This window comes from Oncorhynchus kisutch, linkage group LG1 (assembly GCF_002021735.2).
Source record: "Oncorhynchus kisutch isolate 150728-3 linkage group LG1, Okis_V2, whole genome shotgun sequence".
NCBI lineage: Eukaryota > Metazoa > Chordata > Actinopteri > Salmoniformes > Salmonidae > Oncorhynchus > Oncorhynchus kisutch.
In genome coordinates this window covers 40,828,943-40,901,031 of record NC_034174.2, presented here as the reverse complement: position 1 = coordinate 40,901,031, position 72,089 = coordinate 40,828,943, and positions in this window count along the sequence as shown.

The window sequence follows — 72,089 nt, the reverse complement described above, 5'->3', positions numbered from 1 at the left end:
GAGTACGCTCTCAGAATAAGGGAGGCCTATGAAAAATGGCCACAATGTTCTGCAATAGCGCCCGACAGAGATGATCAACAGTTATTGGATTCATTAATAGACGGACTTAGTCCAGCTATGTATAAATGGCTGGTTTCTATGTTTAGTTGAAAAAAAGATAGGGAGATGTGTTCCCAATGACATCATTGGTGTGTATTGTGATTTTAACCCATTATGAGCAGGCATAATTTTCCAACTAATTGGTTGATGATGTCATTGGAAACACTTTTTTCCCTCTTGTTTTCCTACAAAATATAGAGAGGTGCCATTTTCATATATGTTGATGTTGGGGTGGTGTTGGAGATGATGAATGTGAAGTTTTAAATGTTTTAATGTCCATTTAAAGGCCAACTGATCTAGGACATTCAAATCTTGTGGATGGGGAAGGTCTTGGACAGGGTACGATTACAGATGGCAAGTCTACTTGCAGGACAGATAGATGTTTCTGAAATTGAACATGTACCCTTGGTCGGGATTACCATAGATCCTCCAAACATGAGTGGAAGTGAAATGTTGCTTTCAACACTAGAATGATCTGAGTTTGAGAAAATGTATGTTAAGAAAGTGAATTGATTCCAACCTATGGGAATGCAGCAAGGTGACCATGTCATCAGGCTGGGCCAAGGTGACTACTGAGCAAGTGGCAAAAGAAACATTGGTTTCCACCACTGATTGTTGTGACGAGGAGGGAAAATGTGTAGCTTGCATTAGGAACAAAACATTCAGAACACCTTTCAATATTGTTGCACCCCATTCTGCTCTCAGAGCAGCCTCAGTGCATCTGGGCATGGACTCTACAAGGTGTCGAAAGCATTCTATAGGAATTCTGCCCCATGTTGACTCCAATGCTTACCACAGTTGCGTAAAGTTGGCTGGATGTCCTTTGGATGGTGGCTGGATGTTGGCTGGATGTCCTTCTTGATACACACAGGAAACTGTTGAGCATGAAAAATACAGCAGTGTGGCAGTTCTTGACACAAACCGGTGTGTCTGCCACCTACTACAGTACCATACCCAGTTCAAAGGCACTTAAATATTGTGTCTTGGCCATTTACCCTCTGAATGGCACACATTCACAATCCATGTCTCAATTGTCTTAAAGGCTTTAAAGGCTTAAAAATCCTTCTTTAACCTGTCTCCTCCCCTTCATAAACACTGATTGAAGTGGATTTAAAACCTGTTGAAGCGAGGGGTTCCCCTCAGGGAACACCCCCCCCCCCCCCGTTCAGCTGAAACGGTGGCGCAGGGAATGCAAAAATATTCTTAGAAATATTTAACCTCCACACATTAACAAGTCCAACACCTCAAATGAAAGATAAACACCTTGTTCATCTCCCCAGCATGTCAGATTTTTTAAATGTTTTACGGCGATAACACAGCACATATTTATATTAGACCACCACCGAAACAAAGACAAGAGGCAGCCATTTCGTCCCAGAAAATATAAAATTATAAAAGCAGGATTAAAAAATAAATCATTGACTAACCTTTTGAAAATCTTCATCAGATGAGAGTCATATGACATGTTACACAGTACATGTATGTTTTGTTCGATAATATGCATTTTATATCCATAAATCACGGTTTACATTGATGCCATGTTCATAAAATTATCAAAAATGTCCGGAGAAATTATAGAAAGCTACGCCAGATAACAGAAATACTCATCATAAACTTTGACTAAAGATACATGTTCTACATATAGTTAGAAAGATACACTGGTTCTTAATGCAACCGCTGTGTCAGATTTGTTTTTAACGTTTATCTTCTACAAATTGTACTCTAACCAGTGATGTACACATTATTCATTTTTACTATTTTCTACATTGTAGAATAATAGTGAAGACATCAAAACTATGAAATAACACATATGGAATCATGTAGTAACCAACAAAGTGTTAAACAAATCAAAATATATTTTATATTTGAGATTCTTCAAATAGTCACCCTTTGCCTTGATGACAGCTTTGCACACTCTGTTCTACAATGTAGAAAATTGTCAAATAAAGAAAAACCTTTGAATGAGTAGGTGTTCTAAAACTTGTGACCGGTAGGCTGGGTTTCTGTACAGCACTTTGAGATATCAGCTGATGTACGAAGGGCTATATAAATACATTTGATTTGATTTGATTTGATTTAGTGTAGCTGATATGGCTGGCTTGCTTAAGCAAATGCGGTTTCTACTGACAATTGAGATGTACAAACTATGGCATAAGAGGATGACGAGCGGATAGGAGGCGATCCGTATTTTCAAGTAAGACATTAATGAGCGAGCTAAAATGGACTTAGTCAATATAACAATTTTTTCAGCACTTTTGAAATGTACAGCAACAGTATTCAGAACATGGGTCGTTCTTACAGTATTCTCCCTGTACACCAAGTCAGAACTGTAGGATAAATAAAGTGGGCCTATAAGCAGACAATGAAAGCTCTTACAGTATTCCATGATTACATTTCTCTAAAACAGGCTATAGGCTACATGTGCATGACCAAGTCAGAACAGTAAGCGAAGTTATGAGGGGGAAAGGGACCAAATTATTAGGTTGAGGCACATGAGCTACTAACAGCTTACTACACAACATACACTTAGTATTACTTTCTCAACTACAGTATACATATCTCCCTGGCATATTACATTATTTATGCAGCAGCATTCAATACGTTTTTTGACCTTGTTGTGCTGTGCTCAATTGAACAGGAAGGTGGCATGGCAGTCCTTTCCTTGGGCAAATATTATCATCATACTTTGTCATGAAAGTCTGACATTCTCTGGATTTATGGTGCTTTCAAGACAACTATGAACTCTGAAAAATACAAGGTTGAATCATGATGTCAGTGATCTTCAGGTTGGAGCTCTAGAAAGAGGCCCGAGATCCCCACTTGCAATTCCGAGTTGGATGACCGTTCAGAACATATTTTCACAGTTGGAGCTTGTTTTTTTCAGTTCCCAGTTGTCTTGAACTCACTGAAGTCTGAGATTTCCCAGTTCTGAGTTTCAAGTTGTTTTGAATGTGGTAGAAGTCATGCTGGATTGACAGCATGGCCAATGTATTCAACATTTTCTGGCCTATGGTGTTGCATGTGAATGTTTATCCTTTTAAGCTTGAAAAGGAGACCCTTAAACACAGACTTGGACCACACACTCACTCCACTGAATAGCAGTCTAATGATTGTTTTGCAATGCTTGCAGTTAGCTACTGATTCCTTCCAAACCACTCTTTGTTGAATTTGCGATTTCCAACCTGTTGTGTAATTTTATGTCCAATGGCCGATGAGCACTGATATATTTTATCTATAATTTATCTTCATATGACAAAGATTGAATTTATTTTCCAGTAGATTGTCAACTTGATTCATGATGACTGCTTGTCTAGCTTGGTAGCTAAGATTTTGAAAGTATGATATAACGTGATTTGACTTCATTTTATCTGTGGCCAATGACCTTGAGCCTTCTTGGATGGGCACTTCCAAATGTACCTCTATGGGGCTTGAATTTTAGAGCTCTCTGCGTAGATTTTGTGGTGATGTAGTCTCCCCATGACTGACAGAACACTGAGCCAATCACGGTGCAACTAGAGAACATTACCAACCCCTGCGCACCATATTTTCTACTGGAAAATACATTACCAACCCCTACACCCCACCCCAACAGAAAGCACTGAGCTACTGTAGGCTGAAACACATGCATTTTGGAGAAACCTTACTCAATCTTTTTTTTTTTTAAATGGGCTCTGCTCACCTGCCTTGAATGATGGGTCGCCACTGGTTGCGTTCCTCTTTCTGTTTTGGTGACCTCATTATAAAAATGCAGCATTCCAAAATGTAGCTGACTGTGTTCTGCAGATTATCCTCTCTCTAACCAGTGATGTAAAAATATATCCAGTGTGGTTTCTTAGTTGTGATAGTTTCAACAGCGCATATCCCCCCTTCCAATCGATGACTGATTTATTGCCACTTGACAAATTAACCAGGTTTTTGGTGTGTGTGCATTTTATAGGTGTTCATAAAAAAAGTTTAAAAAGTAATACGATTACTATTGTTGCACATCTATGTGTAGATAGTACATTTTATATTTATATTTTCAACATATCACAAACTGTTTATGCATATTGGTTATTGATTTGGAAACTTTAAAACTGTGTTTTGACATTGGGCTATTTATCAGTATGTGTTGTCAACAGGAAGCAGCGACAGTATAATTTTCAACTTAAAGGTGCACTATGCAGAAATCGCTCCACCATTTCCTGGTTGCAAAAATTCTAATAGTTTGTCTAATTTCAATGTATGTGACAGAACCTGGTGTACAAAACCAAAAATAAAAGATACAAAAACAAAACTTAAGAACAGGAATTACAAATTCAACATTAATTACAAATGTTATTGTTCTTAATCAGGTAAAAACTTCTGAATGAGTTAAAAAATGTGAAAAACGCGATTTATTTTTATGATATACCAGAGATATACCAGGGCAAAGTGGGTTTGCCCTGCCCTGTCAGAAGCAATATAGCCAAGGTAGTACACAGAAACAGGTGCATTTGTTTACAGCTGATGACTGCCTGTAAAGTTACAATGCTAATATTCCCTAAAGCTCACGTTTTTTGCCATCTGTTAGGTGGGTATCATTAATGGGTGAGCTGCACATTTTGTAATCATGTATAGTTGCATGGAGGAGGAGTGAGTGTCCTTGGGTTTTTGTGGTTCATTTCTCACTAGTGTTAGGCTTTTAAGGGTTGGTTTCTTGCTAGTGTTAGGCCTTTAAGAGTTGGTTTCTCGCTAGTGTAAGGATTTTAAGGGTTGTTTCTAGCTAGTGTTAGGCTTTCAAGGGTTGGTTTCTAGCTAACGTTAGGCTTTTAAGGGTTGGTTTCACGCTAGTGTTAGACTTTTTATCAGTTGTTTTCTAGCAAGTGTTAGGCTTTCAAGGGTTGGTTTCTAGCTAACATTAGGCTTTTAAGGGTTGATTTCTCACTAGTGTAAGACTTTTACGGGTTGGTTTCTAGATAGTGTTAGGCTTTTATGGATTGTTTCTAGCTAGTGTTAGGCTTTTATCGGTTGGTTTATAGCCAGTGTTAGGCTTTTAAGGGTCGGTTTCTCACGAGTGTTAGGCTTTTAAGGGTCAGTTTCTTGCTAGTGTTAGGCTTTCAAGGGTTGGTTTCTAGCTAGTGTTAGGCTTTTAAGGATTGGTTTCTTGCTAGTGTAAGGCTTTTAAGGGTTGTTTCTAGATAGTGTTAGGCTTTTAAGGGTTGGTTTCTAGCTAGTGTTAGGTTTTTAAGGGTTGGTTTCTAGCTAGTGTTAGGCTTTTAAGGGTTGGTTTCTAGATAGTGTTAGGCTTTTAAGGGTTGGTTTCTAGATAGTGTTATGCTTTTAAGCGTTGTTTCTAGCTAGTGTTAGGCTTTCAAGGGTCGGTTTCTCACTAGTGTTAGGCTTTTAATGGTCGGTATCTCGCTAGTGATAGGCTTTTAAAGGTCGGTTTCTAGCTAGTGTTAGGTTTTTAAGGGTTGGTTTCTCACTAGTGTTAGGCTTTTAAGGGTTGTTTCACGCTACTGTTAGGCTTCAAAGGGTTGTTTCATCGAGTGTTTGGCTTTTAAGGGTGGGTTTCTTGCTAGAGTTAGACTTTTATGGGTTGGTTTCTAGCTAGTGTTTGGCTTTTAAGGGTCGGTTTCTCACTAGTGTTTGGCTTTTAAGGTTTGGTTTCTCGCTAGTGTTAGGATTTTAAAGGTTGTTTCCTGCTAGTGTTAGGCTTTTAAGGGTTGTTTCTAGCTAGTGTTAGGCTTTAATCGATTGGTTTTTAGCCAGTGTTAGATTTTTAAGGGTTTGTTTCTAGCTAGTGTTAGGCTTTTAATGGTCGGTATCTCGCTAGTGATAGGCTTTTAAAGGTCGGTTTCTAGCTAGTGTTAGGTTTTTAAGGGTTGGTTTCTCACTAGTGTTAGGCTTTTAAGGGTTGTTTCACGCTACTGTTAGGCTTCAAAGGGTTGTTTCATCGAGTGTTTGGCTTTTAAGGGTGGGTTTCTTGCTAGAGTTAGACTTTTATGGGTTGGTTTCTAGCTAGTGTTTGGCTTTTAAGGGTCGGTTTCTCACTAGTGTTTGGCTTTTAAGGTTTGGTTTCTCGCTAGTGTTAGGATTTTAAAGGTTGTTTCTTGCTAGTGTTAGGCTTTTAAGGGTTGTTTCTAGCTAGTGTTAGGCTTTAATCGATTGGTTTTTAGCCAGTGTTAGATTTTTAAGGGTTTGTTTCTAGCTAGTGTTAGGCTTTTAAGGGTCGGTTTCTCGATAGTGTTAGGCTTTTAATGGTCGGTTTCTCGCTAGTGTTAGGCTTTTAAGGGTTGGTTTCTTGTTAGTGTTAGGCTTTTAAGGGTTGTTTCACACTACTGTTAGGCTTCTAAGGGTTGTTTCTAGCTAGAGTTAGGCTTTAATCGGTTGGTTTTTAGCCAGTGTTAGATTTTTAAGGGTTTATTTCTAGCTAGTGTTAGGCTTTTAAGGGTCGGTTTCTCGATAGTGTTAGGTTTTTTATGGTCGGTTTCTCACTAGTGTTTGGCTTTTAAGGTTTGATTTCTCGCTAGTGTTAGACTTTTAAGGATTGGTTTCTTGCTAGTGTAAGGCTTTTAAGGGTTGTTTCTAGATAGTGTTAGGCTTTTAAGGGTTGGTTTCTAGCTAGTGTTAGGTTTTTAAGGGTTGGTTTCTAGCTAGTGTTAGGCTTTTAAGGGTTGGTTTCTAGATAGTGTTAGGCTTTTAAGGGTTGGTTTCTAGATAGTGTTATGCTTTTAAGCGTTGTTTCTAGCTAGTGTTAGGCATTCAAGGGTCGGTTTCTCACTAGTGTTAGGCTTTTAATGGTCGGTATCTCGCTAGTGATAGGCTTTTAAAGGTCGGTTTCTAGCTAGTGTTAGGTTTTTAAGGGTTGGTTTCTCACTAGTGTTAGGCTTTTAAGGGTTGTTTCACGCTACTGTTAGGCTTCAAAGGGTTGTTTCATCGAGTGTTTGGCTTTTAAGGGTGAGTTTCTTGCTAGAGTTAGACTTTTATGGGTTGGTTTCTAGCTAGTGTTTGGCTTTTAAGGGTCGGTTTCTCACTAGTGTTTGGCTTTTAAGGTTTGGTTTCTCGCTAGTGTTAGGATTTTAAAGGTTGTTTCTTGCTACTGTTAGGCTTCTAAGGGTTGTTTCTAGCTAGAGTTAGGCTTAATCGGTTGGTTTTTAGCCAGTGTTAGATTTTTAAGGGTTTATTTCTAGCTAGTGTTAGGCTTTTAATGGTCGGTTTCTCACTAGTGTTTGGCTTTTAAGGTTTGATTTCTCGCTAGTGTTAGACTTTTAAGGATTGGTTTCTTGCTAGTGTAAGGCTTTTAAGGGTTGTTTCTAGATAGTGTTAGGCTTTTAAGGGTTGGTTTCTAGCTAGTGTTAGGTTTTTAAGGGTTGGTTTCTAGATAGTGTTAGGCTTTTAAGGGTTGGTTTCTAGATAGTGTTATGCTTTTAAGCGTTGTTTCTAGCTAGTGTTAGGCTTTCAAGGGTCGGTTTCTCACTAGTGTTAGGCTTTTAATGGTCGGTATCTCGCTAGTGATAGGCTTTTAAAGGTCGGTTTCTAGCTAGTGTTAGGTTTTTAAGGGTTGGTTTCTCACTAGTGTTAGGCTTTTAAGGGTTGTTTCACGCTACTGTTAGGCTTCAAAGGGTTGTTTCATCAAGTGTTTGGCTTTTAAGGGTGAGTTTCTTGCTAGAGTTAGACTTTTATGGGTTGGTTTCTAGCTAGTGTTTGGCTTTTAAGGGTCGGTTTCTCACTAGTGTTTGGCTTTTAAGGTTTGGTTTCTCGCTAGTGTTAGGATTTTAAAGGTTGTTTCTTGCTAGTGTTAGGCTTCTAAGGGTTGTTTCTAGCTAGTGTTAGGCTTTAATCGATTGGTTTTTAGCCAGTGTTAGATTTTTAAGGGTTTGTTTCTAGCTAGTGTTAGGCTTTTAAGGGTCGGTTTCTCGATAGTGTTAGGCTTTTAATGGTCGGTTTCTCGCTAGTGTTAGGCTTTTAAGGGTTGGTTTCTTGTTAGTGTTAGGCTTTTAAGGGTTGTTTCACACTACTGTTAGGCTTCTAAGGGTTGTTTCTAGCTAGAGTTAGGCTTTAATCGGTTGGTTTTTAGCCAGTGTTAGATTTTTAAGGGTTTATTTCTAGCTAGTGTTAGGCTTTTAAGGGTCGGTTTCTCACTAGTGTTTGGCTTTTAAGGTTTGGTTTCTCGCTAGTGTTAGACTTTTAAGGGTTGGTTTCTATGTAGTGTTAGGCTTTTAAGGGTTGGTTTCTCGCTAGTGTTAGGCTTTTATAGGTTGTTTCTCACTAGTGTTAGGCTTTTAATGGTTGGTTCCACACTACTGTTAGTTAGGCTTTTAAAGGTTATTTCTCGCTAGTGGCACCTCACTGTTTGCAGTGGAAGACTGGTTTTCTCTCCAAGCCAGTGTCAAATCTTTGCTTGAAAACTATTCACTTTGCAGTGACCCCGCTAATAGTCAAAGTTTATAGTTATTTATGTGTTGTCACCGTGAATGAGATATCGGTGAGCTAGCGATGCAGCCGACACATTGTCTGAACAGGGCCCCCCTCAGCTTTGATGGATGGAAAGAAGAACAGAGCAAACAGAGGGAAACCCTCTCCCATAAAGAGGAGTTTGGCTGTCGAAGGCTCCGTGGCAGACCAACAGAATAAACGTCAGAATCAAGTTGCGGGGGGGGGGGGGGGGGGGGAGTGAGAGAGAAAGAGAGAGAGACAGCGCAAGAGAGGGAGAGCGAAGCAGAATGAGCTGCCAGAGAAGTAGGCCAGTCATGTGTCAGCTTGAGCCCTCTGATGCGACAGGAGAGGGGGTGATGAAAAAAGGAGAAAGAAGGGATATCAATATTTCAGCCGTGCGGCTACTCAAGCCACTGCCAATGACAGCAAACATCATGAAAAGATATGGGAACAGGGAGGGGGAAGAAATGAAAAAGATAAGAAGAGAACAGTAAAGTAAATGACATCTGAAGCTATTTCCTCTAAGGCCTTGGCTGATGCCATGCGCTAGCGGCAACTTGAAAACTACTACAGTTATGGGCCAAAAGTGCCCCCGTTACCATGTGATCAATGATGGCAAAGCTACCTTCAAGATGAGACAGAAACTGATGCTAAGTACCCACTCAATTTCATGGCTTACTCTTAAAACTCTTAAAGTATAAGACATTCAAGACGTCATGAACAAAAATGTTACTGACAATGCTACATAATGTCACTATGCTTTCAAACCTTGTGGGAGGCAATTAATGAATAAGTGACCAAGGACTTGATTGAATGATACAAAATGTAGTTATACAAGGGAAGTTATATCATGTAAGTTAACTTCATTGGCAATACTCTAAGGCATGTTACACATTATACGACTTAAACAAATGATTAGACTTAATAATAATAAAGGATAACTACCTTTAAGATAATGTCTTTAAAGATCCACATTGGTCTACCTTTCACATGCAGAGTCCATCCTTCACTGAATGCTTGCCTTGCATTACCGCAACACTAAATCTCCAATTAAAAGTAAGTTCTTCACACATGCTGCACATACAGAGTAATGGTGGGAGTGCTCTTACTCTTATTTGTTTGTTCTGTTTTCCCTGTGCTGCGTATCTATTAGGGGTGGGTCTGACTTTGATGGAGCGGGTGATTTTAGGCTTGGCCGTTAGCAAGCAGAGATAGAATATCTTCCTAAGGCCTAAGGATAGCACTTTTTATGAGATGTTCATTGCTAAAGCTACATCAACCTGTCTAAGCCCCACCGCAGCCTGCTAGTCTTTGGCTCTATCTTTTTTTCTTTCTTCCACCCTCCCTCTATCATTCCCTTTATCATATTTACCCCCTCTGCTTCTTCCATTGTCATTTTCATGGGTCGGGAAGAAAAATACCTGAAGATAACTAACGAGAGACTGTCTTTTCTCTAATGGGCACCTGGTCATAATGTGGAACTTATCCTCCACATGGATATACGGTTGTTTTTTTGACATTGCTTAGCTATGCTTACTTTTCTTCCCTAAAAAAAAAACATCAATCTTTACAGCAACGTAGGTCTGAGTGCCACCTGCTTTAACCATTTTCTGGTTCAGTCCATTTTTGTTCTAAGCTAAACTGAGATGCTACAGACACATAAAGACACCAGGGCCATGGTGTACAGGTAGCTAAAGACAGGAAGTGACTACGCTTTTCAATTCTCATACAGTCCCTAGAAATGCAACTGAATAATAAAAAACAGACCGGAATGACAACAGGGGAGAAGGGGAGTGACAACTGCTGACATAGCAACCCTGTCAAGACCTACTCCTTCGTCTCTCTCTCCCTCCATCCACCCTGTACACCATCCACCATCCACCCCTCTCTCTCCACCCACCCCTCTTTCTCCCTCCACCTTTCTCTATCCCTACACCCCTCCCTGTCTACCATCCACCCCAGCACCCTCTTAGATCAGCAGTCGACATTGGCATTTAAAATTACCATCAGCCCCTAGCGCTCCATATAACCTCCCCCCACCTCTCCACCGCCCACTTACCCATCATCACAGTGTTCGGCTCAATGACCCCTGGTCTGTATCAGCAATATTTCACTCTCAGATCAACACACACTGTGATAAGGCTGGGGGAGGAGGGGAAGGAAGGATAGGAATCGTTCAAGGGGGCAAGAGATAGGTGAGAGGTGGGTGGATAGGTGATTGAGGGTTGCGTGTTATGGTCTATCAACTGTAAAGCTAAATTATTGCCAATCAGATTTTATTCACAGCTCAACTGCTAGACAAATTGTGGGTCAGGGCACGGATTAATTTTATTTTAATGTCATTTTCCAGGGTGGGCTGACACTGCAACAGGCACACACACACACACACACACACAAAAACAAACGCACACATTTGGTGCATATAGAGGTAGAGGTAGCATCTCAGACTAACAACGTCCTGTGTGACTCAGACTTGAGAGTTTGATGTTTTCAGATTGGCAGGATTTGACATACTTCCAGAAAACTTTTCTTGAAACGTGTGTCATAAGGGATAACCAAGGACATACAGTAACATTGTAAAAGCATAATGTCGGCTATTTTGCAGCTAATAGTAGCTAGTTTAGAATTGAAGTGTATTATTAGCTAGAATTATGGTGTATGGTGTTGACAAATAATTCTGTCATAAAGTTCTGTATTTGCTGGGACACATGCAATCCAGCTATCGTCAAGAAATTTGTGGGAGGTGAGAGTAGGGAAATATGGCTATGAATAAAGAAATTACGAAGTGAGCACACATGCAAGACATTATTTTGAAAACTCCAACTTCACCTTAAATTCATCGTTAACTCAAGTTTAAAACCAACTCATCCCATTGGAGAGCAATTTTATGTTATTTTGTGATAAAATGTATGACAATGCATTCAGACACAGGCCATGTTTACTTACAAAAAACATAACTGGATTTGGCTTGAGGGCATTTGGTTTTGGGGGATTACTTTGCACCTATCTGGCCTATTAGAATTCCCCACAAGGTGAGAGGAATGGTAACTTGATTGAATTAATGTACATGTACTGTAGAAATGGCTGAATAGACAAGTTATACCTTGGGGGATTTTTGCGCAGTATTCCATTAGAAATCCTCAGGAATCAAAGCAGCTGATATCAATGGCTGCCATAATGGTTACTGGGACCTTTGAAGTCACAATGAACCCACTTCTGAAGGATGTCAGTTGTCCCTCCTGTTCTTTCAAGTTCTCATAAAGTATACGGGATGTGGGGATTCAATCAACAGTTTCATTGGGCAGTTGCTGCACGGGTAATAGTGCATTTTGATTGTTAAACTGTCAAAAGTACATCCCTTGCTGTGAAATTGCATTGAGTTTGGTTGTAGTGTACTGTACCAATGCAAGTGGTTATAACACCAGATTAAGGATTAATCAATTAATCAATTAACCTGTCTGGCACCAGTGGGACGGTAGCGTTCCACCTCGACAACATCAAGTGAAATTGCAGGGCACCAAATTCAAAAGAACAGAAATCCCATAATTACAATTCCTCAAACATACAAGTATTATACACCATTTTAAAGATAAACTTCTTGTAAATCCAACCACAGTGTCAGATTTCAAAAAGTCTTTACAGCAAAAGCACACCATGCGATCATCTTAGGTCACCGCCTAGCCACAGAAAACCATACAGCCATTTTCCAACCAAGGACAGGTGTCACAAAAGTCAGAAATAGCATTCAAATTAATCACTTACCTTTGATGATCTTCATCTGGTCGCACTCCCAGGTCTCCATGTTAGACAATAAATGTTTGTTATGTTCGATAACGTCCCTCTTTATGTAAAAAAAAAAAACTTTTTGTTGGTGCGTTTAGTTCAGCAATCCAAAGGCACAGTGGGCGCTCTCAATATCTAGACGAAAAGTTTTAAAAAGTACAATAAAAGTTCATAGAAACATGTCAAACGATGTTTAAAATCAACCCTCAGGTTGTTTTTGACATAAATCAATAATATTTCAACCGGACAAAAGCTTCGTCAATAGAAAAGGAGAAACAAGAAAGGCGCGCTCCCGATCACACGCCTCCTCATTATGCCATCTATTTTGTGAAGTGCACCAGTCCCTCCTGCAGCAAAGCACCCCCACAACATGATGCTGCCACCCCCGTGCTTCACGGTTGGGATGGTGTTCTTCGGCTTGCAAGCCTCCCCCTTTTTCCTCCAAACATAACGATCGTCATTATGGCCAAACAGTTATATATTTTTTTCATCGGACCAGAGGACATTTCTGAAAATGTACAATCTTTGTCCCTATGCGCAGTTGCAAACCATAGTCTGGCTTTTTTTATGGTGGTTTTGGAGCAGTGGCTTCTTCCTTGCTGAGCGGCCTTTCAGGTTATGTCGATATAGGACTCGTTTTAATGTTTGGTTTGCACTTTTCGCACCAAAGTATGTTCATCTCTTGGCGACAGAGTGCGTCTCCTTCCTGAGCGGCATGTCCCATGGTGTTTATACTTGTGAAGATCTACAATTCTTTTTCTAAGGCCTTGGCTGATTTATTTAGATTTTCCCATGATGTCAAACAAAGGGGCACTGAGTTTGAAGGTAGGCCTTGAAATACATCCACAGGTACAACACCAATTAAGTCAAAGTATGTCAATTAGCCTATCAGAAGCTTCTAAAGCCATAATTTTCTGTAATTTTGTAAGCTGTTTAAAGGCAAAGTCAACTTAGTGTATGTAAACTTCTGACCCACTGGAATTGTGATACAGTGAATTATTGTCCCGCCCTGACCATGGAGAACCATTGTTTCTCTATGGTATAGTAGGTCAGGGCCTGACTGGGGGGTGATTTAGTATATGCATGTCTATGTTGTATTCTAGTTCATTATTTCTATGTGGGTATTCTAGTTTTCATATTTCTAGGTTGGTGTGCTTGATATGGTTCCCAATTAGAGGCAGCTGGTTATTGTTGTCTCTAATTGGGGATCATATTTAAGTATAATTTTTCCAACTGTGTTTTATGGGTTATTGTTTTGAGTTAGTGCACGTAGCACCTCTGTAGTCACGGTTCGTTGTTAGTTTATTGTTTATTTGTTTTTGTCTTTGTTAAGTATCATTAAAATTATGTGGAGCTCAACATCCGCTGCGCTTTGGTCCGTTTCTACAAACCTTCGTGACAATTATAAGTGAAATAATCTGTCTGTAAACAATTGTTGGAAAATTGTTTGTGTCATGCACGAAGTAGATGTCCATACCGACTTGCCAAAACTATAGTTTGTTAACAAGACATTTGTGGAGTAAAAAACAAGTTTTAATGACTCCAACCTAAGTTGAAGTTTGTAAACTTCCGACTTCAACTGTGTATGGAATTGTTTAAGAAGGTAATACCAAGGATCCTTTAGCTATTTGATTTTGAATTCTAAGACCCCTGTGTTTGACCTTACTGCTATTAGCCGTTTCAAAGGAATTGAATAACACATTCACTACATGGAACAACAGATAGTCCCCAAATAAAATCTAAAGGAAGTTTGTTCTAAAGTGTCTGTCCTATATCTGAGAGGTATAAGATCAGGAAACATTTGATGTATTTTTTACATTATTTAACCTCTTATTTTTGGCCCTCAGTCTCCATATACTGTATAATTCAACTAGTACCAGGGCACCTTGTCACGGCTGTCGTAAGAACGAGACCAAGGCGTAGAGGATGTTGAGTTCCACATATTTAATTCAAAGAGAAACTTAAACAAAACAAAATATATCAATAAACGAACAACTAAACGTGACTCCCTGGTGCACATGCACAAACACAAAACAACATCCCACAAACACAGGTGGGAAAAATAGCTACTTAAATATGATCCCCAATTAGAGACAACAATTACTAGCTGCCTCTAATTGGGAATCATACAAAGCACCAACATAGAAAATATAAAGTAGAACACAACATAGAAATTATAAACTAGAATACCCCCTAGTCACGCCCTGACTTACTACACCATAGAGAAACAAGGGCTCTCTATGGTCAGGGCGTGACACATCTTCAGACAAGTCTTGAGAGGCCTGTCGGCATCCTAGAGTGAAACACCCAACGTGTTTGTGAGAGCCTCACGTTTCCTCAGAGGGGTGGAGGAGAGGGGGTGTAGTATGTAACCCAAACTTTTCGGACGCCACAGACAGAAGTTGGCAGATCGGCTGTACCGACTTCAGATGAGTCCCAAGACGCTAGTGGGGGTCATAGAGCAAAACAGAGAACACCTTCATGTGAACGAGAGTCTCCTCTTTTAGTGAGAAGAGTGATTTTCAGGATGTCTCATGGTCTGATAAACACTGCTCTAGCTCTGTGACCTTTCACTGCAGAAGAGCAACTTCAGCAAATGTGGTGGATTTTTTTTTTTTTACCTTTATTTTACTAGGCAAATAAGTTAAGAACAAATCCTTATTTTCAATGACAGCATAGGGACAGTCTGCCTTGTTAACTGGTGAACTGCCTTGTTCAGGGGCAGGATGACAGATATAAGTCCAACGCTCTAACCACTAGGCTACCTACCGCTCCAGAGATGCATCCTATGCAAAAACAGATAACTCTAGCTTAAACTGACAGATTTTTATGGGGATTTTGGTATAATCCTAATTCGATTTCCACGGGGAAGTGGACAACAACTCTAGGGGGATAAGGAACTTCCCCTGAGGCAAGTTAAGCTCTTATTTAGGGAAAAATCTAAAAAATATCTATTTTGGTATTTGTTTCATTAGTCCACTGTTAGTCCACTGTTGCACTGTTATTAAAGAAGCAAAGCATCACTTGCCACATCATCAGATGTGGCACTACAGAGGGTCGTGCATACGACCCAGTACATCACTGGGGCCAAGCTTCCTGCCATCCAGGACCTCTATACCAGGTGGTGTCAGAAGAGAGCCCTAAAAATTGTCAAAGACTCCCTCAAGCGGTACCGGAGTTCCAAGTCTAGGTCCAGGAGGTTTCTAAACAGCTTCTACCCCCAAGCCATAAGCCATCCTGAACATTTAATAAAATGGCTACCCAGACTATTTGCACCCCCCCCCCCCCTCTAATTTTACTCTGTTGCTACTCTCTGTATTATCTATGCATAGTCACCTTAATAATTCTACCTACATGTACATATTACCTCAATTACCTCGACTAACCGGTGCCCCTGCACATTGACTCTGTACCGGTACACCCTGTATATAACCTCCACATTGACTCTGTACCGGTACCCCCTGTATATAACTTCCACATTGACTCTGTACCGGTACCCCCTGTATATAACCTCCACATTGGCTCTGTACCGGTACCCCCTGTATATAACCTCCACATTGACTCTGTACCGGTACCCTCTGTATATAACCTCCACATTGACTCTGTACCGGTACCCCCTGTATATAGCCTCCACATTGACTCTGTACCGGTACCCCCTGTATATAACTTCCACATTGTCTCTGTACTGGTACCCCCTCTATATAGCCTCCACATTGACTCTGTACCGGTACCCCCTGTATATAGCCTCCACATTGACTCTGTACCGGTACCCCCTGTATATAACCTCCACATTGACTCTGTACCGGTACCCCCTGTATATAGCCTCCACATTGACTCTGTACCGGTACCCCCTGTATATAACCTCCACATTGACTCTGTACCGGTACCCCCTGTATATAGCCTCCACATTGACTCTGTACCGGTACCCCCTGTATATAACCTCCACATTGACTCTGTACCGGTACCCCCTGTATATAACCTCCACATTGACTCTGTACCGGTACCCCCTGTATATAACCTCCACATTGACTCTGTACCGGTACCCCCTGTATATAGCCTCCACATTGACTCTGTACCGGTACCCCCTGTATATAGCCTCCACATTGACTCTGTACCGGTACCCCCTGTATATAGCCTCCACATTGACTCTGTACCGGTACCCCCTGTATATAAGGGTATTGTTATTTTACTGCTGCTCTATAGCTATTTGTTATTTATTTATTTTTTAGGTATTTTTCCTAAAACTGAATTGTTGGTTAAGGGTTTGTAAGTAAGCATTTCACTGTAAGGTCTACCTGTTGTATTCGGCCCATGTGACAAATCAAATTTGATTTGATTTTTGATTTGATCATGCATTTTGAGTTTTCTCAAGTTAAAATGTAAATCCCATTGGCGTTGCGTTTACATTCTAGCCAGTAGCGTCAGTTCAGCTAAACCTAGGGTATGATAAAGTATGAGTGGGATTGCATTTTTACACAATAAAAAAACTCACAAAGGTGACCCCAGCCATTAGTTGTCACCGCAATAATTGTTTCCCCCGGGAAAGCTTGTCTCTGATATTATTGTCTTATAGCAGTTGAACTATCTAGGTGCTCATTCATTATACACTGAGAATTAAAAACATTAAGAACACCTGCGCTTTCCATGACATAGACTGACCAGGTGAATTGAGGGGATAGCTGTGATTCCTTGTTGATGTCACTTTCTAAATCCACTTTAATCAGTTTAGATGAAGAAGAGGAGACAGGTTAAAGAAGGATTTTTAAGCCTTTAGACAATTGAGACATGGATTGTATATGTGTGCAATTCATAGGGTGAATGGGCAAGACAAAATATGCTAGTAGGTGCCAGGCACACCGGTTTGTGTCAAGAACTGCAACACTGCTGGGTTTTTCACGCTCAACAGTTTTCCCTGTGTATCAACAATGGTCCACCACCCAAAGGACATCCAGCCAACTTGACACAACTGTGGAAAGCATTGGAGTCGACATGGGCCAGCATCCCTGTGGAAAGCTTTCGACACCTTGTTGAGTCCATGCCCTGATCATTTGAAGCTGTTCTGATGGTAAAAAGGGGTGCAACTCAATATTAGGAAAACAAACAGCCCTACATCCATCCACACTGTTGCTAAATAACTTATAAATATTTAATTATGTTATTCCAGCAAGATGGATCTGTTAGAATATCTCATTTTAATTCAGAAAGATGGACAAGCAAAACTGGTACAGTAAGGGGTGGAAATTCATTATACTGGTATACATTATACAGCTATTCATTATACAGGTAGGCTACAGGTAGTGATTAGGGATGCAGATAGAAAATGATGATGAATTAGGCCCACCGCAAGAAGTTCAAAAAAGTTAGACCAACTAAGTAATCATTAAATAATTATCATTCTGTCACTGCATGACAATGCACATTGTTATAGCCTACAATTGTCTTTGAAGCCAAAAACAGGATATGTATTTTTGGGGAAATGCTCTAAATAGCAAGTTGTTCAGTTATGTTTATTTTAATACCAATAGGCCTACATGGAACCAAAAACTGCACTAGTCTACTGGGCAAATGAATTAAAATAACAATTATGCCTACAGCTATCACAACCTATAATTGAATAGCAATAAAATCGTTTTTGGTTTCTAATGGTCACCAAAAAGGTTTCCCACATCCCAATTCCCAATTAAATTAACCCCTGCCTATCAGATTACAAGGTTTACAAGCATGAGTTTAAATGCCAGCATCAAATTCAAAGCAATCGTAGCACTGCCTAAACGGCTGACTGGCAAAGCAAATGGCACGGTCTCTGCTCTGCTTTCTAAAGTGACAGAAAAGGCACACAGGCTGGCAGCTGCTCTCGGAGCAATTCTCTTCATGGTCCTAAAGCCGTCCATTTAATGCAAACATGCATTGCATTTTAATCAGGATTGGAATTATTTCATACTTTTTTTGTTGCCTACTTTACTTTAAATTGTTGGTCTGCCGTACCCAAGTGACACCCCTGATTATAGCCAGTGGCAATACCAGTGACGTGCGGTGAGGTAGGTGGCTTGTTAGGCACGGGGCTATTATACACTGTTATACAGTGCCTTGCGAAAGTATTCGGCCCCCTTGAACTTTGCGACCTTTTGCCATATTTCAGGCTTCAAACATAAAGATATAAAACTGTATTTTTTTGTGAAGAATCAACAACAAGTGGGACACAATCATGAAGTGGAACGACATTTCAAACTTATTTAACAAATCAAAAACAGAAAAATTGGGCGTGCAAAATGATTCAGCCCCTTTACTTTCAGTGCAGCAAACCCTCTCCAGAAGTTCAGTGAGGATCTCTGAATGATCCAATGTTGACCTAAATGACTAATGATGATAAATACAATCCACCTGTGTGTAATCAAGTCTCCGTATAAATGCACCTGCACTGTGATAGTCTCAGAGGTCCGTTAAAAGCGCAGAGAGCATCATGAAGAACAAGGAACACACCAGGCAGGACCGAGATACTGTTGTGAAGTAGTTTAAAGCCGGATTTGGATACAAAAATATTTCCCAAGCTTTAAACATCCCAAGGAGCACTGTGCAAGCGATAATATTGAAAAGGAAGGAGTATCAGACCACTGCAAATCTACCAAGACCTGGCCGTCCCTCTAAACTTTCAGCTCATACAAGGAGAAGACCTTTTCAGAGATGCAGCCAAGAGGCCCATGATCACTCTGGATGAACTGCAAAGATCTACAGCTGAGGTGGGAGACTCTGTCCATAGGACAACAATCAGTCGTATATTGCACAAATCTGGCCTTTATGGAAGAGTGGCGCGAAGAAAGCCATTTCTTAAAGATATCCATAAAAAGTGTTGTTTAAAGTTTGCCACAAGCCACCTGGGAGACACACCAAACATGTGGAAGAAGGTGCTCTGGTCAGATGAAACCAAAATTGAACTTTTTGGCAACAATGCAAAACGTTATGTTTGGCGTAAAAGCAACACAGCTCATCACCCTGACCTCACCATCCCCACTGTCAAACATGGTGGTGGCAGCATCATGGTTTGGGCCTGCTTTTCTTCAGCAGGGACAGGGAAGATGGTTAAAATTGATGGGAAGATGGATGGAGCCAAATACAGGACCATTCTGGAAGAAAACCTGATGGAGTCTGCAAAAGACCTGAGACTGGGACGGAGATTTGTCTTCCAACAAGACAATGATCCAAAACATAAAGCAAAATCTACAATGGAATGGTTCAAAAATAAACATATCCAGGTGTTAGAATGGCCAAGTCAAAGTCCAGACCTGAATCCAATCGAGAATCTGTGGAAAGAACTGAAAACTGCTGTTCACAAATGCTCTCCATCCAACCTCACTGAGCTCGAGCTGTTTTGCAAGGAGGAATGGGAAAACATTTCAGTCTCTCGATGTGCAAAACTGATAGAGACATACCCCAAGCGACTTACAGTTGTAATCGCAGCAAAAGGTGGCGCTACAAAGTATTAACTTAAGGGGGCTAAATAATTTTGCACGCCCAATTTTTAAGTTTTTGGTTTGTTAAAAAAGTTTGAAATATCCAATAAATGTCGTTCCACTTCATGATTGTGTCCCACTTGTTGTTGATTCTTCACAAAAAAAATACAGTTTTATATCTTTATGTTTGAAGCCTGAAATGTGGCAAAAGGTCGCAAAGTTCAAGGGGGCCAAATACTTTCGCAAGGCACTGTATGTGTGAAACAGGATTAATATAACCACCCACCAAATGATTCTTGTTATTATTATAAAATCCAAATCCAGATCTAGAACCAGCATGACGTGACATTTCTTAACCAAACTTTACAAACAATTATCACCAAATGTAGATTTAAAACCATAAACCAAGATAAACACAAGTGATAGGCCACATATTTCATATCATCAGACAAAATTACACTTCTCAACTCAGCTCAGCCATAGACTGATGTAGACATCCACAGTTACAACCGATAGATGGCACTAAAATATATGGACACATTTCATCGAAATCGATCGCAACTCAAACTCCAAAGCCTTTCACATTCGATTTACATATTCATCCAATGCACCACGTGTTGCACACGCAAACACACACACACACACACACACACACACAGAGACACATAATAATATGATTATGTGAAATATTATTACATACAGATATAGAATAAATATGGTTCTGTTTAGGTTTTACAAGTTTAAATAGGCTAATATACAGGTATTCAGTAGCCTAACCCGCAAATTGCAAAGGAAATTGCATTAGGCCTACCTTTACTTATAAATTGAGTCCATTTGTCTGTCCCAATCAAATCATTCTGTATTCTGTTTGATCTTCCTGATAACACAGTGGACGTCTCCAAGTGTCTAGCTAGCCTTTCATATTTTTCAGCAAAGGTAGCCTATGTGTTCCCCAAAGTTTTCAGTGATCTGGTGTTGGATTTGCGTTGTCGATTTTTCGTGTTTGATGAGGGCATTGGTCAGGTTGTTGAGGTCGCAGTAGCAGCCTTCTGTTGTACCTGGTTGAGAAGAGCAAGCAGGGGAAACAGTACAGATGGTTACTGGTAGTGCAGCCTCACAGCCAGTCTTGTCGTTCATACCACTCCCATTTAAACGATCAGATTTCTTCCCCTTCCACTGATGAAGATCAGAATGTGCGGGTGTTGGTCTCCCTTTCTGAATTAGCCTACACCAAGTTTTCCTTGGAAGTACAACTTGGAAACTAGTTTGAAGTGCTGTAGAGTGTCAATTTTGTCAGGCTGTTTTGCTCACTAGCTAGCTAGCTTCTTTAACTCAGTTCAAGGGATGCGCGCACCAAATTATGTAGACACACCAAAATAAGAATTGCTTTTCCCACAGAACATAATAAGGCCTTAAAAGCAATAAGCATGCGATTTCACTTTCTAAATCAAAAGGAAGAGGAACAGAATCAATTTTTTATCAACAATTTGTATTTTGTTCTTACCATAAACAACAACTGCTGAAGATGCTACCATGCTTGCTGTCGTTTTGTTGACAAATTATGTGGAAGTGGAAGTGGGAAACTCAGAGCACGGGGATGAAAGAAGAGTTTCCCATTAGTAATTACCAGTTGGAAGGCAGTTCAAGTGGATTTTTCCCAGTTTTTACGTAATGATGATTTTTTTTTTATGTAGCGTAAGCACAGACGTGTATGCTGTAACATTGGTACATTATGGGAGGCAACACATCTGTCTAGTGAGACTGCTTTCATGGTACACAGTCTTTCACAGATAAACATGGCCCAATGCAAAAAGGTATGACCATAAAACACACCACTGCATGTGGTGAGATACGATAGCCCCTTGCTCGAAGATATGGCCAAGAGCAGAGAGAAATGGTTTCAACACAAGTAGAGCACCACAACTGGAAAATATGCCCCACTATTTGTAGGAGCATCCGTGACAAAATGGCCAACATTATCTTTTAATTAGATTCACAGTGTTTACTAGCCTGTATTTAGTCTAGTCTCATTTATAAAGCTACTGATACAGTCTTGGTTGTCTTTTTATCGGGTGCGGCTGAGGTAAGAACTTCCCAGAAGCTGATGATGGCAGTACCAATGACCGCTTACGTAAGAGTTTGGAACTCTCGTTGAGTTTCATGAACTGTGTGCAGTCTTTTCCAAAAGCAGTGTTAGTGTCTCCACAAAACAGTTAGCACATTCCAAACACAACCCCTGTTTCCATGATAAATAAGGACCGTGTTTAATTCAAATGAGCACAAAGGCTTTGATGGCGTAGTACTGTAGGTGTTTCACCTTAATCACACTGACAAAGACGGAGCTAAAGAGCCGGGAAAAGACAGACGTTCACCTTGATTGAGGTGATTGATACAACTTTGAATATCCTCAAGCATAACACCCCCAGTTTGTGCGTCTCACTTTGTAACATTCACACACATGCATCAACTTAATGAATATAAGATGCAAAATGTGCTCATTAAAGACTTGAAGTGTAGTCCGTCTCTTACAGTGCTTAAATAATTAACCATAATCCTTTTCCTGAGCCACAAGCGTTCGCTTAGAAGCTTTAATAGGCTGACCATCACATTTAGACTGTTTTTGCCTCTGCACTGCTGGCATTAAACTTCCCAGTGTTGTAGAAACACACAGCATTACCAAATACCATTGTCCAGTACATGCAATGAATATGTAGAGGCATATTCGAGCAAATCACATAATATTACATGTGTAGATGAGTACTCTGATTCTGATTCAGCACCCAATTGACTTTATAAAAGTGGTTAAGACTAAAGAGTGTTGCGTTTGCAATCTACACAATGCACACTTTAAATATTTCACCTACTGAAACCACTGTCAGTTAGCTATAATATTTCAGTGGAAGGGGATTCATTTGTGAGCTGCATGGCTCTTAATGGCTTTGGTGACATCGTTGACCTTCAGAGTGGAAGTGTCGGGCGGGCAGGAAGTAATCTCACCTCCTCAGTGATGTTTAACTAACGTAGATCAGATCAAATCTTGTGATTGAGATCAGGCTGGCAATGTAGCATTCTCACTGTGTTGCCTTTGGATACCTTTCTATACTGCTCACTGTTTGGACTGGGGCAAAGTTAATGAGGTTGACTTGTAATTTTTATGGGGTTTTACAGGTTTGGTTTATTTGACATTTAATTAATAATTTTTGACTCAATCGAAATATCAACACAAATTGGTGGTTGTTGATCTGATGTCCTAGCTTGGTGGGGATAGACTTAAAATGTGAACATCCTATGACAGATATCGGCCATTTTTGGACCAGGATAACCTACGGCAGAATGTTGGGGCTACAGTATGTAGTGATCCTAATATTAGTATGCTCTGGTCATCTACATTACTCTTCATGGGTTTCCAAAAATCATTGCAAGTGTCTTCAAAGTCAATACCAAAGAGTCTTCAATGGTTTGGTTTCTCTCAATGTCAATGGCTTCTTCATAATCTTTCTCCCTTAAGCAGCTCACAAGAGCGCATTTGGAGACCAACGCTAGCCCCTCATGGGGGGTTGGGGGGATGGAGCGTTGTCACAATGAGTTGATCCTAAATATTCATGATGCAAGGAGAACAATTGTCTTCTGAGAGGAGAGAGGCCATCCACTTTAGTCATCAATGGAGAGAGAGAGAGGAGAGAGAGAGAGAGAGACATCAGTGTGTTCTTTGTTTGACCCCCAGGCCGTTAGGTTGAGATAAAGACACTTGCCAATTGGCATCTGGTATACACAAAATACAGTGCCTTCAGAAAGTATTCACACCCCTTTTCCACATTTTGTTATGTTACAGCCTGAATAAATCATGGAGTATATTTAGATTTTTTGCATCACTGGCCTACACAATATCCCATAATGTCAAAGTGGAATTATGTTTTTCAAAATGTTTCTAAATTAGTTACATTAGAAAAGCTGAAATGCCTTGAGCGTATAAGTACTCAAACCCTTTGTTATGGAAAGCCTAAATACACTATATATACACAAAAGTATGTGGATACCACTTCAAATTTGTGGAGTCCGCTATTTCAGCCACACCACGCCACGGAAACTTCATAGACAAACATTGGCAGTAGAATGGCCATACTGGGTGGCGGAAGGGTAGCCTAGTTGTTAGAGCGTTGGACTAGTAACCGAAAGGTTGCAAGTTCAAATCCCCGAGCTGACAAAGTACAAATCTGTCGTTCTGACCCCGAACAGGCAGGCCGTCATTGAAAATAAGAGTTTGTTCTTAACTGACTTACCTAGTTAAATAAAGGTAAGATAAATAAAAAATACTGAAGAGCTCACTGACTTTTAACATAAATTTCTAATTTCTGCCCTGCCCCAAACAACTGTACGTGCTGTTATTGTGAAGTGTTAACTTCTAGGAGCAACAACAGCTCAGCCGTGAAGTGGTAGGCCCCACAAACTTACAGAACATGAACAACGAGTGCGTAAAGATCACCAGCCCTCGGATGCAACACAAACTACAGAGTTCCAAACTCCCTCTGGAAACAATGTCAGGAGCTTCATGCAAAAAAATTCCTTAGCCGCGCACAAGCCTAAGATCACTGCGCAATGCCAAGCATCGGCTGGAGTGGTGTAAAGCTCGCCACCATTGGACTCTGGAGCAATGTAAATCCGTTCTCTGGAGTGATGAATGACGGTTCACTATCTGACAGACTAATCTGGATTTTGGCGGATGCCAGGAGAACTCTACCTGCCCCAATACATAATGCCAACTGTAAAGTTTGGTGGAGGAGGAATAATGGTCTGGAAATGTGAAGGGAAATGTTAACGCTACAGCATACACTGACAATCTAGACGATTCTGTGCTACCAACTTTGTAGCAACTGTTTGGGGGAGGCCCTTTCCTGTTTCAGCATGACAATGCCACCGTTCACAAAGCGAGGTCTATACAGAATTGTTTTGTCAAGATCTGTGTGGAAGAACTTGACTGGCCTGCACAGAGCCCTGACCTCAACTCCATTGAACACCTTTGGGATGAATTAGAATGTTGACTGCAAGCCAGGCCTAATCATCCAACATCAGTGCCCGACCTCACTAATGCTGTTGAGGCTGTTATAGCAGCAAAGGTGGGGGCCAACTCCATGTTAATGCCCATGATTTTGGAATGAGATGTTCGACAAGCAGGTGTCCACATACTTTTGGTCATGTAGTGTAAGTTCAGTAGTAAAAATGTACTTATCATGTCATGTAATAAGTTGCATGGATTTAGGTTGCAATAATAGTGTTTAAGATGATTTTTGAATGACTACCTCATCTCTGTACCCCGCACATATTAAATCTAATTTTATTGGTCACATATACATGGTTTTCAGATGTTATTGCGAGTGTAGCGAAATGCTGGTGCTTCTAGTTCCGACAGTAATATCTAACAAGTAATCTAACAATTACCTAATACACACAAATCAAGTAAAGGAATGGAATAAAACTAATATATATATATGAATAGAATAGAATATATATATATATATATGTGTATGTGTGAATGAGCAATGTCCGAGGGGCATAGGCAAGATGCAATAGATGGTATAAAATACAGTATATACATATGAGATGAGTAATGCAAGATATGTAAACATGATAAAAGTGGCATTATTAAAGGACCTTACAGATATAATTATCTGTAAGGTCCTTCAGTAGAGCTGTGAATTTCAAACACAGATTCAACCACAAGAACCGGGCGGGGTTCAATGCCTTGCAAAGAAGGGCACCTATTGATATAACAAAAGAATAAGCCAACATTGAATATCCCTTTGAGCATGGTGAAGTTATTAATTACTCTTTGGATGGTGTATCAAATACACCCAGTCACTACAAAGTTAATGGCATCCTTCCTAACTCAGTTGCCAGAGAGGAAGGAACCCGCTCAGGGATTTTACCATGAGGGCAATGGTGAGTTTAATGGCTGTGATTGGAGAATGGATCAACAACATTGTTGTTACTCCACCACACTAACCTAATTGGCAGAGTGAAAAGAAGGAAGCCTGTACAGAATACAAATATTCCAAAACATGCACCATGTTTGCAACAAGGCACTAAAGTAATTCTGAAACAAATGTGTCAAAGCGATTAACTTTTTGTCGTGAATACAAAGTGTTATGTTTGGGGTAAAACCGATAGAATACATTACTGAGTACCACTCTCCATATTTTCAAGCATAGTGGCGGCTGCAATGTGTTATGGGTATGCTTAAAAATCATTAAGGACTGGGGAGTTTTTCAGGATTAAAAAGAAACAGAATGGAGCTAAGCACAAACAAAATCCTAGAGGAAAACCTGCTTCAGTCTGCTTTCAACCAGACACTGGGAGATTAATTCAACTTTCAACAGGACAATAACCTAAAACACAAGGCCAAATATACACTGGGGTTGCTTACCAAGAAGACAGTGAACGTTCCTGAGTGGCTGAGTTAAAATTTTGACTATTAATCTAATTGAAAATCTATGGCAAGACCTGAAAATGGTTGTCTAGAAATGATCAACAAGCGATTTGACAATGCTTGAAGATTTTTGAAAATAATAATAGGCAAATATTGTACAATCCAGGTGTGTAAAGTTCTTAGAGACTTACCCAGAAAGACTCACAGCTGTAATCGCTGCTAAAGGTTATTCTAACATGTATTAACTCAGGGGAGCCAATACTTATGTAAATTAGGTAATTTAGATATCTGTATTTCCTTGTCAATACATTTTTAAAAATGTTTTAAAAAATGCACTAATTCACCGATTTGGCAAATCATTGCGCACGTTAGGCTTGACATCAAGGTATATATTGAGACAAATTACAGACAGTAGCCTACCAGGAGCAAAATATAACTCAATTTACTGAACATGAAATGTATTTCAATATGAATGAACTACTGCAGGCTATCTATATTTTAATGCAGTCATCTTGATTTTCATTTTAACCACTTTTTATACATCACTTGTTTGTATCCGTTGCAAAGACATTGGCAACTGTTTTTTGTCAACTTTATTCTGCAGTTATCGGTGGTCATAGGGTCATAGAAAGACGGATTAACCATGTGATTCTATGTTTGGCCAAGAACTTCTATGTATAACATGACACAGGAGGGCAAAATAACATCTAACGACGAAGTTAGCAGTTCTCCGAGTGGTCTGAGGCAGTCGTTAGATTAAGAGCATTTTCAAGTGCAACATTAATAACCATGGTTTTGGGAAACAGCTCAGAGATTTAACGATGCTCCTGTGAAGGTTCTATAATGATGAACTTAGCCTTAAGATGCTTTTGGGGATTTGGGATTTAAACTCATCACAGTGATCTCTCTCTCTCTCTCTCTCTCTCTCTCTCTCTCTCTCTCTCTCTCTCTCTCTCTCTCTCTCTCTCTTTCCCCATCCTCTCTCTCTCTCCCCACCACTCTTGAGTGCCCCCTCCAAGCTTCGGCCGTGTGTTTGACATTGCTTTGTCTTTTATAAAAAACGTGGAAAAGCTCCCTTTTGGTAATTAGATTAGTTGAAACAATTATTGTGGGTAATGAAAATGACCCAGAGGACCTTAGGCGTGATTTTTTGATTGCAGTCATTCACCACATTAATTGCAGTGAGATCTGCTGATGCTTCAAACTGTGGTCGTTGCTTCCCACTCCTCCTCTCAGGGATATGACTGCTGTGACTATTGTGGACAAAATATAAAATTTGAGTTATTTCCACTTAAACAAAAAGGTTAGGTGGTACTTTGACATATTTTAAAATACATTTGCATTTCAGATTGTTGTGGGCAGCAATATGATATAGACTATATATACAAAAATATGTGGACACCCATTTGTATTAGTGGATTCAGCCATTTCAGCCACACCTGTTGCTGACAGTTGTATAAAATCGAGCACACAGCCATGCAACCTCCATAACAAATATATATGCAGTAGAATGGCCTTACTGAAGTGCTCAGTGACTTACAACGTGGCACCGTCATAGGATGCCACCTTTCCAACAAGTCAGTTCGTCAAATTTATGCAAAGTCCATACAGAAATTGTTTGTTGAGATTGTTGTAGAAGAACTTGACTGGCCGTAACAGAGCCCTGACTTCAACCCCATTGAACACCTTTGGGATGAATTGGAACGCCAACTGTGAGCCAGGCATAATCGTCCAACATCAGTGTCATCAACTCTTGTGGCTGAATGGAAGCAAGTCCCTGCAGCAATGCTCCAACATCTAGTTGAAAGCCTTTCCAGAAGAGGAGCGGCTGTTATAGCAGCAAAGGGTGGGCCAACTCGTTCGATGAGCAGGTGTCCACATACTTTTGGTCATGTAGTGTATATGCATATTATATATACACACTACCTCACATGCAACTCATAATAAGACTAAGCAATCAGCCTATTAAACTGTTAATCTGTGTCCATAAAGATAATTAAAAAATCTGAGTTGATGACCAATGGAATTACTGTAAAGTTCATCTCCAATCAGATATCAGACCTCCATGATGTAATCACAACAGAACCTCTGCTTTTCAGAGGTGTGACGATGGGGATTGGTGAAATCAACACAGAAAAGGCTCAATTCCTGAGAAGACAATAAAACCTTTTGGACAGAATGTTGATAAGAATAGTCACTTCGGGGGCGGCCTTACAAGATCAACTCACACCATGATTTGTTTTGCTGTATTTATAATTCATCTTTACACTTAGTATTCAACACATTAAGAACACCTGCTCTTTCTATGACATAGATTGACCAAGTGAATTCAGGTGAAAGCTATGATCCCTTATGAATGTCACTTGGAAAATCCGCTTTAATCAGAAAGATGAAGGGGAGGAGACAGATTAAGGAAGGATTTTTAGGCCTTGAGACATTTGAGACATGGATTGTGTATGTGTGCCAATCAAAGGGTGAATGGGCATGACAAAATATTTAAGTGCCTTTGAATTGGTATGGTAGTAGGTGCCAAGCACACCCGCTTGTGTCAAAAACTGCTGGGTTTTTCACGTTCAACTTTTTCTCGTGTGTGTCAAGAATGATCCACCACCCAAAGGACATCCAGCCAACTTGACACAACTGTGGGAAGCATTGGAGACAACATGGCCCAGCATCCCTATGTAACGCTTTCAACACCTTGTACAGTCCATGCCCCAACGAATTGAGGCTGTTCTGAGGGCAACTCAGTATTAGGAAGGTGTTCCTAATGTTTGGTATACTCATTATACTTCTGAAAAGTGTAAGGAAAGGAAAGAAACTTAGTTATGTGAATTGTCTGTCATTCTGTTCACCTTGTGTTAAAATATCAGAATATATCCCTGCTTTTCACTGTCAACCTTCTTCAGTGTCAACCCTTACACTTAAAAAAACACATACGCACATACCGTACACACATTTACAAACGGACATCCACATCTGCACACAAAACAGACAATCACACATATTCAAAACTCTCTTTAGAATACCCTTGTCGAGGTCAAACTTCCAAGATCTACACCTAAGTTGGGGATTCCGGGCTGAATTCCTTTGTTGTTTTTTAGCCAATCCCGTCTTATTTAGCCCTGGTGAATAATGCATGAGCTGGGTTGCCGTGGGGATAAAGTGGCTCTTAAGGCGGGCTCTCAGCATTGCCGGGACTCTCCCAGTCAGGGGCCAGGTGAGAGAGATGCTAGCCACCGCATGCCGTGGAAGGTACCTTTCATGCTCCGCTGGGCAAACATTTTCCAGGTCACATTTTTCAATTACTCTGAGAGGCAGGTCTGAGAGGCAGGTCCCACAGGCATCTTTTCCCCACACACTGCACGCATGCACGCACACACGCACACACAATCTATCTACACACACTCTATCCACATACACACACTCTACACATACCTACAGATACCACACACACACACACACACTAACATTCCCATACATCATACCTCATCGCCCACCACCAAAGCTAAACAAGCTTCAGAAACCCATAGGGCCAGGGTCATGGTCCTGCAACACCATGTGTGAGCCACCAGAGAGGGAGGGCCAAGGATAATGGCATGAAATGATAACTATGAAGGAAAAAGACATGCTCTGGGCTAAAAAGTGTGTATAAAAATGTTTATAAAGCTAAAAAGTATGTGCATCCTAGTACATCTCTGGTTTTATACATTGGAGTAGGACTGTAATAGTGGAAATCCATTTTGTGTATGCATTTTTTTTTTTTTTACAAAAGCAAAATCATAAAATCAAACTCGTACATCGTTAGCATACTCAGTCTTTTGTTCAGTTTAGGTCAAATACAAAAGATACTACTAATGTCTTCCAGGTGATACTTTCAAATTGCTCCCCATACATTTGTCTATAAAGAAGCCTCCATCACAGGAAGTGTAAATACAAAGGTCTAGTCCCAAATGGCATCCTATTTTTTTGTAAGGGTGCCATTTGGGATGCAGGCTATGTTTTTATACTTCCTGTGGTGGAGGCTTCTTTATATTCATCCAAACAGCACCATTGTCCGCCAACTTATTGGTCTCGTTTTCAGATCTGTCTGGGTTGTCTGACAAGTTCACCCCTGTGTCGTTATTGTTTTGTCTCCATCCTCTGATGCCTTCCCCTCGTGTCTGTTGCCTCTGGCGCCGACCGCCAGAGATGTAGCTTGAGTCTCGCTCATCTGCCTAATGCTTCTTTTGTAGTTAATAGTCCAGAAAACGCAGCTCTGTAGCGCAGCATCCGCCACCTTAAATGATTCATCCCAGGCTGTCTGTCTGTCGCCGGGCGGATGGGCCCAGCCGGACATGCTCTGACAACGTGCAGCCTGTCACTCACAGAATGCATCCCAAATGGCACCTTATTCTCTAGTCAAAATTAGTGCACTATAAATGGAATAGGGTGCCATTTTGGAAAAAGGGAACTTATTTCAAAATGAGTGTGTAAACGTAGAAAGGGAATAGGGTGCCATTTGGGATGTAACCATCATCTCTACCCGTCCATCAGAGGGAGCAGAACGTAGGAGACATAGTCAGGATTAGAGAAGCATGAGGGATTCTTGGATTGGGGCGGTCTTTTTGACAGCACAAATAAGCAACTTCAAGCTATTTTGTGCGGAACCCATTTCAAAACAAGTGTGGAATGCATCAAACGAGAAATTGCATCACATATACAGTCAGGTCCAAAATTGTTTGCATCCTTGATAAAGATTAGCAAAAAATATTATATAAAATAAATAATACAAATATTGATATTTATTGTATGCTCAAATATTTATTAAATTATTTTATTTTCTTACAATTGCTCAGAGAAAGAGATTTTGTTTAATAACAAGTAATCATTCTTTTTTTTCAAAAAGATAGGCACCCTGTTTAAATTACATTTAAATACCTCACTTTGCGAGGATAAGGGTTTTATGAGATTGAAGAACACATTGGGAGGAATCTCAAACCATTCCTCCATACAGAATCCTTCGAGGTACGTCATATCCTTTGTCTGCGCTTATGGACTGCCCTCTTCAATTCAAACCACGGGTTTTCAATTCGGCTTACACAGGTTTTCAATCCGGAGACAGAGATGGCCGTTGCAAATTGTTGATTTTGAGGCAAATTACAGTGCCTTGCGAAAGTATTCGGCCCCCTTGAACTTTGCGACCTTTTGACACATTTCAGGCTTCAAACATAAAGATATAAAACTGTATTTTTTGTGAAGAATCAACAACAAGTGGGACACAATCATGAAGTGGAATGACATTTATTGGATATATCAAACTTTTTTAACAAATCAAAAACTGAAAAATATGGGGCATGCAAAATTATTCAGCCCCTTTACTTTCAGTGCAGCAAACTCTCTCCAGAAGTTCAGTGAGGATCTCTGAATGATCCAATGTTGACCTTAAATGACTAATGATGATAAATACAATCCCACCTGTGTGTAATCAAGTCTCCGTATAAATGCACCTGCACTGTGATAGTCTCAGAGGTCCGTTAAAAGCGCAGAGAGCATCATGAAGAACAAGGAACACACCAGGCAGGTCCGAGATACTGTTGTGAAGAAGTTTAAAGCCGGATTTGGATACAAAAATATTTCCCAAGCTTTAAACATCCCAAGGAGCACTGTGCGAGCGATAATATTGAAATGGAAGGAGTATCAGACCACTGCAAATCTACCAAGACCTGGCCGTCCCTCTAAACTTTCAGCTCATACAAGGAGAAGACTGATCAGAGATGCAACCAAGAGGCCCATGATCACTCTGGATGAACTGCAGAGATCTACAGCTGAGGTGGGAGACTCTGTCCATAGGACAACAATCAGTCGTATATTGCACAAATCTGGCCTTTATCGGAAGAGTGGCGCGAAGAAAGCCATTTCTTAAAGATATCCATAAAAAGTGTCGTTTAAAGTTTGCCACAAGCCACCTGGGAGACACACCAAACATGTGGAAGAAGGTGCTCTGGTCAGATGAAACCAAAATTGAACTTTTTGGCAACAATGCAAAACGTTATGTTTGGCGTAAAAGCAACACAGCTCATCACTCTGAACACACCATCCCCACTGTCAAACATGGTGGTGGCATGGTTAAAATTGATGGGAAGATGGATGGAGCCAAATACAGGACCATTCTGCAAAATACCTGAGACTGGGACGGAGATTTGTCTTCCAACAAGACAATGATCCAAAACATAAAGCAAAATCTACAATGGAATGGTTCAAAAATAAACATATCCAGGTGTTAGAATGGCCAAGTCAAAGTCCAGACCTGAATCCAATCGAGAATCTGTGGAAAGAACTGAAAACTGCTGTTCACAAATGCTCTCCATCTAACCTCATTGAGCTCGAGCTGTTTTGCAAGGAGGAATGGGAAGAAAAATTCAGTCTCTCGATGTGCAAAACTGATAGAGACATACCCCAAGCGACTTACAGCTGTAATCGCAGCAAAAGGTGGCGCTACAAAGTATTAACTTAAGGGGGCTGAATAATTTTGCACGCCCAATTTTTCAGTTTTTGATTTGTTAAAAAAGTTTGAAATATCCAATAAATTTCGTTCCACTTCATGATTGTGTCCCACTTGTTGTTGATTCTTCACAAAAAATACAGTTTTATATCTTTATGTTTGAAGCCTGAAATGTGGCAAAAGGTCGCAAAGTTCAAGGGGGCCGAATACTTTCGCAAGGCACTGTAACTATTTCTTTGTGGATGTTGGCTTGTACTTGGTGTTATTGTTATTCTGGAAGGTCCACTTGCGACCAAGATTCAGCCTCCTATTTCAGCCTACTATTTACCAAGAGAGTTTTCATAAAGGTACTCAAAGTTGACGCATTTTGCAGACCCCACAATACCATGAGACATACATGTCCTCATCACTGGAAAATATAAAAGGTTGAGATGTATGTCATTTAAAAGCTTACAAACAGGGCTGTCAAACTATTTTATCATTTGGGTATTTTTTAAATGTTTTATTATTATGTTAGATTCAATTTCTTTATCATCAAAGGTTTTTGTGTTGTGGGGCGCCATTGGTTTATACACAACATTTTCTTGGATATGTCTCGAGATTTTACTCACCTGAGTTAGAATACCTCATGATAAACTGAAGACCATACTATTTACAAAGAGAGTTTTAAACTATATTTTTTGTAGCTGTATATTTATCACCACAAACCAATGCTGGCACTAAGACCGCACTCAAGTAGCTGTATAGGGACAATGAGAAAACAAGAAAATGCACATCTAGAGGCGGTGCTCCTAGTGGCCGGTGATTTTAACACAGGGAAACTGAAATATGTTTTACCTCAATTTTACCAGCATGTCACCTGCACAACTAGAGGTGAAAAAAACTCTAGATCACCATTACTCCACACACAGAAATGTATACAAATATCGCCCTCCATTTGGCAAATCTGTCCATAACTATCCTCCTGATTGCTGCTTACAAGCAAAAACTCAATACGGAAGTGTTCCGATTAAGCAGATGCTAAGCTACATGAATGTTTCGCTAGCACAGAATCGAGTATGTTCCGGGATTCATCTGATAACATTGAGGAATTTAGCACATCAGTCACCGGCTTCGTTAGTAGGTGCATCGACGATGTCATCCCCACAGTGACCGTAGTACGTACATATCGCAAACGAAAGCCATCGATTAAAGCCAACATCCTATTACAGGCTAAAGGCTAGAGCTGCTATGTTCAAGAAGTGGGACACTAATCCGAATGCTTATAAGACATCCCGCTATGACCTCTGGAAAACCATCAAAATATCAAAATGTCAATACAGGACTTCGATTGAATCCTACTACACTGGCTCCGATGCTCATCAGAGTAGCAGGGCTTGCAAACTATCACGGATTACGAAGGGAAAACCAGCCGCGAGCTACCCAGTGATGCAAGCCTACCAGACAAGCAAAATGAATTGATGCTTGATATGAGGCAAGCAACACTGAATCATGCATGAGAGCATCAGCTGTTCTGGACGACTTTGTGATCTCGTGCTCCATAGACGACGTGAGTAAAACCTTTAAATAGGTTAACATTCACAAGGTCTCTGGGACACACTGATTACCGGGACGCGTACTCAGGACATCCGCTGACCAGTTGGCAATTTTCTTTACTGACATTTGTAATACCTACATGTTTCAAGCAGACCACCATAGTGCCTGTGACCAAGAGCACCAAGGTAACCTGTCTAAATCACTATCACCCCATAGCACTCACATCTGTAGCAATGAAATGCCTAAAAAAGGCTGGTTTTGGCTTACATCAACATCCCCAGGTGCTGAGGGTAGGCAACAATGCATCTGCTACACTGATCCTCAACAAGGGACCCCTTAGGGGTGCCAGCTTGCAGGTAGACTATCAGTGATGAGGGTAGCATTGTGATGTCATTCCAACCATACTGTGCAGACAGACCCTGGTAGAATTTTCAAAATACCTGTGGTAAAATGTTGGTACCTTGATGAAACCTTAAAATTGTAAAACTGTTTCAAATGTCCGTATTTCAAACATCAACCATATAGGAACAAAATTGACATGACATTTTACAATGATATCCTTAATTACAAATTATATTTGTACACAAAACACAACTAAAATACTGTGGCACTGAATCTTTAAATCACACCTTGAAGAATAAATGTGTCTTCCTTAACCTCTAACTTATTTAGCCTATTATCCTTGCAGCAGGGCGATCGGGGATGGGGTCCCAGATCGCAATGTGCCAGAGCCCCGCCTCTCGGTGACCATACCCCGGAAGGTAGAGCCTGGTCCCAGCACAGATTCTGTACCCCAGGCGGCTTCAACAACAATAGGAAGGCCTGTGGTAGGAGACACCATTCCTGACCTGCTACCAGAACAAATGAAGGGAGAGAAGAGTTCCAGAGGCTCCTCAGTGTTTAACTCTGTAGGTGTTACAAAGTAACCCTGATATTCAGTCTGTGACAATTGTCCTCTGGGCTGTCGTTCTGCTTAAGACAGTCATTTGTTCTTGAGGGCTGTCATCTTGACTGTGCGCTTTGAGCAGTCCAGCTTCAGCGCTTTGAGCAGTCCAACATTTTCTGGAATGCCTTGAACGTGCACTGCAGGTTTTTGGGGTAGCTGAGATTCAGAGCATATGTCATGCCAAGAAGAATGACACAAGCCTATGCAACACTGCCTAGACCCTCTAGGATGATGCCTATCTCCTCTGGACCATCACTCGCCATGGAATCCTCCTTCTTGATCACACAGATATTCGTTACATGTTGTGCAAGGTCCTGCAGGACATCACCCCCTTCAGCATCCTGTAAAAAAAAATAGCACTAAACTACAGACATTCTTTATATTTGGGGAAGAAATTTTACATGCAAATTTAAATCAAGGTGTATTACGAGATGCCTTTATTTTTATCAGAATGCAGTGAACATTCTCTCTCTCTTTCTCTCTCTCACACACACACACACACACACACACACACTATAATATTCAGGTCAGAAATTGCTTTATTGCCCCCACATGGTAGTCTTTAATGAGGTCCCCTCCGTCTTCAGCCAGGTAGTCAATCAAGCAACGTAAAAACACTTATTGTCAATGGGTTCTGAAATTAGGTATTCAACACAAACCACATACCATTAATTGCTCAATGCTCAGTAACACTGAACAAAAATTCCTCACTGAACTCACATCTCTCCCTGATGTAGAAAACAATCACTGTTCTCATTGCATTGAATCTGTGCATGTGAAGGAGTGAAATCAATGCATTCACTGATCCAAGTGTCCTATATTACTAAAAGGTGTACAATGCTTGGGTAGCAGAGCAGGGCCCGTGGCTTAAATTGCAGCACAGATCATCAGCCAGCTAAATATAAAACAATGATTATTTTCTTGTTAGGACATCCAGCATGACCCGCAATCTGTGTCAACGTGGAATAAGTACAGCAGTTTAGGGGTGTCTAGGTCCAACATGGCCATAAACCTTGGCTCAAAATGTTGTGGTAAGCCTCTGGAATTCTTAATTTATCTAAAAGACAAATACTGAAATATCGTCAAGCAAGGATCATAAAATACATTTCATTTGTTATTGTATTTTTGGGCTGTTGACTCACCTGAGAGGCCATCTGTCTTCCATGTCTTCAACACTGGGACACTGGTTGATGACTTCCTGTCTTCGGTGTGCAAATGTCTTGGTCATCCTTGATTTGATCACCATTGTGTTGTTCTTCTTTGTCTGTGGCTAATTATATTCTCTGAGCGGTGAGGCACATCTGTTAAAAGAAGAATATAGATGATTAACCATAACCATTAACACATTTTATCAAGACCCTGCAACAAGTAGCTATGAAGTGTGTGTCACAAAATGTATTAATTACTTACATATTCATCCATGCCAAAGACTCGATTACATGGACCACTTAACAAACAGTCACCATTTCGCTAAATTATTGGTTTTATAAGCTAGCTAGATCTATACCAAAGAGACAAATGTAAACATAGAAAATAAAGCAAAACTGTGTTTGAAAAAGTCAGATCACCACATTGGTTTTCTGCCAGAGCGACCGCTTGCTCAAGATAAAAAAGAAAATTAAACGAGAGAAATTAAAACTTCAGCCATTACATTACCTAGCTATTAGTTAACATAAGTTAGCAATCAATGGCTGACACACGATCACACCCCACCAGTTCGGAGTTGTGGACATTGATACATTACTAGCTAGCTCACTATAATACACATGGGCAGACAAACCTAAATTATCTAATGGTATCCTATCGTAGAAAGTTGTGTAGCTAGCACAAGTGCTCTTTTATATTTTACCTTTATTTAACTAGGCAAGTCAGTAAAGAACACATTCTTACAATGACTATAAGGGCACAAGGCGAGACCCAGATGCAGACACCGGGGGCAGATGTTTGAGTCTCTGATATTTATTATAATCCAAGGGGTAGGCAAGAGAATGGTTGTGGACAGGCAAAATATCAAAACCAGGTCAGAGTCCAGAAGGTACAGAGTGGCAGGCAGGCTCAAGATCAGGTCAGGCAGAATGGTAAGGCAGGCAGGTTCAGAGTCCAGACAGGCAAGGGTAAGAATTGGGAGGACTAGTAAAGCAGAGAGAAGGAAAAAGCAGGATAATTGACAAGAAGTGCTGGTTGACGTGACAAACAAAACGAACTGGCAACACACAAGCAGGGAACACAGGAATAAGTACCCAGGGACCAATGAGGAAAACAGGTGACACCTGGAGGTGTGTGGAGACTATCACAAAGACAGGTGAACCAGATCAGGCCATGACAAAGACAGCCTAGGGACAATGGGTTAACTGCCTTGTTCAGGGGCAGAACGACAGATTTCTAGCTTGTCAGATCGGGGATTTGATCTAGAAACCTTTCGGTTACTGGCCCAACTCTGTAACCACTAGGCTATGTGCCGCTCCTCTTCCATTAGCTAAATAGCTACTTACCAGTTAAGTTAGCGAGAAAATAAATAAATACAACTTTACAAGTTAGCAAGCTAATCTAGGTTATGTTAGCTAGTAACACAAAAAAGATCGCTAGCCATCGGTCACGTGTCATCCATCAAATGCGCAGACAAAACATGTTATCAAAAAATTGTTGTTAAAATAATGGAAATTTCTCCATCATAGATCTGATTGCGAAATGCGGCAGATTTTGGCAATCACATCAAGCTAGTTGTGTTAGCTAGCTAACCTTGCTCTGGCTACCTAAGAAGTAGCTATGAGAATTGTGTCACTGGTCCTATAGTAAGCTAACATTACATACATCGTAAACATGGAGTCATTTATATTGCTATTAGCCAAACATTTACAATGCTTACTTATTAGTAACTGAAGAAAATAACCTTACCTGAGCGCATACCAGCACAATTTGCAGCAGGCAAGAAGTGTAGACTATTAGATCCTAATGACTCCAATTCAATTATTGAGTAGACTCTTCTCTCATTGGAGTGACTTATAAAACATGCTTAGATTTTAAGTAGCATTTAGTTTTCATGTTTTTAATTAAATTAATGGAAATCATCACTGCACAGATATAGAAAATATTTTAATGAGTATATTTGTCGGAGAGGGGGCTGTCCTGTCCCAGCCTTCTGCCATCCGAAGCATCGGCCTCCACCAGGAACTGACGGGATGGGTCAGGATGGGAGCTGTGGTGAAGAGGTGTTTGAGGTCCCGGAATGCCCGGTCAGCAGCTGGGGACCACGTGAACGGAACCTTGGGAGAGGTGAGTGCAGACAGGGTGCTGTAGCCCCAGATAAAGCTGTGATAACAGTTGGCAAATCCCAGGAAACATTGCAGCTGCACTCTGGACATAGACTGGGGCTAATCCACCACCGCTCTCACCTTCCCGCGATCCATCTGTACATTCCCTGCAGCGATGATATAACCAAGGAAGGGGATGTTGGAGCGATGGTATTCGCATTTCTCTGCTTTCATGAAATGCTGGTTCTCCAGAAGGTGATGGAGGACCTGTCGGACGTGGAGCACGTGTTCTTGGTCTGAGTGGGAGAAAACTAAGATGTCGTCAAGGTAGGCGAAGATGAACCGGTTCAATATGTCAGGCAATGGTCGTGGCAGAATGGGCTCCAGCCCATGATGGCACCAGCAGTCCAGTCAATAAGGGAATTGTGTTGCTGGAGCCAAGAAAATCCCAATACCACGGGAACATGATGAGACTTAATTAGCATGAATTGGATAGCATAGCTATGGTTCCCTGACACTCATAGGTTGATGGGAGTGGTACTGTGGGTGACCCAGCTTGTAGAGCGCCCATCCAGCACTCTAACGTCCATGGGAATGGAGAGGGGCTGAGTGTGGATGCCCAGCTCGGACACCAGGGTAGGGTCCATAAAACTCTCATTGGCCCCAGAGTTGATGAGTACCTGGAGAGATTTATACTGGTTCCCCCGTCAGCAGGATGGCATAGAAAGGGGTGCGAGTAAGGGGAGAGGAAAAGTTCTTCGTATGACCCACCAGAGTACTCGTCCCTACTGGTGAGCCTGGTCTTTTAGTGGACAGGACACGAAATGACCAGAAGTCCCGCGATACAGGCAACTCTTCGTGTGAAGCCAGTATAGACGTTCAGCTGGGGACAGCCTACCTCTGCCTAGTTGCATCGGATGAGGAAGAGGGGATTCGGCAGACTTCAGAGACTCTCGGGGGAACTCTGGTAACCTCAAGTCCTCTTGACAATGGAGACGTCGAGGACTTCTGGGATGCCTCGGAGGTGAGGTGGAATCCTTGGGTGGGCGAGTGGAATCGGACCCCCCTCTCCTTCCCGCTCTCCCATAGCCGCCCATTGATTTGGATGGCAAAGGCAATGAGCGAGTCAAGATCTGTCGGTAGTTCCCGGGCTGCTAGTTTGTCCTTAACCTCCAATACTCCGTGCAGGAACACGTTGAACAGCGACACCGGATTCCAGGCACTCTCAGCTGCAAACATGCGGAAATCCACTGCATAGTCTGCCACACTGCGGGAGCAACTTTCGGGCAGCCTCTCCCGGACAATGTAAAATCAAAAGCCTTCTTCACCTCCGCCACACTCCTCCAGACTGAAGCATACGGCCAACTGTTGTTCCCACACGGCCATAGCACAGGCCCAGACATCAGCAAAATGAGGTACGCTATCTTTGAGCGGTCAGAAGGGAAGGAGGAGGGCTGCAGCTTGATAATGAGAGAACACTATGCGAGAAATGCCCGACAGGTTCCTCGACTCTCCAGCTAAGCGTTACGGGGGAGATAAGTGGGGCTCTGGTGAAACCAGCATGGCCGGGGAGGCCGCGCGGCTAACAGCCGGAATACTGAGGGGCTGGGAGGTTACCGTCATGATAGGCTGCCTGACAGAGAACCTGCGGAAATGAGCCACCAAAGTGTTCAATGCGTGGTCATGGCGATCGTCCATGGTCTGGAACCCTTCCATAACATCATGAAGCAACTCTTCGTGCCTTCCAATGGTGGCTCCTTGGGAGGGGACAGTGTTGCTGAGCTGGTCAGAGTCTGCTGGGTCCGTCATGGCCAGTTCGTACTGTCAAGGCTCAGGAGAAGACCCAGATGCAGACAGTTTCGAAGTAACAAAAGTTTAAACAAAAAATGGTGGTAGGCAGAGGGCAGAGGAGGAGAGTCCAAAATGTACAGAACGGCAGGCAGGCTCAGGGCAAGCAGAATGGTCAAGAACCGGGAAAGCTAGAAAAAAGGAACGAGAGATAGACAGGGGCACAGGAAAAACCACTGTTGGGCTTGACAAAACAAAAGGAACTGGCAACAGACAAACAGAGAACACAGATATGAATACACTGAGGATAATGAGGAAGATGGGCGACACCTGGAGGGGGGTGGAGACAAGCATAAAGACAGGTGAAACAGATCCGGGTGTGACAGGTGGGGTATGCTAAATAGGTCAAGTTTGTGCTCCTTTATCTTCTGTGTGTTTTGGCATACAGGTAAAAAAATACCTTACTGACCACTTCTTCCATCTGGATTTTCCCAGATGCATATATAGAAAATAATGCTACGCCACACCTCAGTGCCATAATCCTCACAAGGTGAGGTACAGTATTGAAAAGTATTGAAAACAGTGAAGTCAGTGCAGGCCAGCACGACTGTGGAGCAGGGACTGAGAAGAGGGCACACAAATACAATCTCTCTATCTGGTGAAAATACTTTACTGTTGAAGTCGGGAGTTTACATACACCTTAGCTAAATACATTTAAACTCAGTTTTTCACAATTCCTGACATTTAATCCTAGTCAAAATTCCCTGTCTTAGGTCAGTTAGGATCACCACTTTATTTTAAGAATGTGAAATAGTAGAGAGAATGACTTATTTCAGCTTTCCCTCCTGCACCAAAGCACCCCCACAACATGATGCTACCACCCCCGTGCTTCATGGTTGAGATGGTGTTCTTCGGCTTGCAAGCATCCACCTTTTTCCTCCAAACATAACATTGGTCATTATGGCCAAACAGACTTGCTTTACTGTGGATATAGATACTTTTGTACCTGTTTCCTCCAGCATCTTCACAAGGTCCTTTGCTGTTCTGGGATAGATTTGCACTTTTTGTACCAAAGTACGTTCATCTCTATGAGATCGAAAGTGTCCCCTTCCTGAGCGGTATAACGGCTGCATGGTCCCATGGTGTTTATACTTGCGTACTATTTTTGTACAGATGAACGTGGAACCTTCAGGCGTTTGGAAATTGCTCCCAAGGATGAACCAGACTTGTGGAGGTCTACAATTTTTCTTCTGAGGTCTTGGCTGATTTCTTTTGATTTTCCCATGATGTCAGGCAAAGAGGCACTGAGTTTGAAGGTAGGTCTTGAAATACATCCACAGGTACACCTCCAATTGACTCAAATTATGTCAATTGGCCTATCAGAAGCTTCTAAAGCCATGACATAATTTTCGAGAATTTCCCAAGCTGTTTAAAGGCACAGTCAACTTAGTGTATGTAAACTTCTGACCCACTGGAATTGTGATACAGTGAATTATAAGTGAAATAATCTGTCTGTAGACAATATTTGGAAATATTACTTGTGTCATGCACAAAGTAGATGTCCTAACCAACTTGCCAAAAAAATAGTTTGTTAACAAGAAATTTGTGGAGTGGTTGAAAAACGAGTTTTAATGACTCCAACCTAAGTGTATGTAAACTTCCGACTTCAATGGTATAAGCATGCCTTGTCTTACAGTATTTTTAATAGTTTTGGTGCAATTTTCTCGAGTATGTGGTACATTTTCACAACTCTTAATACAAAACTCAAAACAGATAATCAAGAAGATAGTTGTTTCAAAACTCTAAGCACATTTTCAACTGACTGGGTACAACACACAAAATCATACAGTCACTATTTCACCAAAATTCATCAGTTTCATCTAGAAATATGTTTCATATTGAAATACAAGTTGATATAAAATAATTGCCTTTCACAATTTAATGCTCACATTATTTTTGATATGATTCTCTTCTCTTCAGTTAAAATACATTTTACTATTACTTAATTTGATTGCTCTTAATTGAAGATCACTTAAACATTTGGTAAACCTGTATATTTTACATGTAAACAGATTTATAGAACTACGTAATGAAAATGTACGTCTGTAAAGTAAAAACATAAAAAGTATGATATACTGTAGACGGAGTGTACAAAACATTTCCATTACATACTGTAGATTGACCTGGTGAATCCAGGTGAAAGCTATGATCCCTTATTGATGAAGGGGAGGAGATAGTTTAACTAATGATTTTTAAGCCTTTAGACAATTAGGACATGGATTGTGTATGTGTGCCATTCAGAGGGTGAATGGGCAAGACAAAATATTTAAGTGCCTTTAAACTGGGTATGGTAGTAGGTGCTCACCAGTTTGAGTGTGTCTAGAATTGCAAAGGCTGCTGGCTCTTTCATGCTCAGCAGTTTCTGTGTGTATCACAGCCAACTTGACACACCTGTGGGACGCATTGGATTCAACATGGACCAGCATCCCTGTGGAATGCATTCCACACCTTGTAGTTCATACCCACATTAATTGAGGCTGTTCTGATGGTAAAAGTGCAACTTACTGTAAGGAAGGTTTTCCTCTTGGGTAGTTAATACTTTTCGGATTAACTGAACTGAGATGCTGTGATTGTTGGTCTCCTGTTTACCTATGATCTTGCTCAAATGGAAAGCATTTCTTCAAGTGGCTATGGAGGTGGACATTCGGTGTGCAATAGTGTTTTCCATACAACCTTGCAAACCTCTCACGGAACTGTTGCAATTGGTGATGAGCCTCTCCGAACCAGTCCACTGTGATACACCTTGTACATGAGATTGTAAGGGCTTTAACAAAATCGGTCCAGCAATCATAATGGGCATAATAAGTTAAGAGCGAATAGGGACTAAACGCAATTTTTCAATTCTTGTGCATTGAAATGAGAAAACCCTGATGAGTTTTTTAGCGGGTAGTTGGCCCATGTCTGCAGGTGCTTTCAGTATATCAACTTTAAGCAGGAATTTTCTTGGTATCCCATCATCCAGCACACCACTATTCTTCCAGATGGTAAAACATGTTTTCCTGTCCCCAATAAAGGATTACGGATTATGCATGTCTATGTGCATGACATTTGGAAATATAAATAGCTCAGAGAATCTGTCCCCAGTTTCAGTTTTGCTCTCAGCCTTGGTCTTCACCTGTGTCCACATACTCCCTTGCATTTAGTGAACTTCTTTCTGTCGTTGCAGTGCATGGTTTTCTGTCCAGTGCATGATGGAGTAATCTGCTACTTCACCCCATTCCATTGAAATGTCTGTAGACATTTGGTGCAACCTTTGTGAGCTTCACCTGAATCTGTGTTGTTGAACAGTAAAAAAAGGTGGTGGTGAAATCCCAAGTAGGCTGCATGAAAGTTAAAAACATCACACTAACAAAATACTTTTCTAATAAAAGTTTCTAATTGAATGACATTGAAAATAAAGAGGGGTCTTATAGGGCCGGCAATAAAAAATGTGTAGCTTCATGACACACCGGTACAAACACATCAGCCAATGAAATGTGTGAGAAAAGTATTTTATTATATTTAACCTTTATTTAACTAGGCAAGTCCATTAAGAACAAATTATTATTTACAATGACGGCCTACCAAAAGTAAAAAGGCCTCCTCCGGGTACAGGGACTGGGATGAAAAATAAAAACATAGGACAAAACACACATCACAAAAAGAGAGACCACAACACTACATAAAGAGAGACCTAAGACAACAACATAGCATGGCAGCAACACATGACAACACAGCAAGTTAGCAACACCATATGGTAGCAACACAACATGGCAGCAGCACAACATGGTAGCAGCACAAAACATGGTACAAATATTATTGGGCACAGACAGCAACACAAAGGCAAGAAGGTAGAGACAGCAATATATCACACAAAGCAGCCACAACTGTCAGTAAAAGTGTCCATGATTGAGTGTTTTAATGTTTTTTGCAGCTCATTCCAGTCGCCAGCTGCAGCGAACTGAAAATACGAGCTACCCACAGATGTGTGTGCTTTGGGGATCTTTAACGTAGTGTGACTGGTAGAATGGGTATTGCATGTGGAGGATGAGGGCTGCAGTAGATATCTCAGATAGGCGTAGTGATTGAAAAGTAAATAATAAAAAAGTTAACTAATAAAACCGAAAGTGAGGGCATAACGGTTGAAAATGACCAATCAAATGAAAACGATTTGAAAACTCTGTAATACCTATGGACATTAAAACCGGGGGGGGTCATGAAAAATATATTCCTGTAGCTAGCTAGCAATGAAACACTCCCGGAATTTCTACTCATCACACCAAGCCATGGAAATGATTTGTATAAAAAAAAGCAATCTAGCTAACTAGCGTTGTAGCATAGCTATCTCTGCTAGCTAGCATAGTCAAATGAGTCAAATTACTACAGCCAATATAGACAACAATTAACATCACTAGTCAGTTAACCAACATTGTAGTTAAAATGATCATTTTACATGGATTATAGAAATTGAAATTATTATTATAAGAAATTGCACGTTACTGTTTAGACTAGAACAAGCTAATGTTCTAGTTAGCTGGCAAGCAAAGCTAGCTACCTAGCAAGTTACCAAAGTATAGTTGGCTAATGTTCACTAGCTACCTAACCAAACCTAGTAAAATACACCAAGGAGACAAATGTCTATTTTTTTCATTGATACAATTAGTTCATCGGACCCCCGAGCCCGCTAGGGGTCTCTTTGTGTGAGGGAATGATGCATCATGAGGGCATGGATTTCCAACAACTGATGTCATGGCCAGGCTGAATCAGATGCTGTACTGCAACACAATGGCTGATATAACCTAAAAATACAGTAAGTCTGTAGCAGTTTGGGTCGAGAGTGACCGCGGCAGCTTTCCAATCTTTGGGAATCTCAGACGATACGAAAGAGAGGTTGAACAGGCTAGTAATAGGGGTTGCAACCATTTCGGCAGATCATTTAAGAAAGAGAGGGTCCAGATTGTCTAGCCCGGCTGATTTGTAGGGCTTTTTTGAGTTTGTTCTGCAGGATGCAAATTTCTGTTTAAAAAAGCTAGCCTTAGCTTTCCTAACTGCCTGTGTATATTGGTTCCTAACTTCCCTGAAAAGTTGCATATCACGGGGGCTATTTGATGCTAATGCAGAACGCCACAGGATGTTTTTTGTGCCGGTCAAGGGCAGACAGGTCTGGAGTGAACCAGGAGCTATATTTATTCCTAATTCTACATTTTTTGAACGGGGCATGTCTATTTAAGATGGTGAGGAAGGCACTTTTAAAGAATAACCAGGCATCCTCTACTGTCGGGATGAGGTCAATGTCGTTCCAGGATACCCCGGCCAGGTTGATTAGAAAGGCCTGCTCGCAGAAGTGTTTTAGGGAGCGTTTGACATTGATGAGGGGTGGACGTTTGCTCGCAGACCCATTATGGATGCAGGCAATGAGGCAGTGATCTCTGAGATCTTGGTTGAAAACAGCAGAGGTGTATTTGGAGGGTGAGTTAGTTAGATGGTTATCCTAACATTCTAAAACATGCATGAAATAGTGGTGCAAAAATCATGCATAAAATGTTTCTTGGTCATGTCTCAGGATGAACAGTCCACACAACACCTGTGTACGGTCTGCTGATCAGTCAGCTGAGATTAAGGTTAAGAGATGGCGAGTGGAGCATGAAAGATTTTGAAGGTGAGTATTCCCATAAAGACATGGATTGACTGTAACATACTGTAGTTCTACATTTGACAATTTTGATGTATTTAACCTTTGCTCCTACACCACGCTGACTCCTCAGATGCCGCTACAAATCAGTGTTGGACTGAAAGAGAGAGACATAGGTTGTAGGACACCCCAGACAGATGAATGACCTGCTACTGGCATTAAACAAAGCATGTGTGTCCATGTATGCTGATGATTCAACCATATACCCATCAGCAACCACAGCTAATGAAGTCACTGAAAGTCGTAACAAAGAGTTGCAGTCTGTTTTGGAATGGCTGCCCAGTAATAAACTGGTCGTGAAAATCTCTAAAACTAAGAGCATTGTATTTGGTACAAATCATTCAATCTTCATAGGGATAGGCCCCTTTCTTTCAATTTTCGCCTAACTGCCTGTAGCTCAGGCCCTGAAGCAAGGATATGCATATTCTTGGTACCATTTGAAAGGAAACCCTTTGAACTTTGTGGAAATGTGAATTGAATGTAGGAGAATATAACACAATAGATCTGGTAGAAGAAAATACAAAGAAAAAAACAACAATTGTTTTATACCACCATCTTTGAAATGCAAGAGAAAGGTCACAGTTCTAGCCATCACTCTTGTTGTAATTCCAATAGTGTCCAGACGATGGCAGCAGTGTATGTGCAACGTTTCAGATGGATATCTTGAAGTATGAGTGAACTACAAAACGTTTAGTGTGAAGTCCCCAGGTACTATTTGGGCTAATCGTGAAGGAGACATTCGCATTCATATTACATTTTTCTGCAAGAATATCATCAAATCTCTATACTTGGACTTAATTTAGCTTTCCAAGTATTAGTAGCCATATTATAATTCAACATTTGCAAAACAACCAGTTTTCCTAACTTCATAACTCTGAATATCCTTATAATTGTTGTCCAAATTAAAAAGGCATGGTGTCATACAAGGTTAGTAGCTACATTTTACGAAATATACATGGTTTTGACAAAGATACAGTTGTTCAAGTGATGGCCGCCCATGTCATCGGCGTGCCATGAAGGTGTCACTCTCTGAAAGAATATAGTGTCCTGTAGGATATAGTACACCCCTGATGAAATAGTGAAGTCTTGTTACCTTCTAGGACCTCTGAGGAACAAATACGAACATGATTTGACTTGTTGAAACAACGTTTAAGGGTGAGATTTTCAGAGATGCCTTTCTATGCAAATTGAACGAGTGGAAACACAAAATTGATTGTGCATGCTTTACGGACCTTTTTAGGATATGAAAAATAATTTTATCTAACAAAACAACACTTCATGTTATCTCTGGGACCCTTTGGGTGATAAATCAGAGCAAGATCTCAGAATGTAAGTACACATTTCACCTTCAGAGGTGAAAAAAAGTGTTTTGTTGTTAGGAGCTCTCCTCAAACAATCAATCAATCAAATGTATTTATAAAGCCCTTCTTACATCAGCTGATGTCACAAAGTGCTGTACAGAAACCCAGTCTAAAAGCCCAAAGAACAAGCAATGCAGGTGTAGAAGCACAGTAGCTAGGAAAAACTCCCTAGAAAGGCCAGAACCTAGGAAGAAACCTAGAGAGGAACCAGGCTATGAGGGGTGGCCAGTCCTCTTCTGGCTGTGCCGGGTGGAGATTATAACATAACATGGCCAACATGTTCAGATGTTCATAGATGACCAGCAGGGTCAAGTAATAATAATCACAGTGCTTGTAGAGGGTGCAACAGGTCAGCACCTCAGGAGTAAATGTCAGTTGGCTTTTCATAGCCGATCATTCAGAGTATCTCTACCGCTCCTGATGTCTCTAGAGAGTTGAAAACAGCAGGTCTGGGGCAGGTAGCACGTCTGGTGATCAGGTCAGGGTTCCATAGCCGCAGGCAGAACAGTTGAAACTGGAGCAGCAGCACGACCAGGTAGACTGGGGACAGCAAGGGGTCATCAGGCAAGGTAGTCCTGAGACATGGTCCTAGGGTGCAGGTCTTCCAAGAGAAAGAAACAAAGAAACAAAGAAAGAAAGAAAGAAAGGAAAGAGAGAAAAAGAGAGAGAATTAGAGAGAGTAACTACCCATCGCGGATCCGGGAGCGTTGTCATCAACTGACACTAATTAGCATAACGCAACGGACATAAATATTACTAGAAAATATTCATATTCATGAAATCACAAGTGAAATATATTGAAACACAGCTTAGCCTTTTGTTAATCACCCTTTCATCTCAGATTTTGAAAATATGCTTTACAGCCAAAGCAAGACAAGCATTTGTGTAAGTTTATCGATAGCCTAGCATAACATTATGCCTAGCTAGCAGCGGGCAACCTCTCATTTTGTCTGTCATAGTTAAAGTGTACCTATGATGAAAATTACAGGCCTCTCTCATCTTTTTAAGTGGGAGAACTTGCACAATTGGTGGCTGACTAAATCATTTTTTGCCCAACTGTATGTATCGACATTTGTTGTTTCTCTAAAATCTGCAATTTAGACATAACGCTCTGCATGATTTACAACTGTCCCGTTGATGGGATGCCGATCGTTAACAGAGCTCCATGTTTGGCTCTTCATTGTATAATCAGAGGGCTGATATAAATACTATGCATGCCAGTCTCTCTTGGCTATGAGTTGAGGAGAGACTGACTGCATCACTTCTTCTTTTTATAAGAAACACTAATGTGTTGGAAATTGTTTGCATAGTCAACTTACACACAGCTCTGACATACACACATACCCCACCAGACATACCACCAGGGGTCTTTTCACAGTCCTCAAATCAAGAACAAATTCTAGAAAGCATACAGTATTATATAGAGCCCTTATTGCTTGGAACTTCATTCCATCTCATATTGCTCAAATAGACAGCAAACCTGGTTTTAAAAAAACATATAAAGCAACACCTCATGGCACAACGCCTCTCCCCTATTTGACCTAGATAGTTTGTGTGTATGCATTGGTATGTAGGCTACGTCTGCCTTTTTAAAAAATGTATGTAGTTCTGTCCTTGAGCTGTTCTTGTTTATTTATGTTCTGCATTATGTCATGTGTCATGTTTTGTGTGGACCCCAGGAAGAGTAGCTGCTGCTTTTGCTACAGCTAATGGGGATCCTAATAGAATACCAAAATACCAAAGGAACGGGATATAAAAAAAAGCATTGCCAGAGACAGGTTAGTTTTTAAACGTAAACTGATGCATTCAGTTTAAATACAGTACAACTATTTTTGAAAAGTTGAGATTTTAGTGTGTTTTTTTTAGAATCCGATGTTCAAGGCTGTTTGTTCATTGGGCAGAATAACGTATTGTCTCCTGGCTCTGGCCAGTCATTCAAAATAAGTCTTTGATGAAGAGAAGTAGCGATTTGCGGGGGCAACTGAAGGCATGACGTCTGAGGACCTGGATGCATTTTTAATAACCTCCACCTCAGCGCTACCCAGAACATCTGGTTGTGCAATGGGGGTGGGGTGGGGGGGGGGCTGTAACAATAAAGGGGGAGGGGGTTGTAACAATGGTGAGGTATGAGGGCATGTGTCAAAATAACTTAATGGCATGTCTCAGGCTGAACACGTTGGAAGTCAAGATCTGTAGTCTCCACCGAGTGTTGTTTTAACACCCCACGGTTCCACTTATCTAACAGTCGAGGTGGAGAAACCAGCTTTTGAGTGTTCAGAGATAAAACACCTGTTCTTCGGACTGGCATGCAATGTCTTCAGAGGTGTGAGGATCATTATGAGTGAAACTAGGGTATTTGGTGCAGTGCAAGTGCTCAAGAGAAGCTTGATGCAAGCTAGTGCCTGCTAAGCATCATGTTTCTTACATTTGTTTTCATTTGATTACATTGTGAAAAAGATGTCTTCAATGATCACACCTTTGATCACAAATGGGATAGAAATGATAGAAATTTGATATTCAGTCAATTTTATTGGGTAGTGCAAGTGTATTGCTTAGTGTCAAAACATTGTAATGTACTATAATATACCCATACAGTTAATTGGGAAAAGTTTTCAGACCCCTTGACCATTCCCATATTTTGTTACGTTGCAAAAACAGGTTAAGACATTTTTGCAATTTTATACATAAGTATTCAGACCCTTTATTCAGTACTTTTTTGAAGCACTTTTGGCAGTGATTAAAGCCTCATGTCTTCTTGGGTATGACACCTGTATTTGGGGAGTTTCTCCCATTTTTCTCTGCAGATCCTCTCAAGCTCTGTCAGGTAGGATGGGAGCGTCGCGACACAGCTATTTTCAGGTCTCTGGCTGACCCACTCAAGGACATTCAGAGACTTGTCCCGAAGCCACTCCTGCGTTGTCTTGGCAGTGGACTTAGGGTCGTTGTCCTGCTGGAAGGTAAACCTTCACCACAGTCTGATGCCCTGAGCACTCTGGAGCAGGTTTTCATCAAGGATCTCTCTGTACTTTGCTCCGTTCATCTTTCCCTCTATCTTTTTTTCCCCATCTTTTTTTTCTCATCTTTCCCTCTATCTTGACTAGTCTCCCAGTTCCTGCCGCTGAAAAACATCCCCACAGCATGATGTTGCCACCGCCATGCTGCGACCATCATTCTGTGACCACCATGCTTCTCCGTAGGGATGGTGCCAGGGTTCCTCTAGACATGACGGTAAGCATTCAGGCCAAATAGTTCAGTCTTGGTGCCATCAGAAAAGAGACTCTTGTTTCTCATGGTCTGACAGTCCTTTAGGTGCCTTTTGGCAAACTCCAAGCGGGCTGTCATGTGTCTTTTACTGAGGAGTGGCTTCTGTCTAGCCACTCTACCATACAGGCCTGATTGGTGGAGTACTGAAGAGATGGTTGTCCTTCTGGAAGGTTCTCCCATCTCCACAGAGAAATGCCATGCAGAGACACAAGAGATTGAACTTCACTGAGTTCGCCCCGTTAGTTTGCATTAAATAGATCAACTTTTTTTCCGTGATCAAATCAACGTTATATCAGCCCCTTTTCAACGCAACAAACCAAAACAAAAATAACTTTGCAAGATTGAGTCTGTGATGTTGTAGGAAGAGCCATAGCCCAACAAAGTAGAATTCTATCATCTGGGGTAGCCCACAAGCGGTCTTTCAATCACCAGTGACTGAATGGCTTTTCAGATCAGAGAGCAGAGCTGTGCATGTTCACAAAATGTTGTTGATATCTTGGCTAGTTAGCGAGCTATCAGACCAGTTATAGATAAGTATAGGTCAGCGATGGGGATTTACTGCTTCCTACAAGAGTACAAAACATGTATTGTAGGCTACAATTCAAGCTGTCTTTGAAAATCCAGTTAGGTAAAAAGCTTACCTCTTAATTAAAGGGACAGTGTTGTATTTTGAGACAGTCTTGAATATGCAAATATGCCAATAGCCAGAGGGGTAGCCTACATCGTCTAATTCTCTGGTAATAATAATTCATTGTATTTTGTAAAGTGATTTCTTGCATCATACAACACAATACAATACAATTTACAGTCACCTATTTGGCCAATGGGGTTACAGACCAAGTAAAACATAATTTATTAATATCAAGCCCTTCATAATGTAAAAACGTTTTTAAAAGTCGTATGCAATGTAGTCCTGCATTGAACACCACATATAGGCTACTGTAGGCTATATCATAGAAATCAAAAGCTATTTCAGTGTGAAAATGTAATGGGATTTGCTCCATCCCAAGTGCAGGTTGCATGGAGGTATCTGTGAACACATACACACAGTCACTGTTCTCTTACCAATGTCTGTTAGAATAGGTGATATCTGACACACAAACAGAAACTATGTTGAAGTTTGAACAGGTCAGACTAAACCTAGCTAATTCTGTTCTCCCCATTGACGACCGTTGGTGAGCAGGCAAGAAGTGAGGCTGGAGGTGAGGTCTTTGCCAGAGCCCTATTGATGGGCATTGCAGCATAGATCAGCTTCTGGCACCTCATCAAAGATACTGGTCGGTCACATACAAACATACTGGTGAAACCAACCTAATCGCTGTGTTCACATTTTTATTTCACTTCAGATGTCATAAAATGTGAAGTGAAATAGAATAGTGAACACCGCGATCAGGCTAGTTCCACCAGGCTAGGTTATGCCCTGGACATTATATCTAATAAGTAGACAATAAGCAACAAATAACGTCAGTTTACATAAATTATGTTTTACAATTGGGTTATCAAATGTGTCAAAGTAATGAAGTGGGTTACCTTCTGTATTTGTACAAATGATGAGCCTGTGAAAGCTGTTGCTGCTGACAGGTGCTGGCTGGATACTTGTCAGCATGTGGCTGACTGTTCCATTCATGGGAATGCTCACAGAAAAGGGCATGTCTGCAGGAGGGCCCCCTTGCTCGTCTTCTCTATGCTGCATGTTCGGCCGTAAACTGGACATCTCTCGAACAACTGCAGCAGCCAATCTTATGAGGTGGTATTGACTGGTAGGGCCTGTGACAGAGTGATATAACATACAACCAAGTGGTAAATTGCATTTTGAAAGGACAAAGCTTTTCACTAATGTACTTCACAACCAAAATTACTCTACTACTGCAGTTGTATCTGCTTGGCTGGGGAATTAGCCTACTAGTTTATTAAGCTGTGTATTTTTTGATACAACTTTTCACATTACACACATCGTCGTTGTTGATGAAGCTGTCTGTGTCATCAGGGCAGTATTTGGCACTGCTATCAGAGGCCTCATGATGGCGTGTTCTTTACATAGGAGTCGAGGGAGATATGATGTGATTTATTTGACATTTAAAGAAAAACACAATACATCCACACGTGGATATAATGCAGTTTAAAATAACACTGAGGATAACACAAACATGTTTTGGAACTTAATTCCATTGTGGTCCTTTTGTTAACAAAATACATCATTCATTAATGAAAAACAAATTAAAGATGGAAAACAGATGGAGTTGAGACAGTTTCGAAAAGTCAGTATGGCTTGAGCGGAGGGTGCATCGATGGTACAGCACAGACAGGGAGAAAATCAGTCTGTCAGACAAGCCAGGAACTCTTCATCAGGGCTCATTGCTTTGTTCAACGTTCCCAGTTCCTCCTGACATCTTAGATACCGCAGTCTCCACCTTCCAACCGGCAGGTGAAACAAAAACGCTCCAGCTTCTGATGCATTTATTTAAATGCAAACATTAGCCATCCAGCTAGCTAGCTAGCCAAGGCAAACAAATGTATTTAACAAGTCCTGTAACTGACATTGAAGACCACCATATTTATGTCATCAAAACAGAGGTTAATAAAAAATCTAAAGTTGATTTAAAAGTGTTACAAAAAAACACTTTAAAATTATTTCAATATTTACAAAATGACAAGGGGCTCTCTGCCTAGGCGACCTCATGGCGCCATGGCATCCATGGCAACCTCCATGGAGACTCTGGTAACAGCAGAGGTGGTTTCAAGGGTACTTGTGTCGCATGACACACTTTTATTCTGAGGTATTGCCTGACAAGCTGTAAAAAAATATCAAGTGAATAAAATTATTTTGAGGTCGCTAAACCATTGCAATTACATTGCCTGACATGTCCTGATACCCACCTTTGCTCCTTCTGATAGGTCCCACCATCTGTTTATGACCAGGGGATCAGTCTGACACCCAACTGTGCACTTTGTTTAACAGAAAAACAGGGTCAACAATAGTCATCATCCCTCAATTATAAACATAGCTTGAGAAATAACGGAATCTCGCTTGGAAGCTAATTCCATGCTTTACAGATGTAAACTGATGTAAACTGTCACCAGATTGGATTCGGGCCGGTGACGCCGTTACACTATGTAACCAACTGTGACATGTTTTGCTATGGTCCTGGATTGGTTTGGGTTTGTTGTTGCTTGTTAGTACACTGTTGTAGTCAGACATGAGTTAGCTAGTACTAACATAGCTGCATCCAATAGTTATATGTGCCCTAGACATGTGTTGCACCTTGGAGGCTAATGTGACTGTTTAGTCTAAAATACACTAACTTATAGTGGCATGAAAATGCGATGACATTGCAAAAGTAGGTAAATATTTAGCAGGAAACCATTTTTCCATATTATGATGTCGTCAAATGTACTTTAATCTTCAGGATCGGACCCTTTTTTTTCTCAAATTTTTACCTAAAATGACATACCCAAATCTAACTGCCTGTAACTCAGGCCGTGAAGCAAGGATATGCATATTCTTGGTACCATTTGAAAGGAAACACTTTGAAGTTTGTGGAAATGTGAAAGGAATGTAGGAGAATATAACACAATAGATCTGGTAAAAGATAGAACAAAGAAAAAAACATCAGTTTGTTTGTATTTTTTTGTACCATCATCTTTGAATGCAAGAGAAAGGCTATCATGAATTATTCCAGCCCAGGTGCAATTTAGATTATGTCCACTAGATGGCAACAGTATATGTGCAAAATGTTATACTGATCCAATGAACCATTGCATTTCTGTTCAAGATTTTGTATCAAGACTGCCCAAATGTGCCTAATTGGTTTATTAATAACTTTTCATGTTTTAACTTCTTGCGTCGAGCCATCCCGGGTCCGGGATCGTGAATACAGCCTCAAGCTCATTACCATAACGCAACGTTAACTATTCATGAAAATCGCAAATGAAATGAAATTAATATGCTAGCTCTCAAGCTTAGCCTTTTGTTAACAACACTGTCATGTCAGATTTTCAAAATATGCTTCTCAACCATTGCAAAATAAGCATTTGTGTAACAGCTAGCGCGGCTAGCGTAGCATTTAGCGTTAGCATCAGCAGACAACATTTTCACAAAACCCAGCAAATCATTCAAATATAATCATTACCTTTGAAGAACTTCAGATGTTTTCAATGAGGAGACTCCGTTAGATAGCAAATGCTCCGTTTTTCCGGAAAGATTATTTGTTTAGGAGAAATCGCTCCGTTTGGTGCGTCACGTTTGGCTACCAACACAAAACGAAAATTCAGTCTTCAAAACGCCGAACTTTTTTCCAAATTAACTCCATAATATCGACTGAAACATGGTAAACGTTGTTTAGAATCAATCCTCAAGGTGTTTTTCACATATCTCTTCATGATATATCGTTCGTTGAAAGCCTTCTCTCTCCTCTCAATCACTGGATGACTGCGTGCAGCTTGTAGATCACTCACCAATTTAGACAAAGGACACCGGGCGGACCCCTGGAAAATGTAGTCTCTTATGGCCAATCTTCCAATGATATGCCTACAAATACGTCACAATGCTGCAGACACCTTGGAGAAACGATAGGAAGGGCAGGCTCATTCCCGGCGCATTCACAGCCATATAAGGAGACAATAGAAAACAGAGCTTCGAAAATTCTGCCCATTTCCTGGTTGAAGTATCATCTTGGTTTCACCTGTAGCATGAGTTCTGTGGCACTCACAGATAACATCTTTGCAGTTTTGGAAAGCTTAGCGTGTTTCTTTCCAAAGCTGCCAATTATATGCATAGTCGAGCATCTTTTCGTGACAAAATATTGTGCTTAAAACGGGCACGTTTTTTTATCCATAAATTAAAAGAGCGCCCCCTATATCCAAGAAGTGTGCACTCTCCTCAAACAATAGCACGGTATTCTTTCACTGTAATAGCTACTGTAAATTAGACAGTGCAGTAGTTAGATGAACAAGAATTTAAGATTTCTGCCAATATCAGATATGTCTATGTCCTGCAAAATTTTGGGTCAACAATAGTCAACATCCCTCAAGTTCTTGTTAACTACAACCCCGTGCTAATCGCATTAGCCTATGTTAGCTCAATGTTCCGCAGAGTACCCACTGGTCCTGAAGAAGTTTAAAGAGATGGCGATGTTGCCATTACTTTAACTAGCAAAGTTCATAAAAAATAGCTATCAATGCTAATGTTATCTAGCTAAAATACAGTGGTCTCCTCAATCTTAGTTAGCTGGTTAAATATGTTCTGCATCTAAAGTTCATCAGGAGACATGAACTTGCCTCCTTTTGAAATGTTAGTGGGTTTCCATGCCAAATCTGAGTTGTATTGATGTAGACTAACATTAGCCAACTAGCTAGGTAGCTAGGTAGATAATATCAGCTTTGCATGCGAGGATAGTGATTATGATTTTCAAAATATACTGAATACACTGAACTAAAATACAAATGGAACAGGCAACAATTTCAGTTACAGTTCACATAAGGAAATCATTCAATCGAGAAAAAAATCATTAGGCTATAAACTATTAATTTCACATGACTGGGAATACAAATATGCATCTGTTGGTCACAGAAAGCTTGAAAAAAGGTAGGGGTGTGGATCAGGTTGTTGATTGTGACAGTGCTCTTCCATCCCGTCCCTCGAAGGGGAGCGTCACTTGAGTGTGTTGAGTCACTGATATGATCTTCCTGTCCGTGTTTTCGCCCCGATGGAGGAGATCTTTGTGGGCTATACTCAGCCTTGTCTCAGGGTCGTAGGTTGGTGGTCTGCAGATATCCCTCTAGTGGTGTGGGGGCTGTGGTTTGGAAAAGTGGGTGGGGTTATATCCTGCCTGGTTGGCCTTCTCCGGGGGTATCGTTGAACGGGGCTACAGTGTCTCCCAACCCCTCCTGTGTCAGCCTCTAGTGTATATGCTGCAATAGTTTGTGTTGGGGGCTTGGGTCAGTCTGTTATCTGGTGTAATTCTCCTGTCTTATCCGGTGTCCTGTGTGAATTTAAGTATTCTCCCTCTAATTCTCTCTCTCTCCCTCTCCCTCCTCTCCCAGAGGACCTGAGCCTTATGACCATGCCTCTGTACTACCTGGCCTGATGACTCCCTGCTGTCCCCAGTCTACCTGGTCGTGCTACTGCTCCAGTTTCAACTGTTCTGTCTGCAGCTATGGAACCCTGACCTGTTCACCGGACGTGCTACCTTGTCCCAGACCTGCTGTTTTCTACTCTCTCTCTCCGAATGCTCGGCTATGAAAAGCCAACTGACATTTACTCATGAGGTGCTGACCTTTTGGACCCTCTACAACCACTGTGATTATTATTATTCAATCCAGTTGGTCATCTATGAACGTTTAAACATCTTGGCCAAGTACTGTTATAATCTCTACCCGGTTACTGTTATAATCTCTACAGCCAGCAGAGGACTGGCCACCCCTCATAGCCTGGTTCCTCGCTAGGTTTGTTCATAGGTTCCTGCCTTTGTATGGGGTTTTTCCTAGTCACCGTGCTTCTACATCTGCATTGCTTGCTGTTTGGGATTTTAGGCTGGGTTTCTGTAAACCACTTTGTGACATCTTCTAATGTAAAAAGGGCTTTATTAATACATTTGATTGATTCATTGATTGATCCCACAGGTGAAGAAGCCGGATGTGGCGGTCCTTGGCTGGCATGGTTACACGTGGTCTGCGGTAGTGAGGCCGGTTGGACGTACTGCCAAATTCTCTTAACTTCTTGAGTGTAGGGGGCAGGATTTTCGTTTTTGGCTAAAAAACGTACCCATTTGAAACTGCCTATTTCTCAGGCCCAGAAACCAGAATATGCATAAAATTGTCAGATTGGGATAGAAAACACTCTAAAGTTTCCAAAACTGTCAAAATATTGTCTGTGAGTATAACAGAACTGATATTGCAGGCGAAAACCTGAGGAAAATCAAACCAGGAAGTGCTGTTTTTCCTGAAAGCTCTCTGTTCCATTGGATGCCTCGCCTCTATTTAAAGGGATATCAATCAGATTCCTTTTCCTATGTCTTCCTCAAGGTGTCACCAGTCTTTAGACATATTTTCAGGTTTTTATTTTGAAAAATGAGCGAGAAAGATAACATTGCGTCAGTGGATAGCTGGGTGTTCGCAGAGTTTTGCTTGCGCAACAGAGTGGGGCAGCCATTGTCTCTCCCTCTCCTATTGAAAAAGTGACAGTCCTGGTTGATATATTATCGATTATATATTTTAAAAACAACCTGAGGATTGATTATAGAAAACGTTTGACATGTTTCTGTGGACATTACGGATACAATTAGAAATGTTTGCGATGTCTGCGATGTCGTAACCGATCGAGCCTGTGGATTCTGAACATAACGTGCCAAAAAAATGGAGGTATTTTGGATATAAAATTATCTTTATGGACCAAAACGAGCATTTATTGTATAACTGGGAGTCTCGTGAGTGCAAACATCCAAAGATCATCAAATGTAAGCGATTTAATCTATTGCTTTTCTGACTTTCGTGACCAATCTACTTGGCTGCTAGTGTTTGTAATATTTTGTCTACTGAGAGAGATGTTCTTACATAAACGCTTGTTATGCTGTCGCCAAAAAGCTGTATTGAAATCTGACACGCCGGTGGAGTAACAACAAGCTAAGCTGTGTTTTACTACATTGCACTTGTGATTTCTTGAAAATTAAATATTTTGAGTAATTTAATTTGAATTTGGCGCGCTGCAATTCAGCGGGTGTTGATGAAAATGATCCCGCTAAAGGGATGGGTGCGTCAAGAAGTTAAACGATGTTGGAGGCAGCTTATGGTAGAGAAATTAACATTCAATTGTCTGGCACCAGCTCTGGTGGACATTCCTGTAGTCAGCATGCCAATTGCGCAACTCCCTCAAAACTTCAGACATCTGTGGCATTGTCCCCAGCACACGGTGTACCTGTGTAATGATCATGCTGTTTAATCAGCTTCTTGATATGCCACACCTGTCATGTGGATGGATTATCTTGGGGAAACGTTCACTTACAGGGATGTAAACAAATTTGTGCAGAACATTTGAGATAAATAAGCTTTTGTGCGTATGGAAAAGTTCTGGAATATTTTATTTCAGCTCATGAGATACAAAGAGATACAGAATTATAGGGTATGGGATCAACATTTTACATGTTACTTATATATTTTTGTTCAGTGCCCGCTCCCATACCCTGTAATTCTATATCTCTTTGTGACTAATTTGTGTACAGGTGGACCAGAAAAATCACATCCCTGATTGGCAGATGAGTGGCGACCTTGATTAGATGCACCTTTTGCTTGTCTGTTGTTCTTTACAGATACTGTTTGAATGAAAGAAAATTGTACCTAAACACTGAATAAGGCTGTAAAGCCGAAACGTCTGTGTACACTATCCCTGATGCAGTAAACAAAATGTAAAACATTAAATAATGAAGTAAGCTTTATGACATATTGTAGAGTATGAACCATTACACCTCTTTGTTTGCTTTACGCACCAGCCAAGCTTCTGGGAGTGCGCAATGGTTCTCTCTTGATTAGTTATCATTCCCATCCATCAGCAGCCCCTGACTCTGAACCATGTCTTTTGAAACTATTAGCAAGCTTACTGAGGCGAGAGCCCGTACGTTCACATTCAGCACAAGAGATGCGGACAAAATTATCCACCACCATAGACCCAGAAAAGGAAACACTGGAAGAGTATGAAATACATTTTAAAAAACTACAAGAGAGAGAAATTCGCTTCGAGCTCCATGCCAGAACGCTCAGCGAATACTACAAGAACAGTAGAATCCCACAAGGCTTACTTATCCAAAAGGAGCCGCCCATAGGGAGACCTGACCCTGAATTCTGCAGACACTTATGCGAGATACTGAATCACTGCTCATTGGACCTAAAGCTCCTCATCATTGACCATTCCTCTAGAGAGCTTTCTGCTATAAATCAAGCCAATGATTGCAAAAGGGACATTGAGCAGACATTTAATCGAAAAGAAGTGGACAGACTCCAGCTGAAGATCAAAACCAAGATTGATAACCTCCAAGCTGATCTACTGAAGTTCAAGCTGGGAAAGATCAAGCGCAACATTTCAAATATGTTGTGCTTTCGCTGTAAAGCATTTTTGAAATCGGACACGATGGGTAGATTAACAAGATGTGTAACTTTGATTTGCTTGTATTGGACTTGATAATGTGTGAAAGTTACATATTAAAAAAAAAAATGAATTTTGCGCGCTGCCTTTTGTGGAGGGGTTCCTCTAGCGGAACACCTGCCCTAGAAAGGTTTTAAGACCTATCATTTCAGTTATTGGCTCCCAAACAGAAAAACGCATCATTATGCATACTTTCACATTTATCTATTAGTCAAACAGTTGCCATCTTATTTAAAAGACACCACTGATTTTCTAATGAAATAACAAAGTATACCAGTGAACGAGATTGGTTAGTCACTCTTTATGTCTCATCACTATCAATACCAATATTCCGAATGATGGAGGAACGGAGGCCCTCAAATTCTTCCTCTCCAACCGCTTGAGCTTGCTTAATTAGTGCTTACTAAAAAACGATTTTCTATTTGACAAATATTGCTATCTACAGACTTTTGGAACAGCAATGGGAACTCCATTAGCTCCTAACTACGCATATCTCTTTATTGGGAAATTTGAATTGGATTTTATTTATGAAAATAATCCTTACAAAGATTATGTTAAATATTGGACCCGCTATACGGCTATTTACTGTAGATGATCGCTTTATGATGTGGAAGGATTCCAAAATTAAATTAAATTAATTTCTTAACTACATTAACTCCAGAGTACAATCAATTTACTTCACTATGGAAAAGAACATTAACTCTATACATTTCTTAGATGTACCTACATAATACAAAGAAGGGACAATCTCTAAGTACAACAGTTTACAGAAAACCTACAGATAAAAGTACTATTCTGATAGTTACCATCCTTTCTTCCTAAAAAAAAGGGTGTAGCAGTAAGCCAACTTCATAGACCTCATCGCATCTGTGACACAGAGGAAGAATTTCTGTTAGGATGGCACCAACAGAGATGGTCGCCTCGCTTTGTGTTCTTAGGAAACTATGCAGTATTTTGTTTTTTCATGTATTATTTCTTACACTGTTACCCCAGGAAATCTTAAGTCTTAATACATACAGCCGGGAAGAACTATTGGATATAAGAGCAAAGTCAACTTACCAACATTACGACCAGGATTGCGACTTTTCCGAAGCGGATCCTGTGTTTGGACCATCACCCAGGACAATAGATCGGATCCCAGTAGGCATCCCAAAACAACGGTGCTGCAGACGTAACAAGGCTCCCTTGTTTATCAGCATATCGAATCCGCAACCTGGGCTGGCAAAATTCTGGATCGTTGCTACTCTAACTTCCGCGAAGCATACAAGGCCTCCCTCGCCCTCCTTTCGGCAAATCTGACCACGACACCATTTTGTTGCTCCCAGCCTATAGACAGAAACTAAAACAGGAAACGCCTATGCTCAGGTCTGTTCAACGCTAGTCCGACCAATCTGATTCCACGCTTCAAGATTGCTTCAATCACATGGACTGGGATATTTTCCGAATAGCCTCAGACAACAACATTGATGTATACGCTGATTCCGTGAGTGAGTTTATTAGCAAGTGCATCGATGATGTTGTACCCACGGTGAATATTAAAACCGTCCTCAACCAGAAACCGTGGATTGATGCAGCATTCGTGCAAAACTGAAAGCGTAAACCACTGCTTTTAATCATGGCAAGGTCGACCGGAAACATGACCGAATACAAAACAGTGTAGCTATTCCCTCCGCAAGGCAATCAAACAAGCTAAGCGTCAGTATAGAGACGAAGTAGAGTCGCAATTCAACAGCTTAGACACGAGACGTATGTGGCAGGGTCCACAGTCAATCACGGACCACAAAAAAGAAAACCAACCTCAGGAGGCTGAAGAAATTGGTCTTGTCACCAAAAACCCTCACAAACTTTTACAGATGCACAATCGATAGCATCCTGTCGGGCTGAATCACTGCCTGGTATTGCAACTGCTCCGCTCACAACCGGAGCAGATGGGTGGTGAGGTCTGCACAACGCATCATCGGGGGCAAACTAACTGCCCTCCAGGACACCTAAACCACCCGATGTCACAGGAAGGCCAAAAAGATAATCAAGGGCAACAACCACTCGAGCCACTGCCTGTTCAACCGGCTATCATCCAGAAGGCAAGGTCAGTGCAATCAAAGCTGGAACCGAGAGACTGAAAAACAGCTTCTATCTCAAGGCCATCAGACTGTTAATAAACACCCATCACTAACATTGAGTGGATGATGCCAACATACTGACTCATCTCTAGTCACTTTAATAATTAACATTTGGATGTAATAACTGTATCACTAGCCACTTTAAACAATGCCACTTTATATAATGTTTACATCCCCTACATTACTCACCTCATATGTATAAACTGTATTCTATACCATCTACTGCATCTTGCCTATGCCGTTTGGCCATCGCTCATCCATATATTTATATGTACATATTCTTAGTCATTCCTCTACACTTGTGTGTATAAGGTAGTTGTTGTGAAATTGTTTGATTACTTGTTAGATATTACTGCACGGTCGGAACTAGAAGCACAAGCATTTCGCTACACTCGCATTAACATCTGCTAACCATGTGACCAATAAAATTTGATTTGATTTGATAGACAATCAAATTCTCTCCTTGAGCATTTTTTGCTTCAGAGGATACTTGGCTTGATAAAGCTCAACAACAAGTTAAAAGCCAGTTACTTAATAAAACCCAACAGAAAAAACAGAAGAAACTGTTTTCTGTAAACTATATACTTACTTTCAATGATAGCTGTAATGTTATCAAGCTGTAATGAACATCATTGTAAATAAGAATTTGTTCTTAACTGACTGATAAAATAAAAGTATATTGTCAATAAGCACTGGCATATACTATCATCATACTCCTCTTTAAATTCTGCCTTCCACCTTTATTTACCTATAAACGATCAAGAAATCTATTAAACATATTGGTTCATTCAGATGTGGTCAGAGAGAGAAAAGAGGCATTCATAAAAGGATGTTTCACCTGTTGATATTGCGCCTCTTGTAGCACCATAAGGAAATGTACTAGCTCTGTATGCCCTCAGACTTCTAGGATCTATGAGATAAAGTCTTGTATAACTTGTACTACTAAATAAGTTATTTATATGTTACGGTGTTCTTGTAATAAGATATGTATTGGAAAAACATCCCCATGCCTCTCATCCCCGTACATCTCAGAGAACATAAATCCACTATTAGACCTCAAGGTATCACCTCGCCAGTTGCGAGACACTTTCTAGAACAATATCCTTCTATTAATGAATTGTGTTGCGTCGGGATTGGAAAAGTTCATCCATCACTTAGAGGAGGTGACTATGACAACAATTTACTCCAAAGACAAACCATGTAGACATATAAATACAATTCTGTTTCTCCACTCGGTTTAAACAAATAATTAGATTTCACCTCCTTCCTATAAGCCACATTTAGACTGTTATACAAGAACACTGTCCATATCAGATTTATGAACGGTTTTGCCTTATGTCCTTTGTGGTGGGCTAATTCATGAATTGATGACACCTGGGGCGATTGATTTTTGAGTCGCACTTCGTGCCCTCTCCCATACCCTATAATTCTGGATATTTTTGTAACTCATTTGTGTACAGTCGGACCAGAATAGCCACATCCCTGATTGGCAGATGAGTGGCGACCCTGATTAGAAGCACCTGCTGCTTATATGTTGTTCTTTACAGATGTTTTGAATTAAAGAACATTGTACGTGCACACTGAATAAGGCTGTAAAGCCGAAACGTCTGTGTACACTATCCCTGATGCAGGAAAACAATTAAAAGCATTGAATAATGAAGTTAGCTTTATACAACATATTTTTGAGTGAGAACCTGTTACACATTTTTATTTTTGATCAGTATACATAACCTGATACATGATTAGCAGTCTATGGTTTAGCTACCAGTATACTCACTACCATAACCACCTATTCCGCATGGTAGGGTCCTTCAGCAGGGCATGCCATTGTTGGCTCTGCATCCTACTGGAAGCAGGCATTGTCGAACCGGAGCCAGAGGCATGGTCAATAAGTACAGTATACTGTAGGACTTTTCAGTCCCAAAAGGCTGTGATCCTCTGAACGCATTGTGGGCGATGAAACAACAGAGCCCCTTTCAATGAAGGGAAGCGAAGTGGGCGGAGGGGCAATTTGTACTCATTATATTTCACAGTAACCTTATATTTTGGATCCATGGTTTTGTGGTGAAAGATATCTACAAACAAAATTAATGCACAATGATTTTTTTTTAAACGTAAGACTGGCTGTGATACAAGTCTTACCAGTTTCGAGTTTTGCACTATGAGTTTTGAGAATTCACCACATACTTCACAACCGATTGCCATTTCTGTGTCCCACTATATGCAAAATAACATTGCATACATGCATAGACTACAACTGTATAAGATATGTCTTGGTTTAAAAACATTAACCGGTACAGGTACAATATTATTACATGCTTAACGGCCATGTGCCCAGGGACGACGGAGGAAGATTAGCTTTCTATCAAACTCTGGCACTATTAATTATACTGTACATGTCAATATAAATACCACATAAAACGGAGTTTAAGCAGTGCTATGTATGACATGAGGTCCAGTTCTCTCTTAGCCTGGTCCCAGATCTGTTTGTGCTATCATGCCAACTCCTTGTCACTCATGGTTATGCCAAAACATGTGTTTGTTTGTCGTGACAATGAGTGGTAAGGATTTGGCATGATAGCAGAAACAGACTGGCACCCAGGTACTGGCACTCTGTCCCATATGTGAAATGCTATGTTTATTATAGGCCACTACACCTGGTGACTGTCCTTACAGAAACAACAGTAACGTGTTGTAAAAATGCCACTGAGAAAGTAGGTCTGTCGCCAAACAACAAAAACAACCTCCCACATGTGCCTCACCTGAGCACCAACATGTTATGGGACAGGTGTCTTACCACAGGTAGTGGTGTGAGTCAAAATCACACACCGGTGTTAATTGGACACAACCAACAGTAGTGCCAGGGGTGCTGCGGCTGACGCACGGCTCTCCCGTAGGGCTGCGGCGGGTGACATGTAACTACGCACTCATGCCAGAATGTGTTCCTCTGACCGCTTGTGAGTGATACAGGCTTGCAGGTATTCAAAAGGCTAACAACTTTATAAATATGTGAAAATGTAGACTTTCCAGAGTGGGACTGGTTCACAAAATGAGACTACAAAGCAACACCGTGTTGGAAAACAGTTCCAGGATATGTCCCCACACATTCATTGCATTGCACTGCACCAAATACCCACACTTAATCTGGATAACAAACGCACACACATGAAAACAACTTCATTGCATTTTTTTCTCTCAGGAGGTTATGCACAAAGTTAAATTGGATAGAAATATGAATATTTTCTTTTCCATCAAATCAATTGCGTATGAAAAATGGATTCCCTGAATAGTGATAATGGTAAATAAACTCTTCCGGAAGTAGCAGCAGGAAGAGAGTGATCCCTTAGCGCCGGGAAGACGGAATGCACCAGGGAGCGAACAGAGCAGGAATGTGCTTATTTAATTTGACTTCACGAAGCAGGGCCATGTAAAGCCATGTCGGCCGGGCTGGCCTCTGATAATAAATAATAACTTGTGAATTATTAAGAACACACCCCAGGATCTGCATTGCACTGCATTCCCTAACCATCGATAAGCATAAATGGGCACACACACCCTGAAGACAAGAAACACAGACACACACCCACGCACATGTATGTTCACCAAAGTACACAAACATATGTAACCCTGTCCAAAATGAGGTTCACACCCCAACAAACACAGATAAACAGACTCCAGTTCCTAATTGACTGTGTTAAGTGGACAACTAGCTGGAGGACATCTTTAATTAGACACTCGATCCCCATGGAGATGCACGAGAGAGAAGGCAGCCGAGGCAGACACAGTGAGGTAGAGTGAATGAAAGACAGGGAGAGAGAGTTAAAGAGAGGAAGAAAGAGTGACAGAGAAATGGAGAGAGAGAGAGTTAAAGGAAAGATGGAGACAGAGGGAAAGAGAAGGTGGAAGAGAGATGGAGAGAGAGAGAGTGAAAGAAAGATGGAGAGAAAGAGTGAAACAAAGACTGCGAGAGAATGAAAGCGAGATGGAGAGAGAAAGATAGTGAAATAGAGATGAGAGAGAGTGTGAAAGAGGTAGGACAGGGACACTCAGAAGAAATTCATATTGGCCTGTTTTCTATGAGACGCTGTTGTCTCTTCAGTAACAATTATCCCGCACCCTGGAGACGACGCTCTGATATGCACCTCATACACACGGCCCAAGATTGAGCACCAAATCTTGTTCATGCTTCCGCAGTATAGCTCTGCTTAGGGCTGTTTCTGGTATTTTGGGGAGATTTGGTTGGGGAGCCCCTCTCACTTCCCTGGCAACATTTTAGTGGTCCCCCTCTTGGTGGCGAAGAGAACATTTTGCAGCTTTAAAGCTAATTTCTTGCAGTTCTACATATTTTACCATTTCCTGCAATTACATTTTTCCCCCATGACTTATGCCATGTTCATATGATATCTGATATCTGAGTGAGAATGACTAACACAATCAAAGGGGGCCATAATCACTACAAGGTTTAGATAGCTGGCTAGACTAACTTACCTAGTAATATATCAAATGTTAGCTGACATGGGTTAATTGAGTGACTGTCAGTGACTGAAAAAACAGGAGGAAAACTGCTGATGCACCACCAAATCTCAAAATTGCACGTTTTGTATTCTATTATCCTTACTAACAGTAAGTTGAGACCCTAACTGACTACACACGCTCGGCGCCAAACTCTTTCTCTACATAAAATGGTTTGATAGTAATAACAGCATCAGTGGGTCTATTTATTACGACAGGAGGAGAGATAGTGACATTGTTGTCCATAACTACTTAATCACCAAGAGTCATGTCTTATCACTGCACATTGTGATGGAATCTGGAGCACCACCCTGGTCACCCTGGCCGCCCTGGCCTGTTTCGCAAGATGAGCTTTCTCTCTCCAATTCACCATGGCTCCAAATAGATTAGCTCGAAAAATGCAGCGCTGGCTACAAGGAGAGCACTAATCCAGTGAGTTCATCTGCAAGATTCTAATCCGCAGCCAACGTGTGAAATTTGCCCCCTTGGAAATGTGCTTATTTTTTTATCCCCAACGCAAAATATCATTTGAGTCTGGGAAGTCAGGCGGACAGCGAGGCCTCAGTGAGTGATTTTTTTTCTTTCTGTGGCCGATATCGAATTGGAGACGGGGGTAGACAGCTGTTTGCTGCGATCTCTGCCACCACTGTGATGAATTTCCAAATTCTTCTTCACCATAAAATTGAAGCTATCAAGACTTCATTGGCCTCATACCTCCTTCCCCTCCTCCGCCCTCCAGTTTGATCTTTTTCCAGCATCTGATTTTCTCACTGCTCTCTGAGTTTGCTTATGTGTGCTTGTGTGTATGTGCTGTATTTCCATGTAAAAGGACCCATGAGAACCAACATGTGAAGTTCATTTGTCAAAACTTGTGTCAAATGTAAGCTAAGAGTCTATATTTAGATTGACTTCTCATCCCTTTATATCAGATAAAGTACCACTATGTATACCTTGCAGAGGTATATGACTGTATACTATATCTACCTTCACTTGCAGAGGTATATGACTATATACTACAAGCATTTCGCAACACTTGCAATTACATCTGCTAACCGATGACTCAACAGTGGTAGGTCTGATCACCGACAAAGACGAGACAGCATATAGGGAGGAGGTCACAGATCTGGCCGTGTGGTGCTAAGACAACAACCTCTCCCTCAACGTGATCAAGACAAAAGAGATGATTGTGGACTACAGGAAAAGGAGGACCGAGCATGCCCTCATTCTCATTGAAGAGGCTGTAGTGGAGCAGGTTGAGAGCTTCAAGATCCTTGGTGTCCACATCACCAACAAACTAACATGGTCCAAGTACACCAAGACAGTCGTGAGGAGGCCACAACAAAACCTATTCCCCCTCAGGAGACTGAAATGATTTGGCATGGGTCCTCAGATCCTCAAAAGGTTGTACAGCTGCACCATCGAGAGCATCACTGCCTGGTATGGCAACTGCTCGGCCTCCGTCCGCAAGGCACTACAGAGGGTAGTGAGTACGGCCCAGTACATCACTGGGGCTAATCTTCCTGCCATCCAGGACCTCTATACCAGGCTGTGTCAGAGGAAGGCTGTCACATGTGCTCCCTCTCCGGCCTCTAGGTCACCAGACTGCTCATTATGGCGCACACCTGTCACCATCGTTACGTGCACCTGCGCATCATCAGACTCACCTGGACTCCATCACTTGCTTGATTACCTGCCCTATATACAGTGGGGAGAACAAGTATTTGGGATGGGCTACAGGACAATAGGCAAGCAGCTTGGTGAGAAGGCAACAACTGTTGTCGCAATTATTAGAAAATGGAAGAAGTTCAAGATGAAGGTCAATCACCCACGGTCTGGTGCTCCATGCAAGATCTCACCTCGTGGGGTCTCAATGATCATGAGGAAGGTGAGGGATCAGCCCAGAACTACACGGCAGGACCTGGTGAATGACCTGAAGAGAGCTGGGACCATAGTCTCAAATAAAACCATTAGTAACACAGTACGCCGTCATGGATTAAAATCCTGCAGCGCACGCAAGGTCCCACTGCTCAAGCCAGCGCATGTCCAGGCCCGTCTGAAGTTTGCCAATGACCATCTGTATGATCCAAAGGAGGAATGGGAGAAGGTCATGTGGTCTGATGAGAAAAAAATAGAGCTTTGTGGTCTAAACTCCACTCGCCGTGTTTTGAGGAAGACGGAGGTGTAAACATCATTCTTTGGGGATGCTTTTCTGCAAAGGGGACAGGATGACTGCACCGTATTTAGGGGAGGATGGATGGGGCCATGTATCACGAGATCTTGGCCAACAACCTCCTTCCCTCAGTAAGAGCATTGAAGATGGGTTGTGGCTGGGTCTTCCAGCATGAAAACAATCCGAAACACACAGCCAGGGCAACTAAGGAGTGGCTCCGTAATAAGCATCTCAAGGTCCTTGAGTGGCCTAGCCAGTCTCCAGACCTGAACCCAATAGAAAATCATTGGAGGGAGCTGAAAGTCCGTATTGCCCAGCAACATCTCTGAAACCTGAAGGATCTGGAGAAGGTCTGTATGGAGGAGTGGGCCAAAATTCCTGCTGCAGTGTGTGCAAACCTAGTCAAGAACTACAGGAAACGTATGATCTCTGTAATTGCAAACAAAGTTTTCTGTACCAAATATTAAGCTCTGCTTTTCTGATATATCAAATACTTATGTTATGCAATAAAATGCAAATTAATTACTTAAAAATCATACAATGTGATTTTCTGGATTTTTGTTTTAGATTCCGTCTCTCACAGTTGAAGTGTACCCATGATAAAAAAAATTACAGACCTCTACATGCTTTGTAAGTAGGAAAACCTGCAAAATCGGCAGTGATCAAATACTTGTTCTCCCCAATGTATGTCACTCCCTTTGGTTCCTTCCCCAGGCGTAATTTTTTCTGTTTCAGTTTCATGTCTGTGTGCTGTTAGTGGTTCTCGTTTTGGATTGTTTATTTTATTAAAACACTCCCTGACCTTGCTCCCTGACTCTCAGCGCATATCATTACAGAATTACACCTCACCTAAGGGAAGTATAAGGGAGTGTTTTTTTGTTGTTATATGGTGGGAGTGACGGGTTCGGGAGTCGCTACAGGCTCTCATGCCTCAGACAGATTGCCAGGCTCCCCTGCATGCGCCGGTTCGTCAGGCTCTCATGCCTCAACCGGTTCATCAGGCTCTCATGCCTCAACCGGATCGCCGGGCTCCCCTGCCTCAGCCGGTCTGTCAGGTTCCCGCGCGCCCAGCCAGCGACAGGTTCCCGCGCATCAGCAGGGGTGACCGGTCCGCTCCTGATCCCCGGGATCGTCCCTTTGGTTGGCGTGCTGCGGCTGGAGCCAAACACGCCGGGGAGGGAGTACCGTCATGTATGCTCTCTCAGGAGCTCTAGGTCGCATGCTTCCGCATCTCAGCCGGACTGACAGGTTTGCCGCACCTCATCAGAAGTGATTGGTCCGCTCCGGATTGTCATTTTGGAGCCGCTTGTCGGGGAGGAGGTACTGTCAGGTGTGCTCCCTCTCCGGCCTCTAGGTGACCAGGCTGCTCGTTATGGCGCACAGCTGTCACCATCGTTACGTGCACCTGCGCGTCGTCAGACTCACCTGGACTCCATCACTTCCCTGATTACCTATATATGTCACTCCCTTTGGTTCCTTCCCCAGGTGTCATTGTTTCTGTTTCAGTTTCATGTCTGTGTGCTGTTAGTCTTTCTTGTTTTGGATTATGTTTATTTTGTTAAAACACTCACTCCCTGGACTTGCTTCCCGACTCTCAGTGCATATCGTTACAAAGGCCCTAACAATTGTCAAAGACTCCAGCCACCCTAGTCATAGACTGTTTTCTCTGCTACCACATGGCAAGCGGTACCGGAGCGCCAAGTCTAGGTCCAAGAGGATTCTAAACAGCTTCTACCCCCAAGCCATAAGACTCCTGAACATGTAATCAACTAAGACTACCCATGGCTACCCAGGCTACATGCATTGCCCCCCCCCCCATATTGAATGCCGCTGCTACTCTCTGTTAATATCTAATAACTCTACCTACATGTACATATTACCTCAATTGACTCTGTACCGGTACCCCATGTATATAGTCTCAATATTGTTATTTTACTGCTGCTACTACTTGTTACTTTTATTTCTTATTCAGATTTTTTTTAACTGCATTGTTGGTTAGGGGCTTGTAGGTAAGCATTTCACTGTGAGGTCTACACCTGTGGTATTCGGCGCATGTGACTAATACAATTTGACTTGATTTGATTCAATTTTGAACCATGTGACCAATAAAATGTGATTTGATTTGACCTACCTTCACTTGCAGAGGTATATTACGACAGAGTTATACACCACTGTAGATCTACCTTCACCGGGACCTCTTAAAGGATCCCAGAACCAATTGATCTCATTCTTATGAAGATCTTTCTGGAAGCAAATGTCATCGGCGTCACATGCTCACTACAGATCAACGGAGAGCAGCAGAAGCAGTAGCACCGTGCTGGTTGGTTTGCACTTGGTTTCAGATGTACACGAGATCAAAGCGTGCAAGCCTTGATGTGTGTTCACTGCTCTGCCATCGTCCTCCTCCTCTTCCTCCTCCGTTTGTAGGCAGCGGATGTCAGTGGGAATCCGCTCCAGTTGTAGTGACATCTTTCACCAGACCCACAAAATGCCAAGGGTAAAGACAGATCCCATAAAGGCAGCAAATAAATCTAATTAGAGGGAGATATGTTTCTGTGCCTGTAGGTTGAGGATTAGCCAGATGTTGTTATGCAATCCATACTCAAAGTCACAAGTTACAATCTGACTACCTCTGTTGCCGGGCGGGGATATTGAAATGTGTATTAGTATTACAGCTGCAGGGCTTATCGTATGAAGGGTGGCAATCTGTTAACTCTCTATCTTCTTCCATCTCTCATTCAGAATGCCTTTATGAAGAAATGATAGACCACTCTGGCTAGGTAAACATGAGTTTGGTGGATAATTGTTTGGATAGTTTGGATGTTTCTCAGCGATGTAATGACATGCTGTAACCTCCCCCTCTCGGGAATTCAAGAATTTGATCAGCCTTCTTTGGTAGCCATGCCTCGCTCAACCTTCCGAGAGGTGGATGTTACAGTTTCTGGTGAAAGTGGTCTTGGCAGTCAAGCATAGCCAAGTGATAGCAAATATTTCCCCTTTTCCTCCTTCTCCAGTCTGTATTCGGGCTGTCTCTTCGATAGCTGTCATGTTAAAATCAATAATTTACAGCAATGAGGATAGGGGGAGTGAAGAGCAGAGGCAGGCAGAGCTCCTGTCGGTCATCTGAGCGGCCTCCTTGCTCTGTCAGACAGATCGACATGTTGGTTTATCAGGTAGGCTGATATCATTTTCCCAGCTAATTAATGTGTTGAGGCAGGTGCTGGTTCTCAGCTGAGAAGGATTCATAGAGGTACTGTCTTGTTACTCTGGGATTAGTCAAAATATCTAATAGACAACAGTGTGTGTTTTCATCCCAATGGTGTGTGCATGTGCGTGTGCGTGTGCGTGTGCGTGTGCGTGTGCGTGTGCGTGTGCGTGTGCGTGTGCGTGTGCGTGTGCACTCTTGGTTATGTGTGTTTATCTCACTGCGTTTACACAGGCAACCCAATTCCTATATTGTTTTTCCTCTAATTGGTCTTTTGACCAATCACATCAGATCTTTTTCAGAGCTGATCTGATTGGTCAAAAGTCCAATTAGTGAAAAAAGATCGCAGCCTCAGGGAATGTGTGTTCTTGGGTATGTGTGTTTCTTGCTGAGAAAAACATTAATATTCTTTCTGCACATGCAGGTTTCGCCATTGG